Source organism: Callorhinchus milii, unplaced genomic scaffold (genome assembly GCF_018977255.1).
Source record: "Callorhinchus milii isolate IMCB2004 unplaced genomic scaffold, IMCB_Cmil_1.0 Scaffold25, whole genome shotgun sequence".
In the NCBI taxonomy this organism is placed as follows: Eukaryota; Metazoa; Chordata; class Chondrichthyes; order Chimaeriformes; family Callorhinchidae; genus Callorhinchus; species Callorhinchus milii.
Window position 1 is genome coordinate 799,783 of NW_024704766.1, and position 57,301 is coordinate 857,083.

Below are 57,301 nucleotides of genomic sequence, written 5' to 3' on the forward strand. Positions count from 1 at the left end.
GAGCGGGCGGGTTGAGTCCGATGAAGTGATACGAATCCAGGCCTCAAATGCAGGTAACGCACACACTCACATTTGTTGGCAAAGCGAAAGGTAGCTTCCTGGATAAAACAAACAGCCCCCAACACTAGGCCTGCTTTCACATAACTGAGATGACAATGATGACAGTCCCTTCTCTGCATGAGCACAAAGATCCCTTTGCAATAAATTCAGAATTACCTGAAAGAGAATGAAGTGGCTGGTACCCAGCTGTGATTCCTGATGAACTCTTACTAACGATGTCACTATTGTTAGTGCCCTCGTTACTCTGCTGACAGCTCACACCTGTTTGTGCTGCAGGGTCACTCAGGATAGGAAGGTGTCATTCAAGCCTTCCTCCATCCGGGAGTCAAACCCAGGTCCTCTCGCTTGCGAGGTGAGTGCTCCAACCAGTACCCTACAGTTGAGTTAGCTGATCTCAGTAGTGATGGGGTGCTACAATTGGCTTGTGATGTGACTATGACTAACGCTACTCTGTACTTTCCTCCCTTCCCAATGTCAAAAGCCATTTCCACCTCCACCATCATCTTCCACCTTCCAAATCCCTGTGAAGATTTGTTGCACTACCACCTGCTGCCTTGCCCTCCTCCCCATTCAAGGCTGTGGACCTGCTCTTACTCAGTCTACCTGCCTCTCTGTCTTCTGTCCTAGAATCAACGAGCATTTGAAGCCAGCTTGCCACTTGCTTCTTATCTTTTCTCTCTTATTTTCTTACACCTTGATAGTGTCCTACCTTATGGCCTTGGCCCTTTGCCTGGTTTTCTCAAAAAGAAAGGGAAAGTGGATCAGAGAAATTGTGCTCTCGATCCAAACGTTAGAAGTCTCCCTCAACCCAACATTCATGCCTCTCCTCGACAGACTCAATGTTCTTGAGGAACTTGTCTTTTGACCAAAAGATTTGCTTCATTGTGATGTAGAATGAACACGTTTGACACAGTGTGGAGCATTCTATTTCGAATGCCTCAAAATATTTCAAAGCAAGTCCATAGCGTGTTGCAAACAAATCCATTTGATCTCTGAAGACTTGAGTCAAATGCTCGTTTGAAGGTGAGGGAAATGTATTTTAAACAGACAAACAGAGATTCCCCTTGAAGGGGCACAAAAGAGTCTTAATGAATGCACTAACGCAATGCAGTAGAGCTGGAAATCCATTGATAGACTGGACCAGTGCCTTTGTGATTGATAAGTCGTGTGTGACTGGGTGCAATTACATTCCTTTTAAACCTTGTGTGTAAAAACAAATTTAAATAAAATTGCAAATGCGTATATTTTATATTTTACCACCGTTCCATTTTGTTTTCTGTATTGAGTTCTCTTGGCTTTGTGTCCGAAAGCACTGGGGTTCCAGTGGATATGGGCTGTTGACCTTCCGAGAGCTTGGCCAAGTGGTTGTTGTGCAGCCGGATAGGGGCTGTCAATGCACCATTGATATTTTGCTTTTAATAAAATATATTTTTTAAATAAAATATTTTGTTTTGTCCACGGAATACACAGTCATCAGACTTTACAGTTTATTCTGTGAGGTGCTTTGAGACTTTTTTGAGACACTGGGCCCCTCCCTTGACTCCATCAAGGCCCTCCTCTTTGTCCGTGCTCTTGATCTCCCTCCCTGCTTCCCTTCACCCTCCCCGATCTCCAGATCGGGTCCAAAACTCTTGTCTGTCCAACGCCTTGGGACATCCTCCCGACTTGAAAGGCACTTTAAAATGTAATTTTGTTGGTGTCTTGAATACATGATCGGGCGCTATATCAAATGTGAGGATTATTATTCGAGTCTCCATCCTTGTCTTCAGCTGAAATACTACACTATCAGGGGTTACTGCTTTTTAACGCCTTACCAACCCGCCCCCCCTCCCTTTTCTTGGCCATGAAACAGCCCGAAAGCAAAAAGCCACCAACGATCGATCGCAGAATAGAAGTCACTCTCAGACTTCCTGCTTGCCGATACGTGTTGAAGGCCATGTTAAAAACGTGTAGTTTTATCTCTGTTTCCTGCCGACATTTCCTTTTTTTAAACAAAAATACAAGTGTTAAAGGCAAGTCCCAGGAATCTGCAATAAAATCTTTATTGATTTTTTTTTGTGTCACTGCTTCACGTCAATTGTCCTGCAGTGCGCTGTCTACATCACTAAACAACACCCCTCGCATCTCGGTTTGACAGCTGAGCTGCCTGAAATAATACGCTCTATCCAGGTAACAGAGCAATGGTAGGATTAGTGGTCAGTCGGTCCAGTCTGGACGTGCTATCTCTGTCTAAGCAATGCAAAGGCACTTTGTTATTTAAGACAAGCAAAACCTATGGGTTTTAAGTGAAATCCGCATACACAGGGGAAAGGAATAGCATAGTTTACCCAGGCTACAGCGACGATTGTGTTGGTCCATGATCTCTGTGACCTTATGGTCCAAATATACATTGAAAGAGCGACCCAGATTTGAACTAAAACAATTGTCAGGAATGTCTCACTGAAACAGTACAGTTTGGTTTATGAGTCAATCATTGGCTGGGAATGGCATTGTGCTCTCTCACACCAGACTTGCTGTCAAGGGGACAATGGCTGCCAAACCAGTAACTGTGACTGTCATTGGCACAGGTTGGGGTGGGGTGACGTGGGCATGTGGGAGTTCCAATGCAATGGAATGGTGGGTGGTAGTCTCTTGCCCATGGAACCATCAACTTGCCAATGGAGGAAGCAGTGAATGAAGGTTAGGTGTGCTTTCCCTCCGACACACACACATATACCCATGTGTGCATGCGCGCACACACACACACACGAGGAGGGCTTGAAGGTCAATGGGTGAGCAATTTCCTCCTCACCCTCAACTCCCACCCAAATGGCAATGGGTAACTCAGGCAGAGGTACTGAGGGAGGTGTATTCCTGCCCTGAGATCTGAGGGCAATGAATGAATGAATGGATGGACGGATGGAGTGTTCGGCCCTTGTTTACCTGCTGGGAACTAGGGCTTTAGGTGTGAAACCATTATCAGGGACGGGGTTACGGGGACGTATGTATATGTAAAACACCCAGAAAAAAAAAGCAGTGATGGAGCAAGGTCGCAGCATGTGCTCTGTGCTCATAACTCAGCACCTACGCCTTGTTTTACAACCACGAGAGAAGACCAGGGGCTTGACGGGCTAATTCTCCACATTGACCTCGTCTTGCTCCTTGATCATATGGACTCCGGCCGGCCGCAGGACTCGGCTGGAGCCTCTCTGGTGGGCCGGGGAGCTGGGGGATCGACTGGGGGACTTGTGTGCTCTGGTGGAGCTCGGGGATCGGACAGGAGACTTATTGTACCTCCGGGGAGAGCGGCCCATGTGTGCCGTGGATCTGGGCGGAGACATGGAGGGACCCGAGAAGCCGGCCGGCTCGGCTGTGCCTTTGGAATCACTTTGGTACTCGTCCTCACCTTCTGGGGATTCCTGGAAGAAAGACAGTGTCGGAATCACAATGTATGTTTGATCTCAGCCGAGTGTGACTCCACAAGTGGTGCCAATAAAACATGAACTATCTCCCTTTCTCCAGGGAAGCCAGCGATTTAAACTTGTAATGACTTTGGGGGGAAATGATTGTATGAAAGGGAAAGCCCCTGATTATTTTTAATCCTTTCTTGTTTTTAATAGCACTGGTTCTGTTACTTAATTAGTAAGGTGTTGAGGTAAACACTCCATGGCTGTTTGTGGGTCATTACTGGGCGCAAATTGGCTACCGCTTTCGTCCAAAAGGTAGACAGAGTCACTCCATTGTTTTTTGCCAGCCGGGTGTCTGGCACATGCAGAAACCCATCATTATGCTTAAGAGTATCCAAACCAAATTTGTGGAGTCCTGTAGCTCAGTGGTTAGAGCACTCGCTTTGCAAGTGAGAGACCTGAGTTCAATCCCCGGCAGGTCAGGGCGAAACCTTGGGCAAGTTTCCTTACTCCACACAGAGCCTAATAATAATCCCTCCAAAACCCAAAACAATAATAAATTGGTCATTTTCAATCTATGACTGTTTGTGGGACATTGCTGTGCGCAATTGGCCGCCGCGTTCGCCCACAAATATACAGTCAATTCACTTTACAGTGAGACGTCCTCCCGACGTGAAAAGCGCTATATCAAATGCAAGGATTATTATTATTATAAACAGAGAATTCACAGTAAATCTGGGACATCTTCCTGTAACAAAGATGATTATTATTAACAGGCGGACTGCTCCACGTACCTTTTCTTTGATGACGTACAAAGCCACTGGATTCTTGCGCTCAGGCCCCACTTTCGGTAGCAGCTCTGGTAAATCAGACACATGAGAAGCAGTTAATGATTGACTCTGAGAGTTCACTGGTGCTTTGTATCTGTTCAGCTTTTGCCAAAGCCTCAAGCGATTGAGCAGTGTGTGTGTACAGTATGTGTCTGCCTGTTCATGCAGGTGTCTGGCATATAGCAACAGGAAATAGACTGTTCGGGCCCATCATTAAATCTTTCACAATTCTTTGTTGTGAAAGATCTTCCTGCATTTTCTCCACATTGTTCCCCATCCTTATGCCCCAATTATCTATATACTGTATCTCCCTCTTTACCATTCCAATCAGTTCTGCCTCTATGACCTTCTAGTGATGTGAGCCAGGGAGGAAAGAAGCAAGAAATTATTTCTGGACCCACTTTTAGCTCCAAGATTAGTTTACGTCTCCTTTTCTCATATATTGAATATATGAGCTTTTATATTTGTGTGTGTGTGTGTGTGTGTGGTGAGACAGCGCATGTATATATGACATCCACGGCTTTGAGATACGTTGTCAAGTGGAGTTGAAATTCGAACTGATAGGGGAGACCGAGGAAAAAGAGCTGAGGGTTAATCACCCTGGATTGGGTTGCTTTCTCTCTTGCCCTCTTGTGGCTGCACATAGAAGAGTAGTCCGGACACACTCGGAGGGAAAAGGCACAAAGATCACGCGATTCTCTATTTCTTCCAACTCGATTCAACAAACCGATAGCTAAGTTGGTCACGTTTGCCGAGAGCACAAAACGGGGAATCACCAATTTTGCAAAAGGATAGAGATCAGCTTGTAACCGAACACAGGGGAAATGAAATGCAACACTGATAAATGTAGAACCACTGTTCATACACTCACAGAAATGTATTAATAATAATTGACTTTTAGAGCTGTGAAGCGCTTTGAGACGGCTCGAAGATGTGGTAAGGCGCTATATCAAATGCAAGGATTATTGTATAAATGTAAGGATTTGTTGCTGACCTTACTCTGCTAAAGCCTAATTGTGCTGCACAGGGATTTAATACCAAAAAGATCAATGGGGTAAATGTGCAATATTTCATCACGTGTTTCTTCCGGTAATTTACTCCACAAACCGTACCTCAATTTCTGAGGTTGCTGGTTCATTCAGACTCCACCCTACCTCTCTGTGACTAACCTTCATGCTTCCCCTGATCCTCATTACGATCCACATTCTCCGAAGATCCCTGTTTGTCTCCTTTTCCTTTATTTCTGAAAAAAAAACCAACGAACAGTGAGATTCAGAACACTATCACTCTCCGGAGGTAATAATACCCTAAAAAAAAATGTGGTCACTCAATCCACGACTGTTTGTGGGGACGCTGCTGTGCGCAATTGGCTGCCGCGTTTTGCCCACAAAATACACAGTCAATTCACTTTACAATGTATTCTGTGAAGCGCTTTGAGACACTTCTGTAAAATGCGTTCCAGGACGCTACCTTACGTGAGGGGCCCTATAGAAATGCAAGTTATTTTTGCTGCTGTTGTCCCAATGACGTGATCAGGTGCTATATCAGATGCAAGCATTATTATTGATAAGGATTATTAATAGCTTGCTCTGAGAGCTGACGGGACATGATGGGCAGAATGGCTGCCTTCTGCCTCGTGAACGCCTATGATTCTTATGTTTAATGAAGGGAAATTTTCTTCCTTGCTCTTATCAGTAGGTTAGACCCAGTTGCTCCCGCTCTTGTTCCCCTTTTTGCTTTACTTCCAGTCACGGAGCCAGAGCCTTGCGGCAGAGATCAAGGCTAATCCCAAACACTGTGCCCTTCATGTCACAAGACCTCGGTCACAGCCAGACCAGTTACATCACCCGCTCGGTGTATCAGTCCGCTTAAAGCCATAGTCCTGTCCTCAGTTACTAGATGATGGATCTTAACAGTAAACCACAGCAAAAAAAATAATAATAATAATTTGGTCACTCAATCCACGACTGTTTGTGGGACGCTGCTGTGCGCAACTGGCTGCCGCGTTTCACCCACGCAATACACATTCAATTCACTTTACAGTGTATCCTGTGAAGCGCTTTGAGACGCCTCGAAGCCGTGAGAAGGCGCTGTATCAAATGCAAGGATTATTATTATATATTCAGGGGAAATTCTGTTAACTCTTCGATTGCCGTTAGGTCCAGGGATTTAGCAGGCTCGCTGACCCAGATTTTATAGTAATACATATAATTTCAACTTAGGTAAAATACAGTTACATTTATCAGGGGCAGCTTTCTTACTACAGCGTGTACCCTGTACAAATACAATACTTTAACTTTGTCTACTTAACAAGGTATTGTACTTCAGATGAGACGTTAACCTGAGGTCCCATCTGTGCCCTGTTCAGGTGGACTATTCAGAATTATTAGGTTGATCCCGACAGTTGAAATATCACCTTTCACATCAGAAAGATGGCTCGAAGTGCCAAAATTCACAGTAACTGTAACAGTAGCTGTGTATTTTGTAGGTGAACTCGACAACCAATTTGTGCATAGCAATCTCCCCACAAACAGCCAGGAAGTGAACGGCCAATCAATCTACTGTTCACGACACCGGGAGAAACTCACTTCTCTTTTCAAATCTAATGTGTCTACGCAAGGTCTAACGAGAAACATGAGAGACATCTTACCTTTTGGAAGGTTTCCAACAGGCACACACGGTTACCAAGGTAACCAGAAGAAAGATACCCCCGGTGCAGAGAATGATGTATAAAGAACTCCGCCCTGCGGAGAGACACAATCAGGTCAAAGCCCAGACTCCTCTCAGGGTTACTCGTCAGGACGTTCAAGATACAGAAGGCAAAGCGTGGAACGAGGGAAGAACATCAAGGTATATTGCAGAGACAGCAAGGCCAACTCTCCTACAACTCAATCCCAGTGTGGACTGGAATGTGATCTGTTAATATTCACCTCTTCTGCTGTCACTGAAACACACAGAGTGCGAGGCCCACCCACTGGGTCTCCCTATCACTTACTGTACACCGTGAGTTTGACGGGCACACTGCGAGAGCTGCTGATGGGGTTTTGCACGATGCAGCTGTAGATATCATCATCCGCCATGAAGACCCTGGTAATGGTCAGGATCTGCTGGTCCTTGGATAGAGTGAGTCTGGTGTCGATGTCCAACGGTTTCCCTCCCTTCAGCCAGATATACGTCGGCTTGGTGCCGTTCTCAATCGAACAGTTAAAGGTAACGGACTCGCTCAGTTCCAGCACCGTAGAGGAGGATAACATCACCACGGGCTTGCTGACGGGGACTGCGATCGTCAAGGGAGAGAAGAAGAGAAGACAGTGAATAAAGGGCTTAAAACCAGAAGGCATGAAACAATACACAGTGCCCCTCACGCAGGTAGCGCTTGACAGTGGTGGAGCACAATGCTGAGCTGGGAGGAGGGGGAGGTGACCTTAGACACGGTCAAACACGAAGGTCTTCAGGTGCGACCTGAAGATGGGGAAGGAAGGGGTAGAGGCGGAAGGATAGAGGGAGAGTGTTCCAGAGTTTCGCGGCGTAGTGGCTAAAAGTGCGGCCACCGATGGTGGAACGGAAGGCACGAGGGACAAGCAGGCGGCCAGAGCCAGTCGAGCGGAGGCAGCGGGCAGTGGGTTGGGGAGTAAGCAGGTCAGAGAGGGCGAGAGGGAGGTGCCCGGGCATGAAGGGGTTTGGAAACGAATGTGAGGATCTTGAAATTGATCCGTTCGGCGATAAAGAGCCAGTGGAACCCGGCTAGAGCTGGTGTGATAGGGGTATGGAGTTTAGTGCGGGGATCAATGCAGAGAAAAACAACGTGGGTCACCTTGATCAAACAACAGCTTCCAATCTAAGGACGCCAGTTGTCCAGATAAGATCTTGGGCTTTAGGCCAACTAATAATGGAACTCCTGATTACCATATTTAAGATTTGGCAGAGTACGTAGAAATTAATTCCAATGGTCAGTTTATCGGTTACTAGAGGGCATTGATTTAAGGTAATTACGCAAAGACCACATCTTAGGTTTGATTGTTGAGGTAAATGAGGAGGTTGTTCAACTCAACACTAATTAAGGAACAAATCTGTGGTACTGAATAGGCTGCGAAATGATCATAATAATCTTACATTTGATATAGTGCCTTGTTGCATTGTTGAGATGCATTTCACAGAATTTTACTGTGCAGTGTAATGACTGTGTATTTAAAAATAGTAATAATCCTTGCTTTTGATATCGAGACGAGATGTCTCAAAGCGCTTCGCAGAATATAATGTAAAGTGCAATGACTGTGTATTTTGTGGGTGAAATGCAGGCACCAATCGCGCACAGCGACGTCCCCCAAATGGTCATGGATTGGGTGACCAAATGATTATTTTGGGGGCGGGGGCAGGGGTGGGGGGGTGGAGGAGTGGTGGATTATTACCCACGGTAACTTCTAATTGGGAAGCGAACGATAAATAATTGAGTAAACAATCACGTACTGTCTACAGTGAGATTGACGGTCTTCACAGCGGTGAAAGCGTCATCCGTGATAGCGATCTCAACTTCGTACATTCCCTCGTCGTCCAGTTGCAGGTTGTGGATCAGCAGTGACCCGTTCCTAAAGATCTCGATCCGGTCCTTGTATTCTGGCCGCAGCTTGCCCAGGATACGGGTGCCAAAGGACTGGACCAGGGTGATGGGCTTGTCTCGCTTCAGCTGCCACTGAATGACTGGGGTCTCGGAGCTGATGGTGGTGTAATGTATAGACAGCAATGCTGATTCCCCTACAACTCCCAGTGTGTTCTGGCTGTGACCCGTTATATTCACCCCTTCTGCTGGCACTAAAACACACAGTGAGATCATAATGAGACGTTCAGGCGAAGAAAGCCACATTTAGACACGATTAGCCGAATGGCCTTAAGTAATCATAATAATAATCCTTGCATTTGATATTACGCCTTATCACGTTTTCAAGACGTCTCAAAGCTCTTCATGGAATATATTGTAAAGTGAAGTGACTGTATATTTTGTGGGGGAAACGCGGAGGCCAACTACGCACAACAGTGTCCCACAAACAGTCGTGGATTGAGTGACCAAATTATTATTTTTGGAAGGATCATTACTACCAGAAATACTGCTAGAGTTCTGACTGACCACTAGGTAAACAGAGGCTCGTGGAGTAAGGAAACTGGTCTAAGGCTTTGGCCCGGCCGGGAATCAAACCGAGGACTTCTCGCTTCCGCTATTTATCTTTTCAAACCTTCATGAATCTTGGGAGACCTGTTGGCATTCCATATGAATATCTCTGTTTTCTGTGTCAATGAAAACAGTTGGAGCTGGAACCCTATAGTCTGTGCCATTGGATCAGTGCTGCAGTGGCTATTTCAAGCCTGGCAGAGTTTTAAAAGTGATGTCTGATGTCTTCTGGTTTGAGCGAGCGAGTTCTCATGCTCTGGGAGTGAATCCCCGCAATGACAGCTCGTGAATTGTTATGGAGGCACTGACGCCAACACAGACCCACGCCAACCGTGCTTGGATCTGTACGTTTACAATAGTCTCCAATAATGGAGTATAACTTACACATCGCTCCAGGGAAGTGGAAGTCAACTTTCTTTGGTCAGCCAACCGAATATTTTTTTCTTGATTGAATATTTCTCGTTTGCTGGCCACACCGTAAATATCGCCAGGAGGACCACCCTGCCATACACAGTGAGCAAGACAGATGGTGGGGAGTGGCAAAATGTTGGAGAATCAAGGCACTGGAACCTCAGGCAGATTTTAACACAGAACAGTGGGCTTTATTCCTTCCACATACTCAGGTTCAAGCCTTTTAAGAACTCCAGAAAACCAACTTCAAAGACTGAATTGTTTGAACAATTTACCAAACTCTGGACACTTGAAAATGCTGCATAAACCTAGGCCCAGGTCGAATTTTTCACCCACCCATAATTTTTTTGTCACTGAATCTGTGCACTTCGCTTTTTATCTCTGGATAAACAGTGCATTGTAACCGCTGTTTTTTTTTGGTGTATGTGTGCATTGCGCTCTTTATATAAATGTTCCTATCTATAAAAGGTTTGTTTTATAGTGTTCCAGCATCATAGTGAAGAGAGAGAGAGAGAGAGAAATGGTGACAAGGCTTTTTTTGTTGGTTGAGGGGACTACCCAGCCATTTTTTTTTACTCATTCCTTCCGCAGCCTTTATCTCTCACCATCTGTGCTCAGGAGAGTGGGAGGGTGACCTGCCAATGTGACTCTCAGCTGGTTCCAGCACCACATCAAGCATTCGCAAGTCGCGAATTTACATTCTCCATCCAGCAGCACTCCCAGGTCAGGTACAGCACAGACGAGATATAAAGTAAAGCTCGCTCTACATTGTCCCATCCAGCACTCCCAGGTCAGGTTCGGCACAGGTCAATTATGGAGTAAATCTCCCATGACACTGTTCCATCCATAATTCATCCTCCACAATCAATTGCTCTCCCTGCAGCTTGCTCCTCCCCCGAATATGCTGGCATCCCAACTACAACACCATAGGAACTGACTTTATGCACGTTACTGATGTAGGGCATTGCAACAACACTTTTAACTATAGACTGTTAAAGCAGATCTTTAGATAAGGGTTCCCTCACACGGAAGCATTGTGTTGAGGTTGTCTGGGTTGGTGGGGGTGGGGGGGGGTGGTGGAATGGGAGAGATATTGTAATTGTAAGATACCTATATTTTTACATTTCTGTTTATAAGTTTAATTTGAGTAGGATTTATCAATTTTTTATTTTAAAAAAACTCAAGGGCCTAAAATGCAGGTTGGGCTAATAGCCTGAGGGCTAACAATAAATAACCATTAAACAGGATTACAGGGGATCCTATCATTCTTCCATTGGTCAAATAATAATGATAATAATACTTGCATTTGATAAAGCACTGTTATCACGTTTTCAGGAAGTCTCAAAGCGATTCACAGGATATACTATAAAGTAAATTCACTGTGTATTTTGGGCAAGTTTCCTTACTCCACACGTCTAATAATATCCCTCCAAAACAATAATAAATTGGTCATTTTCAATCCACGGCTGTTTGTGGGGGACGCTGCTGTGCGCAATTGGCTGCCGCGTTTCGCCCACAAATATACAGTCAATTCACTTTACAGCATATTCTGTGAAGCGCTTTGAGACGTCCAGAAGACGTGATCAGGCGCTGTGTCAAATGCAAGGATTATTATTACTATTAGGGGAACCTGTGTCGTGTTTGAACAGGGTTAGCCCAAACTTTTTTAGCAACCAGAGTATAATCAGGTTTGTAAATACCATAAGGTGGCTCATGTTAGAACTAAACATCCACCCAGCTCCAAAATGCAGAGTGAATCCGCTTGAAGCCCATCTATCCTTAGTGTGTGCCCATCCATTGACTCCAAACTGCTAAACCGTGGGAGGTTCCATTGGGTGAACGTAAGACAATAATTGATAACGAACAAGTAAGATGGGAGAAAGTGAACATTCCATCTCGGGGGGGGAAAAACAGCAGTTTATGGGCTTGAAGGAACTGCCAGGAAGTAACGCACAAAGAGTTTGCTTGTTGGACTCATTTCCTCCTCTTGGCTGTGTTTAAAGAGTGGCTTGTGAAAAGCAGTGTTTTTGTGGTATAGAAAGTGCTGGAAGAAGCAGCTCACGGAACATGCTAATAGCACCCAGGACAATGGCTTCAGGGGGTGGTATGTACCACAAGCTAACGGCAGGTCTTCTGCACTCCCACCCCGGTTAACTCTCAGAGGGCCTTAAGGGCAGGGAATACTTTACTGGGGTTAAGTACTTTTAGCTATTCCTTAGAATTACATAGAACGCCACAGCACGGAAACAAGATATTAGGCCCCAATTCTTTTATGGTCAGCCGGGTGTCTGATACGTGAAATCCCCGAGATAGATTGTTGGAGTGGAATTGCGTCCTGCTTACCAAATCCGGACAGTATTAGGCGCAGGTTGGTGAGAGCCATGGCTTGAGGATCCCAGAGTGTGCGTTGGGGGTAACTGCTGGAGTCATTAGGCCAAATTAGTCCACACCAGTGTTTTTATTCGACACAAGCCTCCATCCCTGCTAATCCCCGCTCTTCCCTTCTCCCTTATGTATGCATCAAGCTTCCTCTTAAATACACTGATGCTTTCTGCTTCAACCACAGCTTCTGTCAGTGAGTTCCACTTTCTCACCACTGTCTGTGCAAGGTTAATATCAAGTTATTGACCTGTTTAATCGCAGACTTACTTGTGATAATATCACAATCCATCTCTGAGTACATCACCAAAGAAATGACATGATATGTATGGAAGGTTAAGCAGTTGTGCAATTTCTACTCCTAATTAATAGCACAAAAGACACCAGATTAACGCAGGACATGCAATTTCAGCAAGAGCTTCACTCTTGCCAATTATCTGGATTAGACGTTAAACCAAGATCCTATCCTCTTGTCTTCTGGTAAACGTTATAGGTTTCTTAACATTATACATACTCAGTTGTTTCTGTGTGCACTGGGTCACAGCAAGCAAAGTGTCCAGTTTTAGTAAATTCTGATAAAGAAACTGTCCCAGAAATATATAGTATTTGGTATAAATCTGAAGCTTCCCACTGCATTCAAAGGCAGAAAACAGTAGGTTTCTACAATGGGTTGGGTCTATGTCCTATACATCTGGTCAGACCTGGGATTACAAGCAGCGCCTTGGTGTCTGGTCCTGTCTGAGTATTTAGTCTGGCCCAAACAGCTTGCTTTTTAGAGTAGACAAACTATGACAGATAACAATAAAATAGACAGTGATGCACATAACATGAAAAAACTGCAAATTAACAGCCAAGAAAACACAACTAATGTGCATCTGTGCTCAAATAAGCATTATTATTATTAATACTTATCTTGTGATCAGAACAGAGAGGTGTGTCTGGATTTGTCCACACCTGCCATCACTGCGGTTTGGCTGCCTTCCCAGCAACAATCAATGCAATGGACTTACATACCTGAAATTCCATATTACATTGTGCCTTCAGTGGTTACCCAATTTATAGGGATGATGCAGCAATGGAGAACACAGTATAAAAGTGGAAATACAGAGAGGTGGAGACTGGACAAGAACAATAGATTCAGAGAAAATAGATAGAGATCCCAAGAAAGGTTGGATAGAGGCCATTTGGCCCATTTGAGCTAAACATTCTACCTCAAACTCTGTTCTAGCTGTTCATTCTCCTCCCTGATGGCTGTCCTAAATTTGCCTTTCACAACAATGAACCTGTAACTACTGCCTTGCCATAAAGCAATTTTATAAACACATTTTCATACAGAAGTGAGTCATTTGGCTCATTGTGTCTGTAACAATTACGCTCCATCCCATTTAGTATCTTGTATACCAACACATACATTCAGTCCATGACCCTTTTTAATCTGACATCACAGTTATTCATGACTGACTGACTGGATGCCTTTGCATGAGGTGTGAGCCACGATTTGCAGTCTCAATGCAAGTCCAGTCAATGAATGACATCTGAGATTGGGGAAAGGCAACGTCGGCAATGAACTGTCTGTTGCTATGACCTTTACAGTGGGGCAACAGTCACAAATTGAACACAGCTACACATTGTTTTGTAGCTAATTTCAACTAAATTAGCCTCAGGTAATTGGCAGAAGCTCAAAGTGCAAGAAGTCTGAGAAAGCCACAGGCAGAACCTTCTAATCAAAGAAGAAAAGCATCATCTGCAAGCATTTGACATGGTTCAGTGATCGCTTAGCTGACTATCCTTAGACATCGCTCATGTTAGTCTTCGCTCAGTACTTCTAGCCCTTGTCTACCCGTGTGCTCCAACCTTCCCTTCATCCCACTCTTCCCACTCTTTCTCTCGCAGAATGATGACAAACACAGTCGGGTTAAAGGTTCCTGGTGTCCAGCAATGCGTGTGATGCATTGATCCTGAGCTGGAGTTATAAACAAAATATGCGCAGACCCTATAAACAACAACAGCTTGCGTTTATAAAGCACCCTTCACGTGGGGCAGGGCCTTGGAGTGCTTTAAGTAAATATTGTAAACCTACATGGGTAATGGGACTGTAAATTTCTGACATTATTAATTTCCTACTCTAACCCCCCCACCCCCCCCAAGTACCACTCCAGTAATGGTTTGACGGTGCCTTATACTGACAGGTCATGCGTCATATCCATCTTTATTACTCTTCCAGCTAAGCCATGTCAGCTCTATCATGGTAACAACCAGGACAGTAAAAAAGGAATGTTTTTCTTTAAAAAAGATGTGTTTTGGTCTAAAGGGTAAAACGTAGTGAGTTTTTTTTTTCTGGGGTGGGGGAGAATTCAATCTCAGAGGTTGGTTCTGAAGGCTGAATCACTCCCTTGTGGATAAGTTGTCTGTGATCCCAGGTTATTGTCGCTGATGTGAAAGATCACTGTTGGAGACTGCGAAAATCATCTTAAAAAGACCGCACAGCACCACAAAAGGTCACCCTGATGGGACGTGACACAGCTGCTGAGTTGCTGAACTGTGTCGAGTCGTCCATGAGGTGCGGCCGAGAGAGAAAAAAAAACAGTCGAGGTTCCATTTTGGATCACCCTCCATACCAGGCCCATCTGCCGTACCCCACCATTGAGCTCAGAAAGCAGCATTGCCCAAACGCCCAGGATCACACAAAAGGGGGAGAGGAAGCAAAATAAAATACTTATGAATTTAAAAAAAAAAGCGCTATCTGTTGGAAAACCGGGGATGAAAGAATTAAAGCCCCCAACACGGGCGCTCTCGTCACCCACACACATCTCAGCCATTTCTTCCCTTCCCCCCCTTCCACCCCTCAGCTCGTAAACTGGATATGATTCCCAGATATGACAGACAGACCGACAGGTTTGCATCGACATGAACTATGTGTTGTAGTCACGTGAAAGAATCTACACAATTGAACTGGAACAAAGTGCAGTAGAATCGCTCTATATGACTGTCTTTACAAAGCGGCATGTTATATAGACAGGGGCCATGTTGTGGAGAGTTTTTCATATGGCTTTCTCTCTTGGAGAGACAGCCCAAAATAATGTATGTTAGATTAAGGTCACGGTACTCAACGACTATAATGGAGCTACTGTACTTTAACATCTTTCCTCCAACAAAAGCATCTTAAATCTTCGGGATTCTTTTCCCCCTCTGTCCTCAAGTACAGTACTCCGCAAAACTCCTGCACGTTTGCACAGAGTGTGCAAGAAAAGAACGATGTTTAAATCGCTCCCCTCCGCCCCCCCCCCAACCCTACCCCGACATGGGTGATGTTGGTTTTAATAACTTAACCGAGAGCTCGGCAAGCGCAACGAGTAAACTTTTTTTTGAGTATTTTAAAATCAGATGGCCTTTACACGTTCAAAAAAAATACTGAAGGAAATAAAAGAAATAAAACCCCTTCCTACCTGTGAGTGCTGCAAGAAAGCAGAAAATGTTGAAAAACTCTAGCGTGGTGAAACCTCTTGAGAATACTTCCCTTTCTGCCTTCATTTTGGGACTAGCACTGGCTGCTGATGATTTGCATGATTTGTACACTCCAGACACGTCCTCAGTACCACTAGGAGTTTTCGACAAATCTCTACTCTGCCAACTCCCCTGAATAGAAGGGCAGTGTTCTCTAATTTATTACTGAGGTTTTCACCACTGAGATTCCATGCCAGGCTGAAGGGAAGAAAAAAAGAGAGAATCATAAAGATCTTGTCCTTTTCCACCAACAAAAATCTCTTGATAAAACACGGGAAGTGATGATTTGCACTCGATATGTTTAACGGCCCACAATCACGATTGTCAGCCCCGATTTTAGTTCCTACATCCCCGACATCACAAGGTTTTGAATTCTCAGAACAAGCGATTTAGATTTTTTTTGGACGTCAAGACAGCTTCGAGAGGTATTTGACTGCGTTGGGGAGAGAAGGGAGTATATGTTAGATAGGGAGTGATCCTAATTTTAAAAAATTGCACTGATCAAATGGAAGTATTCTGTTCTTGCCATGTGCATCATGTCGTTGAGACGTCTCCAAAGCGCTTCACAGAATATACTGTTAAGTGAATTGACTGTATATTGTGGGCAAAACGCAGCAGCCAATTGTGCACAGCTGTGTCCCACAAACAGTTGCGGATTGAGTGACCAAATTATTATTCATTTCTTCATTTTTGAGGGGACTATTACCCCCGGAAAGCGATCTGCCAATCGACTAACAACGGGATTCCTATTTACTGCCAAGTAAGCAGAGGCATGTGTGCGGAGGGAGAAAGGAAACTTGCCTAAGGTTTTGCCTTGAACCTGGGTCCTCTCGCTAGCGAGGCAAGTGTGCTAACCAGTATGCTACGGGACACCGCAATTATAGTATTGGAGTCTATTACATTCTGATTCCGAACATAAGTGATCCTTTTCACAAGCTTTCTAATGGGATGTCATTAGATGTCGTCTAATCAATCTTCTCCTCAATCACGGTTGCAGTCTGAGATTTTTTCAGCAAAGCCGGTGTACGGTACTAGGAAGTTTCTGGCACCTTACTCCAGTGTCAGCCATGTCAGTGATTGATGACAGCCTATTCAACAATGGGAACATCTCAGCCTGATCTTCTCCTGTCTACCACAAACAGATTTTCTGGCAAGGAATGACAGGATACAACAACAGCAACTTGCATTTGTATAGTGGAGTGAAATCAGGAAGCACCTGTTCACACAAAGGATAGTGGAAATCTGGAACTCTCTCCCTCCCCCAGAAGGCTATGGATGCTGGATCAATTAAAATTTTCAAGACTGCGGTGGATAGATGTTTGTTTGGTCCGGGTTATGGGGCAAAGGCGGGTACTTGGAGTTGAGATACCATGATGCGCAGAGAAAGCAAAAAAGATGATTCTCCAGTACTGGACACAGCTATGAACATTGAAGAGTCCCGAACCTCAAAAAGAGTGTCTCAAAGGGCATATAAACTTAACGGACACTCTCTGTGGAGTCCTGTAGCTCAGTGGTTAGAGCACTCGCTTTGCAAGCGAGAGACCTGAGTTCAATTCCAGGCAGAGGGCGAAACCTTGGGCAAGTTTCCTTACTCCACACAGAGCCTAATAATGATCCCTCCAAAACCAAAAACAATAATAAAAAATTGGTCATTTTCAATCTACGACTGTTTGTGGGACATTGGCTGCCGCGTTCGCCCACAAATATACAGTCAATTCACTTTACAATGTGTTCTGTGAAGCGCTTTGGGACGTCCTCCCGACGTGAAAAGCGCTATATCAAATGCAAGGATTATTGTTAACAGTTTAAAGCTGTAATGGAAAAAGGATAGGGAGGGTATTCTGGAAGGATAAGATCCTCATCCAAATCTTCTCTTATGAGATATTTTTAGCAATTGGCATACAACACACACCATCAATTGTTTCTTTAAAGATCTTTCATTTCAGATCTGACTACAATATCTTTATATCTGAACACAAATACTGTAGTGCCAGCCAAGGATTAAGCCTATTTTTTTTTTCTTATGTGTAACTTTATTTTAAGCACTTTCACCTAAATCCCTTCAATGTTGGAGTGCGGGGGAGAAAAAGGAGATGAGTGGGGGAAGACAGGAAGAGTGTTTGTACCCTGCAGCTCCGGAGAAAAACAGCAGAAGAAAGAAAGGGTAATCTGAAGTTCCCATAGCAATAGAGCAACACAGATTTCCAGCTGTAAATTGTTCCTAATTAAAAGACAGTGACAAGAGGTTATTCCACTGTGATGGAGCAGAGAGGAGAGACTGAGTTCAGTTCCCTCAATTTCTGAGAGGAGCAACTTGTTATTTTGCCAAAAAGAAGTCCCGTTGGGAGTAAATCTTCAATGTTCGAGGGTGAAAGAGCTCAGCATTATAGCAGCTGCAGTAAACCATGCGGTCACGCCTTCTGGATTCAAAAGGTAGCGAGCAGAGTTTGTTAGCATTCAGTCTTTAAAAGGATGCTCAAATTATATTTGAACAGCCTTACACACCATGCCAACACATTCTCCCGCATAGAAATCTCAAGGAAACATGGAGAAAGCACACAATTCCAGAGTTTTCCACTATCCCGTTGTTTAGAAACCATTGTTGAATACTTGCATTGGATGCGATGCTTTGTCGCATTGAAATGACTGAAGTGCTTCGCACAATGAGTTATTCTGAAGCTCCGTGACTGCTTTTCTGTCAGCAAATGTGCTGGCTAATCTGCGGGAGCAATGTTCCGCAAACAGCGATGAGACAAATGACCACATTTAATGGGTTTAAGTGAATTTGGATGGAGCGTATTGGCCAGCCATCCCTGGTCATCAGTTGAAATACCAGCCTGGGCCTTGATTTTAGCCTAAATCACCAGAGAAGGATTCTCCTCTCCTCTCGATTTAACATCTCATCCAAAAGACGGCATCTCGGCAATACAGTACTCCCTCAGTCCTGCACTGCAGTCCTGTTGCGTAGTGGTTAGAGCACTCGCCTCATAAGGTGAGAGGACCCAGGTTCGATTCTCGGGCGGGGCAAACCCTTAGAAAAGTTTCCTTACTCCACACGCCTGTTTAGATACCAGTAAGTAGGAACCCGGATGTTAGATTGGTGAATCGCCTTCCAAGGGTAATAATTAACCCCCCCAAACTATGTTTTGCCCACAAAATGCAGTCAATCCACTTTACAATATATTCTGTGAAGCGCTTTCAGACGTTTCAAGGACCTGATAAGGCATGTTGTCAAATGCAAGGATTATTATTATTGTGTCAGCCTGGATTCAATACTGAAGTCCAGATATTGGACTCAAACCTCCTCAGAGGCAAACAACTGAGCCAATTATATGACTAATTACAGCCCTTCTCGATGAGGTTGGGTTTGATCATGCTTTTTTCCAGTGACAAAAGGGATACTAGGGAAACTCCAGAGACGTGGCATAACCTGCAGAGGTCTATCGGTGAGTTTTCACTGATGGAAAATAATCCGTGGCTTGACGCAAAGGCTCACTGGACTGCTGCGAGAGAAGAGCTAATGCCATTGTTCTAGTGTATTTGGGGAGGTCTATGTCACTATTACACATTTGCTTTCTGTACCCATTCGGCATAAAGCCGTGCGCAGTTATCAGGCTGATTGTATAAAACAGATAACGCGTCGCGAGTTACGTGTTTGAGAGCTGTCATTACTGTGTGTTTGTGATTGTACAGTCAGTATCAGAGTTCCCTCTGCTGGCGTCGTGGGTAAAAGCACCAGTGGGTTTAATAATAATAATAATAATCCTTGCATTTGATATAGCGCTTTTCACGTCGGGAGGACGTCCCAAAGCGCTTCACAGAACACACTGTAAAGTGAATTGACTGTATATTTGTGGGCGAACGCGGCAGCCAATTGCGCACAGCAATGTCCCACAAACAGTCGTAGATTGAAAATGACCAATTTATTATTGTTTTTTGTTTTTTTGGAGGGATTATTATTAGGCTCTGTGTGGAGTAAGGAAACTTGCCCAAGGTTTCGTCCTCTGCCTGGAATTGAACTCAGGTCTCTCGCTTGCAAAGCGAGTGCTCTAACCACTGAGCTACAGGACTCCACTTTGCCTGGAACACTGGCACACAAACTCCCTTCTCTTTTCGAATAGCGCCGCGGGATCTTTAACATCCAGTTGGCTGACAGGACCTCAGCTTAACGTCTCACCTGAAGAACGTCGCTTCAAACAACGCAACACCACCCCAGTGCGCCATTGGAGCGTTAGCTTAGACTATGTGATTCCGAATCCTGACATGGAGGCTTGAACCCACCTTTTGATTCAGACGTGAAAAGCGCTATATCAAATGCAAGGATTATTATTATTATTATTATTAGTGGCGAGAGCGCTACCGACTGAGCTGCGCTGATGCATCCAAACAACTCTCTGTGGAAAGAAATTCCTCTTAATCTCCTCTTTGGTAATCGTTCTTAAATTGATGACCTCTCGTCACTGACTAGTGGAATTGTCAAAATCAAAAAAAATTATAAAAATAAATTCATATTATATCCGACCTCCACTATATAAATGTCAATTTGTCTTGTATCAGACCTCAACAAGATCACCCTCACTCTTTTGAACTCCATCCCAGAGTCCCTCTGACTTGCCCTGAACTTCACTTCTTTCAAGGTTCATCAGCTCAGGTGCCAAGCAAAGATACCTGAAGCGCCTAAGTGGCTTATTACTCCTGGAACGTGTCCGCAAATTGTCTGTGAAGCTGTGAAACATCACCTTTATTTGCCCCATCCACTGCCCCTCGCGTGGGGAAACCCCGTGAAGCTGCCCGAGCAGACAACCAGTTTCCCAGCCTTCCTGCCCAAACCCCAAAGTCATCAACTCAACCATCTCCTCAATCCCAAACTAACCCCAAACCAACCCCAAACCTACCCCAACCCCAAACCAACCCCAAACCAACCCCAACCCCAAACCTACCCCAACCCCAAACCAACCCCAACCCCAAACCAACCTCAACCCCAAATCAACCCCAACCCCAAACCTACCCCGACCCCAAATCAACCCCAAACCAACCTCGACCCCAAACCAATCTTTCCCACGCAAACCCCCAATTCGAAAGCGATCCGCCACTCGACTGACAACCGGGTTCCTACTTACTGCTGGGTAAGCGGAGGCGCGTGGGGGTAAGGGAACCTGCCCAGCATTGTGCCCTGTCGGGAATCAGACCCAGGTCCTCTCGCTTGTGAGGCGAGAGTAAAAAACAACAACAACAACAACAACGACAGCGTGCATTTATACAGCGCCAACCCCCACCCTACGCCTGGTAGCGTCCCAGAGGGCTTGAAACAGTGGCGCGTGGAGCAGCGCTTCAGGACGTCCTCCTGACGTGAAAGGCGCTATCCAAGTGTAAGTTGTTGTTGTTGTTGTTGTTGTCTGACGTGGGTGTGTGTGTGTGTGTCTCTCTCTCTCCTTTACCAATATGGCGGCCGCGGGGGCTTCAGTGCGGATCACGTGCCGCTGGGCGGCGACAGCGGGGGGGGGGGGGAAGGGGAGGTCTCGCGAGAGTTGGCGGGAAGCTGTCCGTCAGCGCGGAGGGGGCGGTTCCCGCGAGAGCCCAACCGTCAGCTGCGCGCGCACGCACTGTGAGGAGCGGCCAGACGCACACCCACACACACACCGTGACAGAGAGAGGGACACACACCCACACACACACCGTGACAGAGAGAGGGACACACACCCACACACACACCGTGACAGAGAGAGGGACACACACCCACACACACACCGTGACAGAGAGAGGGACACACAACCACACACACCCACACCGTGACAGAGAGAGGGACACACACCCACACACACACCGTGACAGAGAGAGGGACACACACCCACACACACACCGTGACAGAGAGAGGGACACACACCCACACACACCCACACCGTGACAGAGAGAGGGACACACACCCACACACACACCGTGACAGAGAGGGACACACACCCACACACACACCGTGACAGAGAGGGACACACACACCGTGACAGAGAAGGACACACACCCACTCACACACACCGTGACAGAGAGAGGGACACACACACCCACACACACACACTGAGAGAGACACCCAGACACACACCGCGAGAGAGAGGGACACACACGCACACACACACACCAACACACCCAACAAAGCCCACAGAGAGAGAGAGACTGTGGGGGGTGGGGATGGGGGGACATTCAGTGAGCTGAGGGTAAGAGCGAGAGTGTGAGGGGTTGGTCTCGGTGTCTGTCCGGGTTTGGGTATCTCTCTGGGTGTGCGTGTGCGTGTGTGTGTGTGTGTGTCTCTCTGTCCCTGTGGGTGCCCGTCTCTCTCTCTCTCTCTCTGTCTGTCTCTCTCTGTCTCTCTCCCCCCGAGAGCTCCTCTCGAAGGCGTCCCGGACGCCATGCCCCCAAAGGCGGCCCCTGGGCGGAGGCGGCCCCGGACCCGAATGGGGAGGGTGCTGGCCGAGAGGAACGAGGCGGTGATGCCGGTGGGCGCGTGGGTGGAGAACGCCGGGGAGGAAGGGCAGCACTTGGCATTCGTGAGTAGAAGAAGCCACGCGGGGGGGGGAGCCCCCTCTGGGAGGGGAGCGGTCGGAGGAGCACACTCGCCTCGCGGGCGAGAGGACCCGGGTTCAATCCCCGGGCCGGGCGAAACCCTGGGCAGGTCTCCTCGCTCCGCACGCGGCTGTTTTTGCGCGGCAGTGAGTAGGGATCCCCCGGTTTGTTAGTTGAGTGGCCGATGGGTGGCTTTTCTTTTCCGGGGAAGGGGGTCATAATTCCTTCGAGAATTAAAAAAAAATTAATAATCTAAGGATAATAATAATAATCCTGGCATTTCATATAGCGCTTTTCACGTCGGAGGACGTCCCAAAGCGCTTCACAGAACACACTGTAAAGTGAATTGACTGTATATTTGTGGGCGAACGCGGCAGCCAATTGCGCACAGCAGTGTCCCACAAACAGTCATAGATTGAAAATGACCAATTTATTATTGTTTTGGTTTTGGAGGATTATTATTAGGCTCTGTGTGGAGTAAGGAAACTTGCCCAAGGTTTCGCCCTCTGCCTGGAATTAAACTCAGGTCTCTCACTTGCAAAGCGAGTGCTCTAACCACTGAGCTACAGGACTCCGTAATTTGGTCACGTAATCCATTTTGTGGGACGCACAGCTGTGCTGCCATGTTTCGCCCACGACATCTGCACTCGGTTCCGCTTTGCAGCATATTCCGTGAAGCACTTTGAGACGTCGTGAAGACGTGACAGGATGTTATATCAAACGCAAGGATGATTGTTATTAGTTATATAGTGCCCTTCACGTCTGATAGCGTCTCAGAATAATGAATGAGTTATTGGAAATGTGAGCACCTCTGCTTCCCGACAACTTTTGCCTACTAATTAAATTACAGTTTCATTGTTCAGTAGTTTTTCTGGAAAAAGCTGAAGGACATCAGTTCTTCCAAATTCACTATTCCATGAAAAAGTCAACAGCAACAGCAGCGGCTTTGAAGAACTCCGATTATTATAGGCATTCAATTCCTCACAGTTAATATCTGTTCCTCTCGGCTACAAAACTGGGCCCATGAAAATCTTGGAATGCACCAAGTTTCAAAAAGTAATTGTTTCTGAAGAGATAATCCCATTTATTCCCACGTAAAGAGCTGGTTTGTTCTCGACAAGCAGTTGATCGAAAAAGCCCACTCATTAACCAGGCAATTCCTCATGGAGGCGGAAAGCATAAATTGGGTCTGAGAGGCATTTCAACCGATTTAAGAATTGCAGCCATTAGGCATTTCCAATTCCATTTAATAGCTACTGGAAATATTATTGTATTTGTTTTATACTTTAGAATAGATTAACATGTATCATCTGAATTGTTTTAATGTACTTTCTAAGGCTTTTTTGTGAGGGAATTCTCCCATTAATTTCTACTCTCAGTGCACTGCTCTTTCAAACCAGCAAAGGAGTTTTGAGGCCTTGTTTCCATGGAGCTTAGCTTGTTTTCTCTTTTCCTTCCACGAGTATAGTTCTGATATGAATCCATTGTTTTCATTGCCCACCTCCCCACCCCACCAACAATACACATACAGGCCTCACTCTGTTAGGTACTCTTGCAAAGTAAAAATAAAAATCCTGTTGCTGGCCATTAAAATTGAACAAACGTCTATGTTTTTATGCTTGTAATTAGTCGACTGGATACTAATTGAGATTGTTTAATTTCTTGTAGTTTTCAGCTTTTGAGGTTGAGGAGCAGCTTAAAGAAATCCACCGAACAAAAATGGAGAATCTGAAACGGTTTCAAGATAACGTGAAGAGGCGTGTGAGCGAACAAGCACGAATGTACAAAAACCACCAGCAACAGCGATCCTGTGACGCCGTATGAAACTTACAATAATAATCGAATAATCATAATACTCCTTGCATTTAATATAACAACAAAAACTTACATTTATTTAGCTCCCTTCACACGGGTAGCGTCCCAGAGCGCTTAACAGTGGCGGAGCACAATATAACACCTTATCACGTCTTCGAGACACCTCAAAGCACTTCACAGAATATATTGAATATATTGTAAAGTGGATTGACTGTATTTTGTGGATGAATATGTCAGTCAGTTGCGTACATTTGGATGAATGGACTTATACAATCAATCCCCTTTGCTGTTCGAAACAGAAGGATTTAGTAATGTTTAATAAACTCTGTCAATCCTTCGATAATCAGCAAACTGAAACCATATTTGAAAACATTTCATAAGGGCTGCATGTTGAATTTTATTTTTGTAACCCAGCTTGTATAATTACATGAATCAGCCTATGGAGACAAGCCATATATATTTTTAAATATGTGTTTAATGATGTGAAACCATTCTATTTTGTGCAATTCTTCCTGAGCAGCATTAATCCTTCTTTGCTACATGGGAGATTTTGTAGGACCAATTGTCAAGGTATTACTCCTGCGGCTCTCAGTTTGGCTGCATGTTATGACTTATGAATACCTCAGTCACCTGACTACAAAAACTACTTCTAGTTTTATTTTGATATTGCATACTTTAGTATATATGTGAACAGATGTTGTAATTAGTGCTTTAAAGAGGGTTTTGAAATATCGAGAATTAGATGCCATTTATGGATTTCTGGTGCTTTTATTTAGGTTGAAAGAGATAACTGGATTATAAGGCAATCCTCAACTTCTGCTGATCACCTCACTCCAACGAAAATCACTTGTGCGCTTCATGCCAGCAATGTGGAGTTTGCTATCTGCAGCCCCAGCGTAAAGTGGGTGAGCGCCCAGAGAGTGGGCAAGGTCGCAGAGGAAGCCGAAAAGAACAAGGCGTTCAATGACCAAGCTCAGAAGGTCAGTAGCGTACAAAGGAATTTATACAGAAACTGTTTCTTCTGAGCTTTTCTTGTCTTGATTTTCTTTAGAATAATACATTCCTGCTGATTGTTTAATAGAATTGCATGTTTCTATTTATGCCTTTGCTTGTTCAGAGAAATAATTAAAGTACTTTGGATTCATACTAATCAGTTTACTGATAGACATTGTAAGCATTTCTGGTGCTGGTTGGCAATCTGGACTTAGAAATGCACAAAAGTAAGCCGTATAGCCTTAGTTTTTCTCCCACTCTCCAGATAACTTTGGATTAGATGGTTTCACCCCATAGATGAGCTAAGAGTCAGTACTTGAAGAACCTATGACCTACTCTTGTTTGTCTATCATCTGATTCGATGTCTAAGAATTTACTAGTTTTAACAAAAAATAACAATCATGTACATAAGCTGATCGTGAACATGTAAATCCTCTTTTCTTGCTTTGCCTAGCTCATGTAATTTGTGTGTTAAGTGCTCTGGGACGCTACTCTGGGTGAAGGGTGCTATATAAATGCAAGTTATTGGTGTTTCACCACAAAAATCAGCTGGGTTTGTGCTAAAATACGGTGTTTGTTTTAGCTCAGCAAAGTGACAAAGCAGGCCCGGCACAGGCTAGCATCGTGTCAGACCATAGCACAAGAGGAGGTGAGCGCGGGACTCCCAGGAGGTGTCTGGAAAGTATCTCCTACAAGAGACGTAAGTCATGTTTAATGCATAATCTAATTTATAATAAACTAACTGATTTTAAATTTACGTGATGATAATCCTTGCATTTGATGCAGCGCCTTATCATGCACAGCATATATTGCAAAGTAGATTAACTGTATATTTTGTGGGCAAAATGCGGCAGCCAATTGTCTACAGCAGCATCCCACAGACAGTCATGGAATGAATGACCAAATTTCTTTTTGTGGGGGAGTTATCCACGTAGATTACAGAGCCCCATTTTAAATTTTTAAAAATCTAGCATTTGTTTCCACACATGCCTGGAATCAAAACAACAACAACAAATTACATTTGTATAGCGCCTTTCACGTCAGGAGGACGTCCCAAGACACTAAGAAATCATTGTTTTACATATGTGGTTATGTCACATGTAAAAGTTATTGTGTAGTTATTTACACATTAACATACAGAGATGCCTCTACATTTTAATGTGTTCATTGTTTCTCTCTCTCGTCAAGTTTGCACCACTTCACGTTCCAATTTTATCTTGAAATGTTGTAGGTGAAGGAGCCAGTGCTGTTTCCTTATCCATGGGACACTGTTGGTTGGATCTCTTACGCTCTCATAGCTTGACTTACGGTTTTACCACTGAATCTGCAGCTTGTTCCATGTACATCTGCAAATTTTACTGTCAAAAAGTCTTGTTAGACTGTCACAAAGACAGCAGGATTTGCTTTGTTACCAGATCCTTTGTCCTTTTCCAGAACCCTGTGTCCCGAAGAAAACTCCAGCCAAGCTTCGAAGAGGATTTTACCTGTCTGGAAAACCAACATGATCTGCCTGCAGAGTTACAGGAACAACAGTCAATGAAGGATGGCAAATGTGTCACGTTTCAGCTTAGCGAAGAGAGTGGAAAGGTTAGACATGGGTTCAAAGTTTTGTTTCCGAAATGCACAGTAGCAAAACACAACCTCGTTAAATATCTGACTTTAAAATGATTGTGATATTGTCAAACGTGCAAAGGAAGCTGTCTTTGGAACAGAGTGTGTTTTGCACATGCTACAATCCTAGCTACAAAGTTTTTTTTCGTTCTGATAATATCCAAGCTTAAAATTAAATCCTAATTAATGAATCATCTAATGATTATATAGTTCCACTTTCCAGAGAATTACTTTATTATATATATTTTAATTTCCAATTGGGATCGCTGGAATATATTTCTAAACATCCAATGATAACAGCCCTAATCAAAGGATAACAATATTGGCAAAGCAACTGTGTATGTAGATGGTTCAACTGTAAAAATAAAATTGAAAATGCACTTCTTGAATGTGCATGATTCATGACCCCCTTTGTACTGTATATTGGGTTTCGAGTCTCATCGTGGTGTTAAAACCTGCAATCTGATTGTGTGAATGTAATTGCTATTTTAGGTTGGCAATCGACTTGTCTGTGAGCCTCCCCCCGCAGGGCCTTACCCAGGATTCAGTGCTGAGCACAGAGGAGCTGCCATTCTGCAGCCTGGGGTGGACAAGGAAGAGAGCAAGAAACAGGTCGGTTAAAGAGATTTTATATTTTTTTTGACAAACTTAAATTTTATTTTTTAACCTGAATATACAATTAATGATTTCCACTGTTAATACTTGTCCACGCTTTCACCCCCTCCCGTGGTTAACAACGCTTTCAGCAGAAGTGTCCCCTTACCTTAATAATAATAATCCTTGCAGCGCTTTTCACGTCTTCTCGACGTCCCAAAGCGCTTCACAGAATAGACTGTAAAGTGAATTGACTGTATATTTGTGGGCGAAACGCGGCAGCCAATTGTGCACAGCATCGTCCCACAAACAATCGTGGATTGAACTGACCAATTTATTTTCTTTTGGAAGGAAGGAATAATCCCTAATAACATTATAATATCACCCCCTTGCAACAATTCTCGGTGAATAACTTGTTCAAGCTGGAACATCTTTGAAAGCGGATTTTGAATAAATCTAACACTTTTTGTCTCGTCTCCTCGAACGACAGCGCCAATGCCAGTACCTGATGTACCGTCGTCTTTTCATGGACCTCGAACGGGAACAGGTCAAAGCCCAGCGACGGCAGAGAGAGCACGAGAAGAGAATAGCCGTGTGAGTGACGCTGTTTAGGTTCAGTGGATTTCTCTCACTTCACCTTGAAAGTAACGTCATGTGTGGTCACGTTCTTGCTGTCACAATTAGTAGCTTGTATTCAGCTGAATACTACTCAGTATATCCCCCATAGAAAGGACCTATAGTAAGAGTATTGACAAGTGCGTCAATTGCTACTAATTGGAATAAACAACATAAGAATTTCCAAGGCAAAAGAAGAACAAGGTGCATCCAGTTCGCCTTCCACCATCCTGCCAGTCGCGTGACATGTTACGTCCCATGTATCTCGAGATATTATTTTCAAACGGAAATCATTTGTTCTTGAAAGAATCAACACTATTAGGCCTAAAGAATGATTGGAATGAAATTCTCTGCCACAAGCTGTAGTTAAAGCACAGTACAGATACAGTACTCTGCATTGCTAATATTTGTACCTTAAAGTAAAATTAAAGACTATTCCATAATCTGGCACACATCAGCTCAGCTGATGAGAGCCATATTGTTCACATCTAGACCCAGATACAAATGTACCATTTAGATGCTCTTAAAATCTTTTGTCAGAATTAAGGAGGAGAAAGAGAGGCTGAGGAAAGCTGCAGAGAATCGGCTGTATCAGGAAATTCATCAGAGATGCCTCATGGCAGAAAGTGAAAAGATGCTTCAGGCAAAGCTGCAGGAGGAGAGGAAACGGGAACAACGGGGAAAGGTCCAGAAAGATAAGGAGACAACCAGGTAGGCTGGCTACAGTGCCTTTCTCGGGCGCTTTGGGAGAGTAATAATAATAATTGCATAACAATAATCCTTGCATTTGATAGAGTGCCTCAAAGACATGATAAAAAGCTATATCAAATGCTAGGATTATTGTTAGAGTTGTCATGGAGGTAATGGTGAGTTGCAGGCTATTGTGGGATATAAACCGTGGTTAGGGGGAAGTTTTAATAGCCGTTCACTGATCTGGTATTTACTCCTAGTGAAGGTGACTGTATTTCTTCATCTTTTGCTTTGTCTTTAACTTTGCTGCAGGTATATTGAAGCCCTGAGAGCACAGACAATGGACAAGATTAAACTGCAAAACACCGATCTGGCCCCACTCTGCTGCTGTGGGAGCGACTTCTGGGACTCGCACCCAGATATGTGTGCCAACAACTGCATATTTTATAAGAACCCTAAAGGTAGTACAACCTTCCTGACGCAGTAAAAACTTGGGAGCTTAAATCTGCTCCAACAATGTGTACCTATACTGCTCCTCATGGCTCAATATAGCCACCCTCTAACATAAAATGGAGCCTTATACATCATAAAGATTCCAGGTATAAACACAGAAGTCACTGGGAACATGCAGCAGGTCAGACAAGATTCCAGGTTCAATTCCCCGGTCTGTGCCATTGACCTGTGTTAAGGAGGGAGAGGAATGGGGGAAGCAGCTAGGATTCTTGATCCTGATTCCTACCCAGTGTTTTTCTGGTGGAAAGTGTGGGTGTGGGATATCAGCTGTAATGGTCATTCATTATGGGGCTCACATATTAAGAATGGACGTTTGGATTTAATGAAGGGAACTGGGGCCTGTGGAACTAGTACCCACTCCATGTTCGTACCTTCAGCATAGGAGAAGGAAAGATAACTGAGAACCATTATTAGCTGATTGCAATCTGATTGGGGTGTTCCCTGAACACAACTGAAACAGTCATTTGCACTTGTGATCGTGATTAGATTACACCCTTATATCACCACTTCGGAACTCTGCAACTGTTTTTGGGGAGTTTAATCTGGGGTAAGGACAGTCTGACGATGGGATACATATCCTCAATGTATTGAAGGATATTTACACAACAGAGCTGAGCTTCATAACATTACTGCAGGTTTATGAAGAAAGAAACTTCTCGAAGTTGTGATAAGGTGCTCTATCAAATGCAAGGATTATTATTATTAAATAATGTGAAGGTGATTGCAGGAATGTTCTCTAAAATTCAAGCCCATCTTAAATGTAAATTGGGTGTTTAGTCAAGCTGATCAAAGCTGATCAAAGCTGATTTTCACCCAGAAAATACACACTTTACACTTGATATGTGAAGTGCTTTGAGACATCTCAACGACGTGATAAGGCGCTGTATCAAATGCAAGGATTATTATAAATGGGCAGGTTTGACAGTAGATTTGTGTGCTTTTTTGTCCTGCCAGTATATGCTCGAGCACTACAGTCTGTGTTGTCTTCCTGTGACATGTGGGATGGAAACCACAGAAGCCACTTCTCAAAGAGAATTGCATCAGCGCCTGTCCGTTCACTCCAGAAGTAATCGATGCTTTCTCGGAAGTCAAGACCAGATGAAGACAAAGTTAAACTTCATTGAAGAGACTCTAATCAGCAGAGGTGTGTGTGTGTGTGTGCTCGGAACAACAAGTGCCTTTCCATTGACAAATGGTGCTGTGTTTGATAACTTATTTGTATTATGTTTAGCTATGAGAAGTCGATATTGCTCTGTAATCCATTCATTGACTTTTTTTCCGTTAAAAAAACTGATCTCCGTTTTAAAAAATATCCGTAAATTGGAAAAACAAGGTTCTGGAGGAGGGAAAATTCACAAAATATACACCTTGCTCAGGTCCACTCTCATCATCCCAAGAGTTTTGATCTATGTACGTACAAAGTCAATCTTACAGTCGTACGTTTATTGTCGCAGTTCGTTTGCGCAGCTGTTCTTTCACTGGTCTCGGCACATGGCAAGATTAAGAAAATAAACACTTTGAGTATTCTTTTAGAACGTCTGAATGCAAAAGGAACGTGAGGCGAAGGTCTGATGGTTCAGTGGGTGAAACGCTCTGTTGCGGAGTGGTTCTGTACCGGAGTCGTACAAACAAGAGAGAACCTGTGTGCTCACCCCCCGGGCTCAGGTGGACTCGAAATAAAATCCACAAGTGTCGGGGTGACGCTCTCGCTGTTGAGTCAGAAGGTTGTGGGATGAAGTTATATGTCAGGACTTCATGTAGTCTTGTCTGGACTGACGCTCCAGCTGCAGTGCTGGGGGTGTGCCTCGCCATCAGAGGTGCCGTCCATCAAATGAAGAACGTGTTAAAGTGAAGGTCTCGGCAAAGACCGCATAGCACTCTTCGAAAACAATCCCTCTCATAAAATGGGTCACCAACGCGCTCACTCCACTCCACGGCTGTTTGTGGGACGTTGTTCTGTGCGACGTCTGCGAATGATGATAAAACATAATTTTCCCCCCCCAAAAAATACACTTATTGTTAATAAAGGTGACACTAACATTTTAAAGACCAGGGTGGCTTTAAATCATCGTACGTGGCGCGGTAAAGCGATTGTGAGTGAGTGAATGAAGAGTGACTGAGACAGTGAGTGAGTGAGTGAGTGAGCAATGAGGGAGGAGTGACAGTCAGTGACAGTGAGTCAGTGACTGAATGATCTCAGAAAAGCTTTTGCCCATTTAATTGCTCTTTTCGTCAATTACACTCAACCTCCATCCGATCACATGTTAAACTACACCCTCTTCCCCCCTCCCCCACTACCCCCCCACTACCCCCCCACTACTCCCCCGCCCTCCCCCACTACCCCGCCCCCCCACTACCCCCACTACTCCCCGCCCTCCCCCACTACCCCCGCTACCCCCCCGGCCCTCCCCCCCCCCACTACCCCCCGCCCCTGCCCTAACCCCCCCCCCGTGTCGGGGTGACATTTAAAGGGGAACATGTGATGTGGCTTCACTGATCAGAACCGGAAACAGTATCAGTTGTTGTCACCATTTCAATCGGTTACATTGTTTCCCTCCGCGGAGACCGTGTGGGTAACAGTGCGACTGAGACACACACCGTCAGCCTCTGTCCCCCTCTCTCTGTCCCTCTCCGTCTCTCCCTCTCTGTCTCTCCCCCCTCTCTCCCTCTCTGTCCCTCCCTCTCTGTCTCCCCCTCTCTGTCTCTGTCTCTCCGTCTCTGTCTCTCCGTCTCTCTGTCTCCCCCTCTCTGTCCCTCCCTCCCCCCCCCTCTCTGCCTCTCCCTCTCTGTCTCCCCCTCTCTGTCTCTCCGTCTCTGTCTCTCCGTCTCTCTGTCTCCCCTCTCTGTCCCTCCCCCCCCCTCTCTGCCTCTCCCTCTCTGTCTCCCCCTCTCTGTCTCTCCGTCTCTGTCTCTCCGTCTCTCTGTCTCCCCCTCTCTGTCCCTCCCTCCCCCCCCCCTGTCTCTCCTCTCTGTCCCTCCCCCCTCTCTGTCTCCCCTCTCTGTCCCTCCCTCCCCCCCCCTGTCTCTCCCTCTCTGTCCCTCCCCCCCCTCTCTGTCTCCCCCTCTCTGTCCCTCCCTCCCCCCCCCCCTGTCTCTCCCTCTCTGTCCTCCCCCCTCTCTGTCTCCCCCTCTCTGTCCCTCCCTCCCCCCCCCTCTGTCTCTCCCTCTCTGTCCCTCCCCCCCTCCCTGTCTCTCCCTCCCCCTTTTACCAGGAGGCCGCACGGAATTAAGGCGAGAAGTGTGTGGGGAGAGAGAGAGTGAAGAGGAGGAGGAGGACCCCCCCACACCCCATCTTCTTCAGCTGCTTCTCTCCTCTCTCTCTGTCAGTGAATTCGGTACCGACTGCAATGCCACGTCCCTCACTCCCTGTGGGAGGCCGTCTCTGTCTGTTCTCCAGGGACCGCTGGTGAGGAGGTGTTTACTGTGTACTGTGTGTATTAGCCTTTATGTTCCTCTGTGTTACTCTCTCACAGTGTTGGTGGGTGGTGTGTGTGTGTGGGGGGGGTGTGGTGTGTGTGGTGTGGGGGGGGGGGGGGGTGATGGGGGTGGGGGGTAGGGGGTGTCAGATTAAATCCAATTTTAAAGGCGAGATTTCTCTTTTATTTAATATGATATAATCTTAACATAAAGAGATATAATATCAATTAATATAATTAGTTATATATTAATGTAAAGATTTCTCTTCTGTTAATGTAATATAATCTTAATATAAAGAGATATAATCTAAATTAATATATTATATATTAATAGAAAGAGAGAGAAGGTGTGGGAATTCCGTGGCCACACCGCTCCCTTCGTTCTTGTGACTTTCTTTCTGTCTCCTGTTTTTTACTGCGTTGCCTCTCAATCAGATTCCAAAATGCCACCAGAAAATATATATATATATATATATATAATAGCTGTGTCTCGTTCCCCTGCCCGGGTTAGCAGCCTTCAAACTAACTCGTGGTGTGTAATGTGTGTGGCAAGAGGCTCACTCTCGCCTCTTGAGTCAGAAGCTTGTGGGGTTCAAGCCCCACATCAGGACTAGGAAGCGCACAGTCTAAGCTGAGACTCCAGTGCGGTGCTGGGGGTGTAATGCATCGTCCGAGACCCCCGTCCTTCAGATGAGACGTTAAAACCCAGGTCCCGTCTTCCGGTTCAGGTGGACGCTCAAGATCGCCTGGCGCTATTCGAAAAGAGAAGGGAATTTCTCTCTCTCTCTCTCCCCTGGTGTCCTGGCCAAGAATCCCCCAATCCCCCAGATAACGTCGGACACTCACTCCACGGCTGTTTGTGGGACGCTGCTGTGCGCGATTGGCCGCCGTGTTTCGCCCGCAAAGTACGCCGCCACTACACTGTACCGTATACCCTGCGCCAGAGGGCAGAGGGTGGGGGTTTGGTTTCATGTAAATTCCTTTGGACTTGGAAAAACAGTATTTGCGTGAATTTTGCATCGTGTGGTCTATCTGCTTCATTGGCCTGATGGGGCCAGCCTAAAACCTATATTATTATTATTATTATAAAACCTATATTGCACATCACTGGCCTCTCTCTCTCGTGCTCAGGTACGTGTACACACACACAACTGGTACAAAACTAGCCAGCGATTTAAACGATAAACAAAAGGCAAAGTACTGCAGATGCTGGAAATCTGAAATAAAAACAAGTTGCTGATCCCCCTCTTTTATATCACGATTGAAGACCTTCCTCTTCGGCCGTACCTGTGGTCACCTCCTCTTATTCGCTGTTCGAAAAGAGAAGGGAGCTTCTCTCTCCCGGTGTTCGGGCCAACAATCCCCAAATAAAATTGATCATTCGCTCCGCAGTTGTTTGTGGGACACTGCTGGACGCTGCCGATTGTTGCCCCAAAATACACAGCGAATCCACTTTGCAGTACATTCGGTGAAGGGCTCCTGAGAAATCAGGCAGCTTTTATGTAGAGAGGAAAATCAGTTTAACCTTTCAGGTCGATGACGTTTTGAAAGGTGTCCCCCTGCCTTGGCTAGCGTTCCCCGATCAGTCACTTGTTCACCTAATTAATGGCTGTTTGTTGGACCTTCCTGATGTAAGAAATAGCTGCCAATAAAGCTACTCATTTTAACAACAAATGCTTGTAAAGACCTGTGATGTTTCGATGTATGTGGCCCTATAAAACTGTGAGCTCGTTCTTTCTGGCAGCCATGTCATATGTGGGAGAGGTTTAAGGCAAACAGTCTGGTTGTTGTTGGCTGTTGCAGTGTGGTTCAGTTTTGCCCGGAAAGCCAGGTCACAGCAACGTTTTATACTGTTTGGAACACCACCAAAAAGGTGTGTCCGGTTTTAACAGTGGTTGTGGCTTAGTATTGGTCTTCGAACCACAAAGGTTTTGATCTTTGAAATGCCTCTGTCTTCGTGGAGTCCTGTAGCTCAGTGGTTAGAGCACTCGCTTTGCAAGTGAGAGACCTGAGTTCAATTCCCGGCAGAGGGCGAAACCTTGGGCAAGTTTCCTTACTCCACACGGAGCCTAATAATAATCCTCCAAAACCAAAAACAATAATAAATTGGTCATTTTCAATCTACGACTGTTTGTGGGGCATTGCTGTGCGCAATTGTCTGCCGCGTTCGCCCACAAATATACAGTCAATTCACTTTACAGTGTGTTCTGTGAAGCGCTTTGGGACGTCCTCCCGACGTGAAAAGCGCTATATCAAATGCAAGGATTATTATTATTATAATATTATACAGAGCTGAAGTAAATGGAGATGGTGAACTCAGTCCACATTGTAACTTGAACCTTCCTGATCCGATTCCCAGCTTGTAACGCGACTTTTCCTTCTGTAGGTACCGTGGATTTACCTTGGTGCTGACCTTTCTGTGTTATACCAGTTACCACTTGTCTCGGAAACCCATCAGCATTGTCAAGGTACATATGTGGGTCAACTGTTTGTGTGTGGGGGGTGGGTAGCAAGTCACTTCTGGGTGGGGAGGGGTGCGGGGGTTGAGATCAAAGGGGGGAGGCGGAGGTGTGAAAGGTTGGGGGGGTGGGTAAAGGGGGATAAAGAGTTTCCAACTGGATAAATCTCAACTCGAATCACTAAGAGTGAGCTTCTGAACTGGGTAAACACCGGTGATAATAAGGTTACAGGGAAAGCGGAATCAACAACACAAATGACATTTATATTGCACCTTTCATGTCGGGAGGATGTCCCAAGGAGTTGGAATTTATCAGAGGCGGAGACGCCGTGGGCCAAATGTACGATCCAGGTGAATGTGAATGGCTCTCTGTCTGCCCTGTGGCCTATTAACCTGGCGTTTCATTTGGTTTTACAGGGGGAACTGCACAAAAATTGCTCGGGAGAGGCCAGGCATGGAAACCACAGCATCTTTGACAATGACACATCGTGCGACTGGCCGCCCTTTGGTGAGAGTCTGAGTGAGCCAGCGTAAAAGCATCAACAGCTTTCATTTACGCAGTGCCCGTTGTGCTGGAAAGCGTTTCGGAGTGCTTAACAGTGACGGAGCCTGATGTTGAGAGGGAGGGAGAGTGTGACTGTAGGTGTGGTTGGTGTGTAAATTTCACTCCCTGCACAGAAGTGAGTGGTGACTCAACAAGGATCTTAGTTTGTCAATAATTAGAGCCACTTTTAGCAAAGTCCGGGTTTGGTAACTATACAGAAACGATACGAGTCGGTAACCGTTGCCGTTTGTTTCAGATAAAGCCAATTACAAGCTGCTGTTCGCTGCCCTGGATAACTCCTTCCTCATCGCCTATGCCATCGCCATGTTCTTCAGGTGAATGTCAGCAACTTGTGACGTCTGCGGGAAACCATTTCAAACCACTGTCCACAGCTCGGTCTCCACTGCCCCCGGCACTTTGGAACTCCCTCCTCATGTCCCTTCACCTTGCACCCTCCTTCCCCCTCTTGTAGATCACGACTGAAGAACCTTCCTCTTCGACCGTGCCTACGGTCACCTCCTCTTATTCGCTATTCGAAAAGAGAAGGGAGTTTCTTTCTCCCGGTGTTCTGGCCAACAATCCCCAAATAACAACAACAACAAGATTCCATTTATTGAGCGCCTTTCACGTCGGGAGGACGTCCCAAGGCGCTAAATAAAATTGGTCACTCACTCCATGACTGTCTGTGGGACACTGCTGGATGCAGCTAGTTGCTGATCTTTGCCCAAAATACACAGTGAATCCACTTTACAGTATACTCTGCGAAGGGCATTGAGACGTCTCGACGACGTGATTAGGCGCTATGTCAATTGCGAGGATTATTATTGTTATGAAGATGATATACCAGATCTGGGACAGTGTAGAGTGAATATTACCTTTTTCTAACATGCGCTGTAGCTGATAGCGCTGAATGGCATAGCAGCTGAACCAATTTTCATCCCCTTCCACCAATAAACCCGGGGGGAGGGGAATCTGGATGCTTGTGAGACACGCCGATCTATTACCACCTGACGTCAGCACCAGTATATTTGCTCTTGACCTCAGCCTCCCACTCTCTCTCTCTCTAGTGGTATGTTTGGTGAGCGACTGCCCCTGAGGTATTACCTGAGTGTGGGGATGCTGCTGAGTGGCCTCTTCACCTCCCTTTTTGGGTTGGGATTTTACTGGAAGATTCACAACATTTGGTTCTTTGTGATTGTGCAGGTCAGTCGCTCGCTCAGGGTGTGTGTGTGTGAGGAATGGGCTGGGAGCAATGTGAGTGAGTGAGACCAGCCTTTCACTTGTTCTCTTTGCCCCCAAACAGGTTGCAAACGGGCTAGTGCAGACGACTGGTTGGCCATCTGTGGTGACTTGCGTTGGGAACTGGTTTGGAAAGGGGAAGTAAGTGCCTCGCTGACTAATACTGCAAACCTCAGTGAACGTGCGGTTTCCTCTGGTTGCCTCGTCTTTCAGCTGAGGCTGAGGCATGTGAGCATGGCAGAGATGATTGGGAGTCACCAGATGAGGCAGAAGTAGCGAGCGTTTCTGCCTCTAATCGCTGTCCGGTGACCTCTTTTCCTCTCCCCCCACCACCATACTGGAAGCTTTAGGTGATTGGGTTTTGGGTGAAGGCAGCACCATGTCCCGGCTGTGACTTGTCCCCGTGAGGACCACTTGGAGTCCCGTAGTGTAGTGGTTAGCGCGCTCGCCTCACAAGTGAGAGGACCTCATCGCTGCTATGTTTCCCCCACGAAATACGGTCAATCTACTTTCCAGTGTATTCCTGTGAAGCGCTTTGAGACATCGCAACGATGTGATAAGGCCTATATCAAACGCAAGGATTATTATTATCATTAATTCCGCACCAACACCCACCACCATTAACCAAACTGTTCAGCAACCATTTTAGACGTTCAGTGAACTCATTACTTTCCTCTTCCCACCGAATACCAGGCGAGGGTTCATCATGGGTGTCTGGAACTCCCACACGTCTGTGGGTAATATCCTGGGGTCTCTGATTGCTGGCGTCTGGGTGTCATCAGCCTGGGGGCTGTCGTTCATAGTGCCTGGAATCATCATCGCCGTCATGGGAATAGTCTGTTTCTTCTTCCTGGTGGAACGTAAGTATCTCGTCAGTTAGTGCGTCTTTGTTTGTCTAGCAGGAAACACATGGGTCATGTACGAGGACGGAGCCATCACTCAATTGGTGACGGGTTGAGCATTGATGATGAGATGCCAGTTCTCTGGATATGTACACAGCGTCTTTCACGTAGGAAGGGCGTACCAGGGCGCTGGACGGTTGAGTGTTGAAATCGAGGGTGGGGTGTGATGGTGGCTGAAAACGCTAGGCTCAAAGACGTGCAAAGGCGCTGTATCAAATGGAAGGAGTATTATTAGTGTTATCATCTGTAACACTGGCGTCAATATAAGATAATTAACAAATGGGGAGATGAGAAGTTTTCTCTCAAGCAGAGTGGTTAGGATAACAAATGCCTAAAACAGCAGTAAACCAGAAGGATTTGGTGGGGGGGGTGGGAAAGAGCAGATACTTGGGACTCAAAGGGTTGCTCTTTAAATAGCCATCACAGACGCGATGGCCCGAACAGCCTCCTTCTGTGCTGTCAATTTCAATAGTTCTCCGGCGGATTCCGGATAACCTGTTGCTGAACGTTTCAAACGTTTTACTTACAGATCCCGAAGATGTGGGGTGCACTCCCCCAGATCACGTAAGTAAAACCCCCGCTTCTCCCCTCAAACACAAACCGGGGCCCGGGCTTCTCCCTCGGCTCTAGACGCTAAGCTCTGTGTGTCATCAGCAGGAACAGCTGGAGCACGAGCCGTTGCTCTGCCAGGAGCTCGAGGAGGAGGAGGGGGATCTCGGCCACCTCACGCCGAGCGGGGAGGCTGTGGGTGGCAGCGCCAGCTCGCACAAGGAGGCGCCCTCTGCCATCAGCTTCCTCGGGGCGCTGAGAATACCCGTGAGTACAGCGTCCCTGGGCACGGTTGTGAGCAGGCTGTGTGTGCTGTGCACTGGTGGCTAACTCGGTGCAATTTCAACCTGAGCGGCCAGGGGGCAGCCCCGAGTGTGTGTCTGTGTGTGGGGTGTGTGTGTGTGTGGTACATGTTAAACGTGGACTTGAATACGCGTGTGTCAATGGGTAACACCGAGGGTCTTTCTAAGCTCTTTCTCCTCCTCCTCCAACCCTCCCCTCCCCTGCTCAGAATAAAGGCGGATTAAGCGATTTTTTTTTTTTTTTTGGGGGTGGTCCTCGTCAAATAATTAACGGCGTGCGGTTTGAGCAGTTACGCAGCTGCTGCCGGTGTGTGATAATTGCAGCCGCCTCTCTCCGGGTGCGTCGTGCGCATCCAGTCATGCGGTGTGTTGCGTGTGTGCCGCGATGCAGCGGTTTGGAGTGCGTGCAGTCACGCAGCTGTGTCTCTGTTGCAGGGAGTGGTGGAGTTTGCGCTGTGCCTGCTGTTTGCCAAGCTGGTCAGCTACACCTTCCTGTTCTGGCTACCGCTCTACCTCTCCCACGTTGGTGAGTAAGCACGGTCCACTACTGCCAGGATTATTATGCTCTTCTTTCAGCAAAGGGAGCACCGAGCATTACCACAGAGACGGTAGCGAAACTCAAACGTAATTAAATATTGCAGAAGTCTAAACAGCTCACGAGTGTGAGAGTTGACGCTAGTTTTTTCTCAACCAGTTTCTGCAAACTCGGTGAAAACGATTGTGCAGTCGCACACCCCAGTGAAGTTCAACCACTGTACGTCGGTTTGCCGAGAGAGAGAGATGTGTGTTTTCCTTCGATGAAAGTAATCGCAGGAAATGTGATTTCACAGCCACGTCGATCTGAACACTGAAACGTGTTTAGTTGGGAGTGTTTTCTCAGTCGTGTATTATTTTAGATGATTATTTCAATTGAATGTTCCAAAAGCCTGGTCATGCGCCTAAATACCTGTGCTCGCATGTCTCTGTGTGTAAATTGGCGGTCCAGCAAAGAGCTCAACAACAACTTTCATTTATATAGCGCCTCGCATGCAAGGTAGAGTCCCAGAGAGCTTAACACAAGCATAATAATAGGACGTCTTCCCGACATGAAAGGCATTAGACAAATGTTATTTGTTGTTGTTGTTGTTGTGGGAGGGGGTGGGGGGTTGTGAGTGGTGATAGATTCCTTTCACTCGCCCCCTCACACCCCCACAATGTTTCCAATGTCACTTTAACTCAAGTGGAACAGAACAGGTCGTGTGACTGAGTGCGTGATTTCCTGACTCTGGTCTAATTGACTTTCACATTGCCTTTTAGGACATTTAGATCCCAAAAACGCCGGTGACATTTCCACACTCTTTGACGTTGGTGGGATTATTGGTATGTTTGATGTTTGAGTGATTTGGGGTGGGGGGGGCGAGGGAGGGCGTGGGGTGGAGGGAAGGGGTGTAGAGTGTGCGATCGCAGTGTACTCATTGCTTACCGTTCCTCATGTCTATGCAGGTGGAATTCTGGCTGGTGTGGTCTCTGATTACACTGGGGGGAGAGCGACAACATGCTACGTTATGCTCATCACAGCAGCTCCGATGGTGAGAACTGGGGGACGAGACGGGAGGGGAAGAAGTGTCCAGATGTATAATACTTGTGTTTGATACAGTGCCTTATCACTTCATTGAGAGATGTCTCAAAGCGCTTCAGGGAATATACTGTCAAGTGAATCGACTGTGTATTTTGTGGGTGAAACGCATCAGCCAATTGAGTATCCCAGAAACTCTTGATCCATTGCGGCGTACTAGGGCAAGTGGTTTGTTCGTTGGACTTACTGTCTCTCTGTTCCAGTGTTGTGTCACCCACACTGGGAGCACTGCTGTAGAGAATGAGAGATACTCGGACTGAAGCTATATCAGAGGTCCTGCCTCTGGGTTTTCCAGTCACTCGAGCTCCCAGAACGACTGTCTGTCGTGATGTATCGTTGACTCACAAACTGTGGGATTGATGTTCTCTTCCCTTATCTTCCAGCTGTTCCTCTATAATTATATTGGACAAAGTGGACTTGCAACGGTGATAGGTAAGTCCCCAAAATGTGATGACTTTGGTCAAATATGGTTCGTTTAGCAAATAGTTTAGTAAAATAGGCCTCGAGGTGTGGAAGGTGAGAATCTGCCTGTTTTCCCTCCGCAGGGATGCTGATCGTCTGTGGTGCCCTAGTGAATGGTCCCTATGCTCTCATCACCACAGCGGTGGCTGCTGATCTGGTAAGAGGCTGGGCTTCACTGTGGATATTGTGTGAGTGGTGGGTGGGGGGAGAGTGGGGAAAAACAGCGCCCAGTCAGACCAGTTACACAGTTAGAGTCATTCCCCCCCATTATTAGTAATAATAATAATAACAATCCTGGCATTTGAAACAGTGACTTATCATGTCGTTGATGTCTCAAACCGTTTCACAGAATATACTGTAAAGCAGATTGTGTGTGTATTTTGTGGGTGAAACGCGGCAGCCAATTGCGCACAGCAGTGTCCCACAAACAGTCGTGGATCAAGTGACCGCATTATTGATGTTACTCCAGTTCCCTCGAGCCTTCTGACTCAGTCGCGTTGTGTTCAAACAAAAATATAAAAAAAACACTAAAAGCATTGTTCATCTTTGGCTGTGAGACAGTGTCTTATCTCTGCTCACTTTGCCCTGACGTGCTGTGCTGTTGGCTGGACACTGAGCAGGTAGCTCGAGAGCATTCAAATTCCCATCATTAGCCTCCCTGAGCGCAATGCAAATTCACTATAACATTGAGGTTAGCGTGATGGCTGAGGCTGGGTGTGGATGAGAGAGAGGGAGAGAGTGGGGTATGTAATAAATAACGAATATAGCTAATAGTGCAGTTACCAGATGCCTAACTTTTGTTGTGTCTGTCTCCAGGGAACCCACAAGTGCCTGAAAGGCAACGCAAAAGCTTTATCCACAGTCACCGCCATCATCGACGGCACCGGCTCCATCGGTGAGTGAGCTCCAATGGCAGGAACTGGAGGGGCTGCCAGCGGGAGAGGGTTTGGGGGGGGATGGGGGGGCCACCGCTCACTCGCACCACCTGACACGAGGCTTCACGGGGGTAATTCCTCAGGGCAGGTTCTGAGATTTTTTGGGGGTTTGTCTGGTTTGAGCTGAGGGTTGACTGTTGTGGCTTTGTGTGTGTTTGACTCTAGGAGCTGCTCTGGGGCCGCTACTTGCCGGCTTCATCACAGACTGGAATAAAGTCTTCTACATGCTGATCACCTCAGACACCCTTGCCTTCCTGGTAAGGTCGTGGTGTCGCTGCGAGCTGGCACTAAGTGTTGATGGATCACCAATGATGGTGGCTTACGATTGCGCTATTTGGAGTCAAAATGGGTGGGAGGTTGCTAACTAAATAGCAAAACTGCATTCCTGCGGGTCTGACTTCTTAGAAAGACATAATAATATAAATGTATTGGGTATTGCCTTCTGTCTGTGATTGGCTCCTCAGCACAGAGATCCAGAGCAGAAATACGCATCCGGGGCACTGCCCTGCATGAGGCGCGCTACATAAATGGAGGTTGTTGTTGCTGCTGTTGATGACTGGTCCCAACTTATCTCTCATCTTCCTCACAGCTGCTGAGCAGACTGGTGTACAAGGAAGTCCGCTGCTGGTGCGGTTACACTGCAAGACAAAGGGGGTAAGTGAGAGGCTCGAGCCACTGGAAGCGCAACTGGTTTCTCACTTTCTCTATTCCGTGGTTAGTGTGGGTGTATAGCTCTCTCTCGCTCTCTCCCCCGGTCCTCTTTAAAAATGCACGTAAAAGAAAACAAATGACATTCACGCGCACGGCCCCTTATCAGGTCGTCGAGACGTCTCTCAGAGCGCTTCACAGAATACACTGTAAAGCGGATTAATTGTATTGTGTGGGCGAAATGCTACAGACAACTGTGCGCAGCAGTGTCCCACAAACAGCCGCGGATTGATCGACCAAATTATTTTTATTTTCTGAGGGATTATTACCCCTGGAAAGCGATCCGCCAATTGACTTAACAAATGGGTTCCTATTTACTGCTGGGTAAGCAGAGGTGTGTGGAGTGAGGAAACTTGCTTATAGTCTTGTTTATTCTGTGTTTTATGGCTGAACGCTTAATTCCCCGTGTTTTCTTGCGAAGGTGTAAAGAGATCTGAACAGGAGCGGAGCATTTAACATGGACCAGAAAGTCGACACGACTGTGTTTTGCTTTGAAGTTCAGCTCCTCCTTGGACAATCCCCGGATCCTCGGAAGGGAGCGGAGTCGAGGGGGTCTTGAATCTGCTGGGGGGGAGGGGGGACCGGGTGACTCAGTTCGGTTTAAAACCTGACTGCCTTTTATGAACTCCAGCCCCTCGCTTTGAATTAGTTTATGTTTTACCAGTGTACAGTGAGACGCATCTCGCTGTGAATTATTGATGAAAGCTCTTTCTGATGTGCAATATCTTTGATCATTTAAAATGGGTGTCAAACTGTATAATTTAAATTGGAGAAACGTGCTCTTAGTTTGGGTGCAATTTTTTTCTGTCGGCTTTACTTCTGAGAGCCGGAGTGGACGGTTTGCCTGCCCTCGGTACCTTGGGGACCAGACAGAACCAGTGTAGCTGTGGGGAGTGAAGCCCCCCCTCCCTCAGGGAATGCATAATCCTGGGAACAGACTGTAATGCGGTTAAAACCACCCAATTGTCTTGAATCTTTTCCAAGCGCACAAACAATCAAAATATAAACTGGTGCGTGAGTGTGTTTATGTATATTGTACATACATCACATGTGCGCACGCATTTATGATACATGTAACACACAAATACACATATATATTCACTCACACAACTATTGTAGCACTAATATTTTTCAAGCCTCTCTAGAGTGCTGTTAGAGTGAATGCCAGCCAGCACTGTTGTCAAGTCTCTTCCCTTCCGGCCTCTCTTCCTGCAGATTGCCGAGGCTGTGGTGGGGTTGTCCTGTCATCGGAATTGGACGAGGTCCAGTGGGTAGAATGGGAACAGAACCAATCTGTGACCAATCAGCTTTCCACCGATCCGCAGCCCAAACTGAGCTGTATCTGCAACCCCCCCCCACCCCCGGCCCGGTGAGGGTACAAGACGGGTTCAGCGTGACTGACCGTGAGTGGGGTACAGGGGGAAATGTACGAAAATGTTGCTGTGCAGAAAGATTTAACCTCTTGTTTTTCCCCCCCACCTCCCCCCCCCAATTGTAATGGTTTTATAAAATACTCAGCACTTGCTTTTAAAAGGTTCTGGTTTCAAGTCCATCTTCCCCCTCCACCCCGTTCCTCCCCAGTCATAGCTTTAAGCTCACAATCCAGGTTGACTGGGGGCAGAGAGCACTTTATTGTCAGATAAAATCAATCACTCACCTCATGACTGTTTGTAGGACGTCGCTGGGGACGAATTGGCTCACCTACAAAAACCCACAATCTCTTTAGACTGTAGGAAGCTTAGCAGCATTCTGAATGAAATGGGTGCGATATACTGTAAGGGTTATTATGATTAATGTTCGGTTTCTTTGGAGTAATGGGTGTTGGGAATGAGTATCAATGTGTATAAAGGTGTGATCTACAGGGTATTCACAAATTCCTGTTTACCCCAATGTGTATTCTACAGTGCGCTCACTGACCAACAAACTGAAACATGTGGAAGAATGATGATAATTGTATTTAGAAGCACTTAATTGTATTCAGTTAAAAATGTCTAACTGTGTTTAGATGTCCAGAGTGAGTGAACGCTCTCATTTTCATGGCAGATAATGATCTGTTGCTATGTCAAGTGTGATATCTTTCGTAACATGCGTGAAGTGAGGAGGAAGTTACTGATATCAGATGTTGTTATAATGGAAAATAATTTTCTGTTTAATTTCCTCGTCCGTAATAGAAAATAAAAATAATTGTAAGAAGAAAAGAAAACGGCGGGTGACAGGACTTTGTGAATACACTGTATATAAATACAATTTGCTGTTGTTGGAAACGGAACCCCAACATTGTTCCTCTGTCTAATGGCCGTTTGGGAGTTCAGCCCTTGTGGAGCTGTTGGTTCCTCTCTTGACGAAGCCTGTGATGCTGTTAATTATTGTGGACGGGAGAATTTGTTTTTAAAATTCATTAAAAACACCTGGAATTGACCCGAGTCTGAGACATTGCCCTGTTTGAAAAGTCGCTGTACAAAAAGTTAATTGCAGTGATAGAAAGTGCTGATTATTGGCAGTTGCCTAATAATAATCCTTGCATTTGATTACGTCTCTGAGGCATCTCAAAGGGCTTCACAGAATATACTGTGAATTAACTATATTTCTTCCTTCCTCCTCCCCACCCCCAGCACTTGCTGTAAATAGCCACTCTCCTCCCTTTGCAAACATTGCAAATTATCCCTCAGTGGCGCCGGGTTTGTTGAGTTAATGCCCGTGCTCTCTTGATAATCACTGACAATAACATCACCCACCCCGTGGGGAATAGTCCTCATTATCCTTGTGGTTTGCAATCAGCTTGCCTAACGACAGCTCTAATTTTGTGATAGGTCTTTAAGAGACGGAGGGGATTGATCTGTGCTCAGGCTGATAGTAATTTTCGCTGCCTGCGTAATCCTTTCAAATTGCTTTCCCACGGCAACGACACCTTGGTAACTGGGATTGGGATTGGCTGAGCGTATTGGTGGACAGTCAGCTCCGAGCCCTGGCTCCTCACCTCTGAGCCATCTGGTCGGCACTGCTCACGCTCACAGGCTTCGCAGTCTTCCCTCCCTCGCTCTCCTACTCCCTCGCTCCCCGATTCCCTCGCTACTCCTGCCCTCTCGTTCCCCCACCTCCCCCCGGCAGACACAAGGACCATGGGCTCAGCCTCCTCTTCCAACCCCCTGAAGGTCATCTACCTGCAGACAGACGGAGACCCCCTCAAGGTAATCCTTGCCTTTGATATCGCGTCGTCGAGACGTCTCAAAGCGTTTCACGGGATATACTCTGAAGTGTAGTGATTGTATTTTGTGGGTGAAACGCGGCAGCCAATTGGGGATCTTTAATGTGCACCTGAACAGGCACAGACGGGGAGCTCGGTTTAACATCTCATCCCAAGGACAGGACCTCCGACAGTGCAACACACTGCTCCTGTATTTGCCTCACAGTCACTACACTCGACGGTAGTCATAACAATCGTTGCATTTGACACAGCACCTTTCACGTTGGGAGGATGTCTCGAAGCGTTTCACAGGATATATTATAGATTGTGGACTGTTTTGTGGGTGAATGTCATCAATGGGTAGACTTTGAGGCACTGTCAGCCTCTGTGTTACTGTTATTTGTCCCGAGGCTGTGTATGAGCTGAGTAACATCCTCTCTGTTTACAGGTGGTGTTTAACACACACTGGAGCTCGAGTGATGTCAGGGAGCTGCTCTGCACCTCGATGGGACTTGGCAGGTCAGTACCGGCCTCAAACCACCCCCAGGGTCAGGGCGGGAGTCTGAGAACCAGGACTTACTCTGTTTATGTTGTTGTGGTGGTTCTTTGTTTGTTAGTTACATTTTATTGAGCACCTCCAGGAGAGGATTCTTTCTTAAAGTCAAAGGTCAGAATTCACTCCTGTCTGTCTCTCTCTCATTTGTTCCCTCATCCTCTTTAGAAACTCTTCCATTTTGCTGCGCGATCGAGACGGGGCCATTGTGGCCATAGACACCGCCTTGCCAGCCAACTCCCCGAGGTACCCAACCCACCCAAACCCCAACCCATAGGCTCGTGTCACACGCAGCTGCATCCTCAATCACCCTCACCTTTATACGTGCGTGGCATGTACAGTATGTGTGTGCATGTGCGTACGTGAGCAGTCTGTATGTATAGCATGTCTGTGTGTGTGTATTTTGCAGATGTGTGAGTGTCTGTGTATATATTGACGTGAGTGCGCATGTGTCCGTATGTAAAGTGTGTGGGTTTGGGTCTGTATGTACAGTGGAGTGTGTGCGTGTGTGTTGTCTCACGCTGTTGCAGAGGTTGACGTTCTCACTATCTCCATGATGATTATCTTGTTTTTCTCTCCCTCGCAGCTCTCCATACAGAGTTGTTCCTCTCGCTGCCAGTCAGCCGACAGGTATGTGTCACGCACACCTCACTGACTGGTGTCTTTTGCTCACTCGCTCGCCCATCCACCCTCCCACCCACTCACAGGTGTTTCTGCAGATTTGTTTTGGATTTACAAGTGAGGGTAAATTCAGAACAAATCTGGGGAATCACTACTTTAGTGGTTAAACCTATGGAACAGATTCCCTCGGGAGACAGATGGTGGAAGCAGAAAGTGTTGATTCTTTCAAAAGCAAATGTGATGGATTTCTGTTAGGAAATAATATCTGGGGATACAGTATATAGTTTGGGACACGACATGTGCAAGCGACTGGCAGGGTGGTGGAAGGCAAACTGGATGGTATTTCCATAAATCAAGAAATAATCAGCAAGAAAAACCTGGAAGCAGACTTGTTCGAACACGGAACTTACTGAGACTCGTGTGAATGTTCGGAGGGCCGGAAATGGCCCGCGGGCCGCAGTTTGGCTGGCGCTGATCTAGGCTGACACAAGTGCAGCGCTGGGGTGGGGGAGCACTGCATTGTCGGAGGTGCCATCAGTCAGTGAGTGAACGACCAGAGATTGTTATTGAGTCTCTGATGTGTTGTAAGCAGCGGGACCGTGACCGTCTGTTTAGGGTGTGAGAGAACTTTCGCCCACAAATATACAGTCAATTCACTTTACAGTCTATTCTGTGAAGCGCTTTGAGACGTCGAGAAGACGTGAAAAGCGCTATATCAAATGCCAGGATTATTATTATAACTTTCATTGAGACGTGATCTCATTCGACGGTATCACTGTTTCCCCACAGAGAAAGAAGAGCTGTTCCAGAACATTCTCTCACAGATGGTGGATCAGTTTTCCAGGTAACGTCTGTTTTATTTAGTTGTCTGCCTGTTTATTAAATCTGAGATTTCACGGATAGAACATTCCAGAAACTCCACGTTCTCATACTGAGGCCTGTACTGAGCGGCCGACTGTTTGTGGGATTTCCTGCTTTCAACGCAGTCTTTCTGCAAAACACAGTCACTACACTTTACAGTGAATCCTGTGAAGCATTTTGAGACATCCTCCTGGTGTGAACGGTGCTGCGTCAAACGCAAGGATTATTATGATGATTATTCCAATTGGCCGCCGTGTTTCACCCACAAAGTATACAGTCAACTCACTGGAAGGTGAATCGTGTGTAGTGCTTTGAGACGTCTCGAAGACGTGATGAGGCGCTGTATCGAATGCCAGGATTATTATTATTCACCAGCTCGCTGTTAACTGTGTTACAGAGCTCTCAAAGTCAGCGACGTGAAATCGGAAGTCTCGGACAGACTGGCGGCGTTGGAAAAGAGAGTGGAAGGTAAGCTCAGCTCTGACCACACACTGAACGCCATGGGGCAGGGAGAGAGCACTCCAGGGTGGGGGGCGAGAGCGAGAGAGTGTGTGCTGGGAACAGTGAATCCTGAGATTTCTGGAATGGCTTGGGGGGCGCGGTGTGTGTGTGTGTGTGTGTGTGCGCGTGGTCCTTGTGTGGGGGGGCATGGTCTCTCTGGGGGTGGTCTCTGGGGACTAATCGCCAGCGAGTGCTCTTCTCTCTTCACTTGTGTTCTCAGAGAAGGAGCTGAAGGGGGTGGAGATCGACAAGTGTAAGAACGAACTGAAAATGCTTCGCGATGAATTGTCTCTGGGACACAGGTGAGCGGTCAGAGGTCAGAGCGCCAAGTAATCCTGGCTGACGGGACGAATGGTCAGACAACAGCAACAACTCAGAGGGGGTAGCGTGACAGAGCGCTGGACAGTGGGGTGGTGGGGGGTGTTTGGTGACCGTAGTTACAGTCGAAGAGGAAGGTAATCAGCCTGACCTGAAGATGAGGAAGAGGAGAGAAGGAGGGAGGGAGTTCCAGAGTTTCGGGGCGTGGTACCTGGAAGTGTGGCCACCGATGGTGGAACGGAGGACACGAGGGATAAGTAGGAGGCTGGAGCTGAGTAGAAAGATGGGTTGGACACCTTCCGCCTCATTTCTTTCCTTCCTCTCCGAGGTCCAGCTGTCCCTGCAAACACCATGAGCCGAAGGAACCAAGGTATCTCAGATCACGGCGAGATATTCCAAGCTATCCCAAGGTAACTTCCTAATAATAACGGGGAGAGGGAGGGGAGAGGAGATAATAATAATAATAATAATCTTTGCATTTGATACAGCGCCTTATCACGTTGTTGAGACATCTCAAGCGCTTCACAGAATATACTGGAAAGTAGATTTTTTTAAAGGGATTATTACCCCCGAAAGCGATCCACCAATCCATTAACAGCTGGGTTCCTACTTACTGCTCGGTAAACAGGCGTGTGGAGTAAGGAAACTTGCCTAAGGTTTTCCCCTGACCCGCCTGGGAATTGAACCCGGGAGGTAGCAATTTACTCGAAGAGTAAATTTATTTACGTTCAGGGTGGGGTGGGAGGGGAATGGGGGCTTGTGTGGCGTATAAACGATGGCACAGACTAGTTGGGTTGACCTGAATGGCCTCTTTCCGTGCTGTGCATTTGGATGGGATTTATTTTTAGATCTGAATAATTGGTGTATAATTGCGGTCATTGGTTGGGAGCTGATCTGAACATCAAGTGAGTTGATTAGATTAATCAGCGCGTGACTCTGGCCCCAGGAGCGCTCACACACACTGGGCTCGGAATAGTCACCTCAACCTGCTCCTTGTCATCAAGAGCAGAGGATCTGACCCCGAGCCTTATCACGACCGTGCCTTAAAGTGCTTCCCTTGGTTTAAAATTGAAAGCTCTTACTTATTCATTTCACGGCTGTTTGCGAGACGTTGCTGGGCATAAATTGGCTGCTGGGTTCATCTACAAAACACCCACTGGTATGTACACACTGTGAAGCGCTTTGAGACGTCCTCCCGACGTGAGTGCTGCTGTATCAAATGCTTGGATTATTAAAGGGGAGGCGGGGGAGGAATGTTAGGTCTTATTTTTTTTAGAAGTGGGGAGACTGGAAGGTGTTGGCGTTCAGAGGGACTTGAGTGTCCTTGTACACCAATCACAGAAAGTTAGTCTGCAGGTGCAGCAGCAATTAGGAAGGCGAACGGTATGTTAGTGTTCATTATGAAAGGATTAGAGTATAAGAGTAGGGAAGTCTTACTGCAACTGTATAGGGCCCTGTGAGACCACACCTGGAATACTGCGTCCAGTTTTGGTTGTCTCATTTAAGGAAGGATGTACTTGCCGTGGAGGGGGTGCAGTGTAGATTTACTCGGTTAGTACCAGGGATGAAGGGGTTGAGTTACGAGGATAGGATGACCAATTTGGACCTATATTCTCTAGAATATAGAAGAATTAGAGGGGATCTTATAGAAACTTATCAGATCATCAAAGGGCAATGATAGAGTAGATAGTGGGAGATTTTTTTCCGTTTGGAGAAACTAAAACCAGGGGTCACAACCTTAAAATCAGAGGCAGCCCTTTCACACTGAGTTGAGGAAGAACTTCTTCACTCAAAGGGCAGTGAATGTATGGAACTCACTACCCTAAAGGGCTGTTGACGCTCAGTCCTTGAACATATTCAAAACTGAGAGAGATAGATTTCTCATTGCAAAAGGGATTAAGGGATATGGGGATAAGGCTGGGGGTTGGGGGGGGATATGGGGATAAGGCTGGGGTTGGGGTGGGATATAGGGATAAGACTGGGGGTTGGGGTGGGGGGGGATATGGGGATAAGACTGGGGGTTGGGGGGGGATATGGGGATAAGGCAGGGGTCAGGTTATTAGCTGGTGTTAGAAAATCAGCCATGATTGAATGGCGGGGCAGGCTCGAAGGGCCGAATGGCCTCCTCCTGCTCCTACATGTTATGTTATGAATTAAACCAGAGAAGATGGTTGTCAACCCAATAACTGGACATGTTCTTTGCTGACAGTACACGCTCTCCCAGGAGACCATCAGGGCATTGAAGAGACCGAGCTTTGACATTTGGCATTGGGAATACAATGAGGTAAAGTCCTATGCACTGGAGCTCTCTACTCTAATCCCATTCCCCTGCTCTCCCCACACCCCCCGCCCCCACATCGTGTCTGTGCTGGTGCTTGGTCCCTCTCCCTCAACCCCCCACTACAGAAAACAGTCACTACATCTGACAGTAATGAGTGTGTCTTGCTCAGTGCTGATGCCCCTGTGCTTTGTGTCTCTGGCAGATGCTGAGCTGTCTGGAATACATGTACCACGACCTGGGGTTGGTGCAGGACCTGAACATGAACCCGGTCACCCTGAAACACTGGCTGGTGAGTTCTCCGTACAGGGGAGAGCGCAGACGTCTTGCTGGTCTGGGGCCTCGCTGAGCACGGGGTGGTGTGGGGGTGGTGGAGGGGGGAGAGGGGGAGAGATAACGGCAAGAGCCTTGAGACCTAGGATTTTATCTTGTTTTCCGGCTCATTCCCAATCCGGAATTCCTGACGCAGAGAAATCTGTTGCGTTCTTCCCAGCTCAGCATCCAGGAGAATTACCGGAATAATCCATTCCACAATTTCCGACACTGTTTCTCCGTGGCCCAGATGATGTACGGAATGATCCACCTGTGCAGCCTGCAGGTGAGAGCGATGCTGAGCCAGGTTCGGCCCGGTCCGGCCTGCTCCATTTACACTGTGGGGGTGGGGGGGTGTGAGACGGAGTGTCTGATTTTCTCTCTGATGTTAAATCTCCAACCAGGAGAAAATGTCCCTACCGGACCTGAGCATCTTAATGACAGCAGCGATCTGCCATGACCTGGACCATCCCGGCTACAACAACGCGTGAGTGGTGGGTTGGGAGGCTGGGGGAGGTGGGGGCCTGGGCGGGGTGGGAGGCTGGGGAGGTGGGGGCCTGGGCGGGGTGGGAGGCTGGGGGAGGTGGGGGCCTGGGCGGGGTGGGAGGCTGGGGGAGGTGGGGGCCTGGGGGTGTGTGTGGCAACGTTTCGGGGAGACTGTGACAATGTCGGACGGACGTACAGAACATAGGACCAGGAGTAGGGGCATTCAGCCCCTCAAGCCGGGTCCGCCATTCGCAGGTGGGGGGTAATTGGGGTCGAGGTCAGCCACGATCTCTCGTAGAACGATGGAACAGGCTGGAGGGGCTTATCGTGACAGAGACGGAGCCTGAGCAGAGGGGGGAAACGTTCGGTCGGGATGGGGAAGGCGGGTGAGGGTTTTGCAAGGGATCGGTTGGTTGGTTGGACTCTGGTTGGTGAGACGGACGTTCTCTTTCTCTCTCTCTCACTCTGTGTGTGTGTGTGTGTGTGTGTGTGTGTGTGTGTGTCTCTCTCTCTATCTCTCTTTCCCCTCTCAGTTACCAAATAAATGCCCACACCGAGCTGGCCGTACGCTACAACGACATCTGTCCCCTGGAGAACCATCACTGCGCTGTGGCGTTCCACATCCTCTCCCAGCCTGAGTGCAACATCTTCACCAACGTGGACCCTGAGACCTTCAAACGCATCCGGCAGGTCAGCGGCCACCACTCAACCCACACGCACCCCTCTCTCCCCCAGACTTAGGTCAAGGTCATCTCCAGCCCTCTTCCCCTCCTGGTTCGGGGTCAGACTCCACCACTGTCAAGCGCTCCAGAACGCTACCCCCTGTCGAGGGCGCTATATAAATGCGAGTTATTGTTGTTGTTGTTGTCGAAGGGGATCATTACGCTGATCCTGGGGACGGACATGGCTCGGCACGCTGAGATCCTGGCCTCCTTCCAACAGATGGTCAACAGCTTCGACTTCACCAACGAGGAGCACAAGATGTGTGTAAGTAACTCCCTCCGGCTCACTGACCCCCCTCCCCCCCCACCTCAGCAACATGGCCCGGCTCCGCTTGTCTCGCCCCCCACCCACCCCCCCAGCTCGCCGAGATCCTCATCCAGGCTTGACTTCGCCATCTCCCCGCTTGGCGGGTTGTCTCGCTCTTTTCCTTCTCCCTTCGCAGCTGAAGATGGTGCTGATCAAATGCTGTGACATTTCCAACGAGGTGCGGCCTAGTGAGGTGGCAGATCCCTGGCTGGACTGTCTGCTCGAGGAGTATTTCATCCAGGTAAGAGGTGCCGAGAAGGCGACGGGAATATTACGTCTCGTCAGCGATTCATTGCAAATCGGTCTTTGTTGGGAACTGAGCCAAGCTGGTCCTGGGCAAGGCTGCTCTTAAAAATTAATTAATATGATAATTAATATATATTTCACATTGGGAGCACGTTTCAAAGCGCTTCACAGGATTCACAGTAAAGTGTAACGACTGTGTGTGTTGTGGGCGAATCGCGGCAGCCAATTGCGCACAGCAGCATCTCCACAAAACAGTCGTGGATTGAGGGATGAAATAATATTTTTCAAGGGATTATTACCCCCAGAAAGCGATCTGCCAATCGACCAACAACCGGGTTCCTAGTTACTACTCGGTTAACCGAGGCGGGTGGAGTAAGGAAACTTGCCTAAGGTTTTGTCCTTCCCGGGAATCGAACCCGGGTCCTCTCGCTTGCGGGCGAGTGCTCTAACCACTGAGCTGCAGGCCTCACTGTACTAATGTCTTCGCAGAGTGACAGGGAGAAATCCGAAGGGCTGCCCGTGGCCCCGTTCATGGACCGGGAGAAAGTGACCAAACCCACGGCCCAGATCGGGTTCATCAAGTTCGTCCTCATCCCCACCTTCGAGACCCTGATGAAGGTAACAACAGCTCACATTTTTATAGCCACCTTCAGGTGGGGCAGAGTCCCTGGAACACTTTCGTTGAGGGTTAAAGCCTGTGTTTCCGAAACGCTGTCCTCGAGCTGAGGCTTTTCTGGAAATGCCTCTCATCGAGAGATCAGTTCCCTCACACGTGGTCACACGTGGTTACTTGTGGCCCAATGCAGCCCGTGTGAAATGACACCCTGATTCAGTCTCTCTGAAGCTTGTGCGTCTATTACACTGGCTCAGAGAGGAGTCCTGTTGACATCCCCGGCCTGTATCGTACCGACAGAGCGCTGAAACTGTACTGGGCCGAGCACTGACTGTTGGCGTGTGTTTGGCCTGTGTTGGCAGCTCTTTCCCCAGATTGAGGAAGTGATGGTGCAGCCCCTCAGAGCCTCCCGGGATCGCTATGAGGAGCTGAAGCAGTTGGAAGACGCCAGGACTGAGGTTTGTGTAACAAAGACCCCCTTGTCGGTGTTGACCTCCGCGCACAGGTTTCGGGAACAACATCAAACAACAACAACAAAATTACATCTCTAGAGCGCCTTTCACGTCGGGAGGACGAACCAAAGCGCTGAACAGTCAGGGGTCGGGACCCGAGCGTGGAGGAGGGGTGGTGTAGGGGGGAGGGAAGGCAGAGAGGTGGGAGGGCGACCTGGGAAGCTGAGCCTGGAGGCTTGTCGACCAGGACACCGGGAGAGAGAGAGAAATTCCCTTCTCTTTTCCAATAGCGCCACGGGATCCGTAACATCCCCCTGAACAGGCGACGGGACCTCGGATTAACGTCTCATCCAAAGGACGGAATTTGCATTTATCTAGTGTCTCTTCAAATCAAACATCAAATGCAGGAATTAGTATTATTATTATTATCTTTACTGATTATTTTCTGTGTTCAATAGAATAATTAATCGGCCCACAAAACACACAGGGCACTTTACCAAATGTCCTGTGAAGTGCTTTGGGACGTCCTCCCACTAAATGTAAGGATTATTATCGATAATAGTGTTTGACTTTCATTTCTTGTGGTTTAGAAGCTGAGGAAGAAAACCACAGGAAGCATAGCTGTGGGCAGCCAACGGCAATAACAGCTCCGGGTACCACCTCACCACGGAGTGGTGCTCCGAGACCCTATCCTGAGGGGAATGGCGCTGTGTGAACGCAAGCTGTTGCTGTTGTTGTGAAACCAACTAATTGAGTGTCACCCTCTCACCTCCGAGTCGACATGCGAGACCTCTCATCGCTCCAGTGCAGCGCTGGGGGGAGAGAGCGCTCCACTGTGTGAGGTGCCGGCCTTCGGATGAGACGTTGAACCAAGTTCCTGTCGGTGTCCTATTCAGGTGGGAGTCTAAAGATCAATCAGCGCTGTTTGAAAAGAGAAGCGAGTTTCTCTCTCCCTTCTCGTGTCCTGGCCGACAATTCCCCCCCATCTCACACCAGATAAAATCAGTCAACAGCAGCAAATGACATTTACACAGCGCCTTTCATGTCGGGAGGACTTCACAAGATGCCGATCCGTCAGGGATTTGGACCCGAGCTGGGGTTTGGGATCAGGGTTTTTTTCTCTCTCTCCCCTGGTGACACCTGAACGTAAAGCCCCTGCAAACCACCGATAAATCGTGCCTTATTTATTGGGTGATTCTCGTACAGAGAAAACCATGAATAAAGTTGAGACATTTGCAAATTGATTGAATTCAATTGTGGTTATTTGAGTGAGCGATGTCTCCCAAGTTCTATTTCCCAGATAGATTGAACCCTTTGCCCCCCCAGGCTCTCCCCCATCATATTCTCAATCACTGGGGGCAGGGAATTCTCCCACTCAGCTCCTGTTAACCCTGCAGCCAAAGCCCTCATGGGTAGGGTGGTCCTAACTCGCTTTGTAAGTGAGAGACCTGAGTTCAATTCCAGGCAGAGGGCGAAACCTTGGGCAAGTTTCCTTACTCCACACAGAGCCTAATAATAATCCTCCAAAACCAAAACAATAATAAATTGGTCATTTTCAATCCACGACTGTTTGTGGGACATTGCTGTGCGCAATTGACTGCCGCGTTCGCCCACAAATATGCAGTCAATTCACTTTACAGTGTGTTCTGTGAAGCGCTTTGGGACGTCCTCCCGACGTGAAAAGCGCTATATCAAATGCAAGGATTATTATTATTATTATTAACTGGACTAGCCACGGGAAAGCTTGCCAGACAGTGCTCTCAATGGCCAGCTATGGGGCTTTAGCTGGTTAGACTCCAGCAGTTACCTCACTTCCACCCCTTATAATAGTATCTTTTCCTCCAGTATTTATCCACCCAAACGTCAGGGAAACAAACCCAATTTGAGAATCTGTGGAGTGCGGAAAACTACTGGACGTGAATTAAGAACACTTTTGGTCTCGGATTCTCTTCCCGACTTTTTTTTGCGGTAAGTTCCTGGGGGGGGTGTGGTTGGAGCTGGCCGTGCGAGACACCATAAAATGGCACATTCATCCCTGAGATTCCTGCCTGTTGCCATGGAATTGGGAGAGGGAAAAGCAACGCTGTAACCTAGCGACGGGCAAAAATTCCGACTTGCTGTAAAATAATATTCCTATAAATAACAATCCTTGCATTTGATACAGAGTGTTATGATGTCGTTGAGACGTCTCAAAGCGCTTCACACGATATATATATATATATCCACAGCTGTTTGTGGGGGACGCCGCTGCTGTGCACAATTGGCTGCCGTGTTTGCGCACAAAATACGCAGTCAATTCACTTTACAATATAACCTGTGAAGCGCTTTGAGAAGTCTCAATGATAAGGCGCTGTATCAAAGACCAGGGTTATTATTATTATTACTTTGCATGTTAATGAGGAGTGTATTTTGCCCGGAAGCAAAGCTGTTGGAGTGGAGACGGGGTTCCTGGAGTTCTGCTCATTACGAGGGTATAATTTTGTGAACATTTTAGATTGATAGAAATTATAGCACAGAAGGGGGTCTGATCAGCCCATTGAGCTGCCTCATGCCTGCACCATCACCAGAGATAGCTTCCGTGTCCCCGCAGTCCCCTGTTCCTTCCCAGTAGATTTCAGTAATAACATTAATAAAAATCCTTACATCTGACAAGAGGATGCCTCAAAGCCCTTCACAGGATTTACTGTAAAGTGTAGTGACTCTGTATTTTATAGCGAGCGCAACGGCCCATTTGAGCACAGTGACGATAACAGGTGTGTGTGTGTGTGTGTGTGTGTGTCTATAGCTCTCTAATGGTCTGTTTAAGTGCGTGCTTGCAATGTGTGTGTGCGTGTGCAATGCAGGCATGTGTATGTGCATGTATTGTAAATGTGAGGTGCGAGGTGGATTTAAAATACCATCAGTGTTTGCCCGTGACTCTAACCAGAGTCTAGTTTGCAATTACTCTGATTTGAGCATTTAAATTAGCATAAAAATCCCTTTCAGCATAATGAACATATCCCTACAAGGGTCATTAAACCAGGATGGACAATTATCCGAGTTTAGAGAGAATCTCTGTATGGTAACCAAGCTAATTTTCCATATGTAAATGACACAATTAGTGCGTTCTGCTGCTTCGCTCCAGCAATTTAACCTGGTATATGTGGGAAATTCCCAGCTGTGAGTTTGAGTCACTTATAACTCCGTGGCTCAGTGGCAAAAGGCCCCGCACACAGATTGCAAGGTCGCACGTTCGAAACTCCTCTCTCTCTCTCTCTCTGTTGTCAGCTGAGCTCAGCCGGGACATTGCTCAGTACAAAACAACAAAAAAAAAAGTGGTCACTCAATCCACCGCTGTTTGTGGGACGCTGCTGTGCGCAATTAGCCGCTGCATTTCTCCCACAAAATACGCAGTCACTCGACGTCTTTGAGACGTCTCAACGATGTGGTAAGGCGCTAAAGTGATGGGAGTCGGCAGGGGAGGGGGAGGCGGTGGTCTTGAACCCACAATCTTCTGTATCAGAGTTGAGCTGAGGGAGGGAGGGAGGGAGGGAGGAAGAGTCCTGGAAAGTGTCGGACTGCCAATCCTTTCCGTAACTCGTGGGGAAGAGAGTAAATGAA

The 57,301-nt window shown here is 46.8% G+C and overlaps 4 protein-coding genes across 7 annotated transcripts; 3 read left to right on the plus strand and 1 right to left on the minus strand.

The window, feature by feature from the left end:
• Window positions 1–2,077: 2,077 nt before the first annotated feature.
• On the minus strand, window positions 2,078–17,106 carry LOC103180267 (hepatocyte cell adhesion molecule). Its single transcript, XM_042343821.1, has 8 exons — window positions 17,089–17,106; window positions 15,677–15,866; window positions 8,744–9,085; window positions 7,272–7,553; window positions 6,927–7,020; window positions 5,446–5,519; window positions 4,241–4,305; window positions 2,078–3,458 (listed from the first exon to the last, which is right to left on the minus strand). The coding sequence occupies exons 1-8, from the start codon at window positions 17,104–17,106 to the stop codon at window positions 3,171–3,173; spliced, it is 1,353 nt and encodes a 450-aa protein (XP_042199755.1). The 3' UTR covers window positions 2,078–3,170.
• Window positions 17,107–21,962: 4,856 nt separating this feature from the next.
• ccdc15 (coiled-coil domain containing 15) lies at window positions 21,963–30,649 on the plus strand. The gene is made up of 10 exons (XM_007896029.2): window positions 21,963–22,270; window positions 23,955–24,104; window positions 24,878–25,081; window positions 25,678–25,794; window positions 26,529–26,681; window positions 27,198–27,317; window positions 27,790–27,893; window positions 28,455–28,625; window positions 28,917–29,065; window positions 30,072–30,649. The coding sequence occupies exons 1-10, from the start codon at window positions 22,133–22,135 to the stop codon at window positions 30,185–30,187; spliced, it is 1,422 nt and encodes a 473-aa protein (XP_007894220.1). The 5' UTR covers window positions 21,963–22,132; the 3' UTR covers window positions 30,188–30,649.
• A 1,746-nt stretch (window positions 30,650–32,395) lies between these two features.
• Window positions 32,396–44,665, plus strand: slc37a2 (solute carrier family 37 member 2). Of its 3 annotated transcripts, none has more exons than XM_042343956.1 (18): window positions 32,396–32,523; window positions 34,920–35,001; window positions 35,409–35,499; window positions 35,792–35,870; window positions 36,603–36,738; window positions 36,839–36,915; window positions 37,468–37,634; window positions 38,206–38,240; window positions 38,331–38,492; window positions 38,963–39,053; window positions 39,824–39,886; window positions 40,010–40,095; window positions 40,526–40,574; window positions 40,688–40,761; window positions 41,421–41,499; window positions 41,705–41,796; window positions 42,129–42,193; window positions 42,669–44,665. In XM_042343956.1, exons 1-18 carry the CDS (start codon window positions 32,465–32,467, stop codon window positions 42,682–42,684), a joined length of 1,503 nt encoding a protein of 500 aa, XP_042199890.1. In that variant the 5' UTR covers window positions 32,396–32,464; the 3' UTR covers window positions 42,685–44,665. The 3 variants fall into 3 exon arrangements, with proteins under 3 accessions (XP_042199890.1, XP_042199891.1, XP_042199892.1); XM_042343957.1 differs by having other exon boundaries at window positions 38,334–38,492; XM_042343958.1 differs by lacking the exon at window positions 42,669–44,665 and having other exon boundaries at window positions 42,129–42,197.
• A 487-nt stretch (window positions 44,666–45,152) lies between these two features.
• On the plus strand, window positions 45,153–54,470 carry LOC103180270 (high affinity cGMP-specific 3',5'-cyclic phosphodiesterase 9A). Of its 2 annotated transcripts, XM_007896031.2 has the most exons (18): window positions 45,153–45,435; window positions 45,880–45,950; window positions 46,153–46,230; window positions 46,571–46,614; window positions 47,395–47,449; window positions 47,864–47,934; window positions 48,188–48,269; window positions 48,620–48,695; window positions 50,495–50,569; window positions 50,769–50,855; window positions 51,057–51,161; window positions 51,280–51,362; window positions 51,895–52,051; window positions 52,235–52,348; window positions 52,527–52,631; window positions 53,126–53,254; window positions 53,612–53,707; window positions 54,292–54,470. In XM_007896031.2, exons 1-18 carry the CDS (start codon window positions 45,367–45,369, stop codon window positions 54,343–54,345), a joined length of 1,551 nt encoding a protein of 516 aa, XP_007894222.2. In that variant the 5' UTR covers window positions 45,153–45,366; the 3' UTR covers window positions 54,346–54,470. The 2 variants fall into 2 exon arrangements, with proteins under 2 accessions (XP_007894222.2, XP_007894224.2); XM_007896033.2 differs by lacking the exons at window positions 45,153–45,435; window positions 45,880–45,950; window positions 46,153–46,230; window positions 46,571–46,614; window positions 47,395–47,449 and having other exon boundaries at window positions 47,874–47,934; window positions 48,193–48,269.
• Window positions 54,471–57,301: the final 2,831 nt, after the last annotated feature.

Bases quoted from the DNA above. Each gene is read 5' to 3' on its own strand.
- LOC103180267 (XM_042343821.1), bottom strand. The intron at 4,306-5,445 runs GTTAGTCACAGA...CTGATTTACCAG, and splicing joins GGATCAGGGGAAGCATGAAG to AGCTGCTACCGAAAGTGGGG. The intron at 3,459-4,240 runs GTACGTGGAGCA...TCTTTCTTCCAG, and splicing joins TGTACGTCATCAAAGAAAAG to GAATCCCCAGAAGGTGAGGA.
- ccdc15 (XM_007896029.2), top strand. From the start codon at position 22,133: ATGCCCCCAAAGGCGGCCCCTGGGCGGAGGCGGCCCCGGACCCGAATG. The intron at 24,105-24,877 runs GTATGAAACTTA...GCTTTTATTTAG, and splicing joins AACAGCGATCCTGTGACGCC to GTTGAAAGAGATAACTGGAT. The intron at 26,682-27,197 runs GTTAGACATGGG...TTGCTATTTTAG, and splicing joins TTAGCGAAGAGAGTGGAAAG to GTTGGCAATCGACTTGTCTG.
- slc37a2 (XM_042343956.1), top strand. From the start codon at position 32,465: ATGCCACGTCCCTCACTCCCTGTGGGAGGCCGTCTCTGTCTGTTCTCC. The intron at 35,500-35,791 runs GTGAGAGTCTGA...CGTTTGTTTCAG, and splicing joins GTGCGACTGGCCGCCCTTTG to ATAAAGCCAATTACAAGCTG. The intron at 36,739-36,838 runs GTCAGTCGCTCG...GCCCCCAAACAG, and splicing joins GGTTCTTTGTGATTGTGCAG to GTTGCAAACGGGCTAGTGCA.
- LOC103180270 (XM_007896031.2), top strand. From the start codon at position 45,367: ATGGGCTCAGCCTCCTCTTCCAACCCCCTGAAGGTCATCTACCTGCAG. The intron at 45,436-45,879 runs GTAATCCTTGCC...CTCTGTTTACAG, and splicing joins CAGACGGAGACCCCCTCAAG to GTGGTGTTTAACACACACTG. The intron at 50,856-51,056 runs GTGAGTTCTCCG...CGTTCTTCCCAG, and splicing joins TCACCCTGAAACACTGGCTG to CTCAGCATCCAGGAGAATTA.